At 38.8% G+C, this 72,089-nt stretch overlaps 1 pseudogene; it reads right to left on the bottom strand.

Annotated features, from left to right (window-relative positions):
* Positions 1-30,038: 30,038 nt before the first annotated feature.
* Positions 30,039-57,609, bottom strand: LOC110721149 (annotated as a pseudogene).
* Positions 57,610-72,089: the final 14,480 nt, after the last annotated feature.

The raw sequence follows: 72,089 nt of genomic DNA, 5'->3' as shown, positions 1-72,089 counted from the left end.
CAAATTAATGATGTCAGTCTAAGTCTTAAGACTTGGGGCTAAACTTGCTCTTAAGACAATCATCAATAATCTAATATATATAAATAAAGTACGCATTTTTGTAGAGCATTCGGCGCGCCAAATAAGCAAATGTATTGTTTCGACCAATTATATGATTTATCTAAGAAAATTATCTTTTCTTAGAGATTTAGGTATAAAAAAAACTATGTATCGCACGGGCTTATATCTAGTATCTAGTATATAAAAATAAAGTAATCACCAGAATTATCCTAGAAGTACACGTGTCGCGTCCACATTAAAAAAATTTCTGCCAAAACCTTTTTTACCTTAAAAAAATAATATGATAATTGATAAAAAAAAAATTATATAGATTGAATAATAGAACATAAAAACTTTAAATAAATAAAATATTACATATATACAAAATCTATAAACAAATACAAACTTACAGTAATATGTAAATATAAATTTTTTTTTCTGTAAATATCCAAGCATTGCTTGGGCAAAGAATTAGTACAATACCAAAGTAATCCCCAAGAAAAATCATAGATTACACCACCACATAAAAAATTTTCCCGCCCAAAAGTTTTTTTTTTTTTTTTGTTTGTCATTTTTTTCATTAAAAAAAATAATAATTTCAAGTTAATTTTAAAGTTTGAAATTTAAAAGTAAGGGTTCGTTTGGCATTGTTGTGGTTTTCTTTTTTTGGTTTTTTGTTGTATAAAAGTATATGATATATGTCACATAATGAATCAAAAATTATTTAAACTTATTAAAATCATAATAATTTTGAAAACTGACAACAAAAAAGTGGAAACACCTTTTTCTTGTTTACTGTTTTTGGTTTTTATTTTTCAAAAAACCAAGAAACTAAAAACCAAAAATGATGCCAAACAAGCCCTAAATAACTAAAAGTTAATTTTATCAGGGTAAAAGTTGATAATTTCAATTATTGATGGACTAAGTAATAAATCAACATACAAAATTTATTTCTCTATTATGCAAAAACATAATTCAACTATGTATTAATTAAACAACCCAAGCATAGCTCGGGCATTAACTAGTATTACATTATTATTCATCATTGGAAATTTGGTTGTATAAAAAAGGTTGTGTGAGAATATACAAGATTATCGATCACTATCAAATGATAAAACTATAAATAAATCAACAATTTTTTTTTTAAATAGTACTGTAATTCATAGTATTTGATATAATTACGAAAATGTCATGTAGATCGGGATATTTTTGTTGATTTATTTATAGTTTTTCCACCTATAAACGAATATCAACATGATAAATTGAGACTCCCTCAGTTTATGTGGTGTATAAAAGTAAGTGTTATGAGATTATATATATATATATATATATATATATATATATATATATATATATATATATATATATATATATATATATATATATATATATATATATAAAGTCAGATCCCTCACCCAGGCCACGAGACAACGATACCTAACATTCTAATTTTGCATAAAGTGTCGCACCACGTATGCAACAAATATGGATTATTGTGACACATATGATGCTAAATAAGCAAATTTTAGATAGATTTTGTTAGATAAAAATATTTTTACTAGATTTTTATTATCTATAAACTTATAATATTTCACGTATAGAAAATTAATCATAACTTTCAATAAATATCATATAACTAGATTTTATTTCCATAATAAAATTCGTTTAATATAGTTTTTTAAAAGAATATTCATTTACAATATATTTAATTTATTTTTAAAAATAAATAATAATCAATAAAAATAAGTTTTAATAAGTAAAACTAATTTTTGTTTGATAAAAATAATTTAAGTTCAATAAAAATAATTTAAATTCAACAAAATTAATTTCAAGTCAATAATGACAGAGATATCTACTAGATAAAAGCCCGTGCAATGCACGAATTTTTTATAAACTACTATGTTTATTTCTTAATTAAACTCTAAGATTTTTTTGTAATTATTTGATTCATTTTACTATCTAACAGTTTTAGAGAAAAAATATTAGTTAAATTGCTATTTCATATTCTAAAAATCTAAGTTTTATTGTAATTTATTATGCGATCTTATTCCTTAGGGTTAGTTACGTGTTAACTTTTATTAAAAATAATTATTTTTAAATATGCTATGTCGTTCATAGGATTATTTTATATCCGGAAATATGTATTTTTTTTTAAAAAAAATTTAATCCTAAATCATTATTTGTCGTTTTTTACATTTAAAATTTAATCCTTAATCTCATTCGTTAATTTCTCTAACGTGGTGATTGTATTTTTTTTAATTTTAAAACAAAATACAAATCACTTTTCTCATTACTTAAAATAAGCTTTTACTTGTATGTTAAGTTTTAATAAATGACTCCCTCCGTTTTTTTATTTGCATCACTTGGGATTGCACGGAGTTTTAGAGAGTAATATAATATTCTGAGTGGGAGAATAAATAATTATAGTAAAAGTAAGATGGAGACCATGAAAGAGAAAGTATGTGAGATAAGATAGATATTTTTATAATTTAAGTGGGGACCATAGAAGAGAAAGAAATGATAAAATAATTTGTGTGTGGTTTAAAGTAAGAGAGAGTAATGATAAAATATAGTATAAAGTTACTAAATATAGAAGTGATGCATTTAAAAAAAACACCCATAAAAGGGATGTGATGCAAATAAAAAAAACGGAGGGAGTAATAATGATATCAATTACTAACGATAAAGATTAGTTTTGTAAATACGATTTTTTAGGATTAATTTTATTCAAGTTAATTTTTAAAGGAAAAATTGCTCCCATTAATCTGAACTTTGCCTCGTCCGCCCAAATTAATCCCAACTTTTATTTATTATCTATCACTCCCAACTTTAAGCGGTATTAATTTCTATTGCACCCAACAGGTAATCTAACCTGATATTGCAGGTTACCTAGACATGTGTCCACACGTGATAGGTCCAAACAAAATTTAAAAAAAAAAATTACAAAAAAAAAACTAAAACCAAAATACCAGCTGATTAGGGGATTTTTATCCACCAATCACCGTTTGACAAGTGGACCAACCAGGTTCCGCCACGTGTCCTTCACGTAGGCCAATAGGAGCCTGCCACGTGTCAATCACAGATACGTCCTCTACGGACCAATTGAGACACGCCACGTGTCCACCCATGCCAAATGGGAAAACCGGCCAACAAGGCCCAATTCTGTCTAGAGGCCCGGTCAGCCCTAGGTTTACCCTAAACCTAGAGAGTGGCACGCTTCTCAAGACTATAAATACTTAATTAATCCTCATTAAAGGGGATCAAGCAATTAATCTCACCTGAAGAACGGAACAGAACATAAACGTTACGGAAGACACTAATAACCGGCTAATCTCGCTAACAAAGCAGATTACCAACATTAACACTCTCACCTAGAGAGACCTTATTACTTTATTTTCCGCACTTATTACTCCTTAATCAGGTACTAACTTGAACGTTGGAGGCGGAGCTCTCAGGAGTCTCCGTTATTTTGCAGGTACAGGCGTCCGGTTCCAGTCTCGGAATTGTAACTCTCCCGCAGGACATCAGAAAACCCCGAAACATTTGGCGCCGTCTGTGGGGAGAGTACTTCAGAGATGGCATCCAAGTCTATACCGACTCCTGAAGAGAGGCGTCCCCTAAACGACCCTCAAGTTCAGTCGGACCATGACACCGAAAGTGAATTTGAAGTTGAAACTCATACAGCTCCAGACGGGACCCTAAGGGCCCGACGTACCCGTCATACCGAAAGGAGGGAACGGGAGCATCTTCAAACAGGAAGCGAGCCAGCAGGCGCACCGCCTGCTTGGCAACAGCCGACTGATGGGTCTGCTCCCATCACAAGGAACGAACTCATGACCTTCATGAGGGACTTCAAGGGAGAGATTCAAGAGTTGATCAACAAGAAGCCGCCTGCTTCAGTCAAGGAGCAGTCGGCCAAGAAACCTTCCACTTCACTGAAGAGGAAGCCAGTTCAAGGGCGAGAGGCGACTCCTCATCCTAAATCTAGGAAGCGGGAGCCACCTGCCCTTGATTTCACAAAATTCCGTTATCCTACAGGAAATAGGAAACCGGTTCGTCATATTCAGGCGGACGGGTCAAAGCAAACGTTCACAGATGCTCGGCTACTGCTAGAGCAGAAGAAGAGTGACCGATTGTCAGAGTCGGCTTCTACTTCAGACTTTCAAGACAGTTTGCGAAATGCCTCGATGAGGCATACTCAGTCGTACCATGAGAGTCAGTCAGGCGGCACCTCCCGTCAGTCCGGCTTTCATAGTGCCCAGGCGGTACCAAACTTACCATTTGTGCCGCAACAACAGTATTTTATGCAGCCACCTCCATTTGGTGGACCTGCAGCAAAAAACGTCCAACCTATGGACTGGCAGCTACGGTTGCTTAGACTTGGTGAACAGCCGTCGGCCTTCTCCAAGGAAATTACTGAAGCCGCTCAGCCGGCCAAAGTAAAAAATGTACTAGTAGGCGCCTATGACGGCACTACTAACCCAGAAGACCATCTGATGGCATTCACCAACCTGATGTACCTTCAAGGGTTGGATGATCCCACTTGGTGCAAGTGTTTCCCAGCGACTCTCAAAGGAATCGCACAGCAATGGTTCGGCAACCTGCCGACTGGTTGTGTAAATAGCTTCAGGACGCTTGCTTACTTATTTGCCTCCAACTTCGCCATGAACATCCCTGCGAAGAAAACGACCCTTGATTTGGGAACAATTCAGCAGGGCGAGAAGGAGGGGCTTCGCTCTTACATCAGGCGGTTCAACCTGATGAGAATACAGATTCAAGGGTTACCGGATGAGGTAGCTTATACCGACTTTTTTAGAGGTCTCAAAGACGGGTCTACCTTCAAATTTGATTTAGTTCGAAAAAGGGTGGCGACTCTTCAAGAGGCCTTGATTGAAGCAGAAGCCTATATACAGGCGACTGATCTGTGTACGATAAAACAGTCGGACGGGAAAAGGTTCGACAAAAGAGAAGGACGACAGAAACAGTCGTCTAACAAAGATGAGAAAAGAAAAGAGGTCTGGGCGGCTGATTCCTCTAAACAGCCGGCCCAGAAGAAGAAAAAAGAATTCAAACCATACTCCCCAAAGTAAGCGTTTAACAAGGATAACCAGTTTATCCTAAAAGAAATAAAGGGACGGATCTCAATTGAGAAGCCGGTTCCCATGAAAGGTTCTGCAAACAACCGGAACCAAGATAAAATCTGTGCTTATCATGATGACGTTGGTCATCACACCAATGATTGCATCAGTCTCATGCGGTACCTAGACCGCCTGGCTGAGCAAGGTGATCTTGACACTTATGTCAAGAAATCTACGGGGAACACTTCCTCAAAAAAGCAGTCGGCCAAAAAGAATCAACAGGCCGACAGCTCCGATACAGATGATGCAGTCGTCTACACCATTGCTGGCGGCTTCTCAGGAGGCGGCCCCACTATTAGGGGCAACAAAGATAATATAAGGCGGTTAGATGTAAATTCCGTTCACCAAGAACGGCCGTCCAAACATACATTTCCTGAGATTGTCATCACAGAAGAGGATCTAGGAGGGGTAAGGGGGCCGCATGACGACCCTCTCGTTATTGAATGTAAAGTGGCCAACCAGAGAGTTGGCCGAATCCTCATAGATACCGGGAGCTCCTCAGATCTCATCAGCAGCAAATGTCTGTCGAAACTGAAATATCAGACTGACTGCATACATCCGGCCTCCCACCCTTTAATAGGGTTTGGAGGAGGAGTCGTCCACCCACTGGGACGAGTAGATTTACCCATTCGCCTGGGCGAAAAAGGGGAAGGACGACACATGGTAGTCCGATTCCTAGTAGTAGAGGAACTCTCGGCCTACAACATGATTCTGGGTCGACCAACCCTGAATAATTCCAAGGCTGTTATAATCCCGTCTCTTATGTTGCTCAAGTTTGAGAGGGATAATGGAACAGTCGGCTCCCTAAGGGGAGATCAGAGGATGGCCCGAGAGTGCTATCTCTCGGATGTCAAGCCCACTGTTATGGCCACTGGGTCAAGTGGAGAAAAAACAGACCTTGACAATGTCAAGGAGAGTGCGCCTGTTCAAGAAGCAGGCGGCAAAAAGAGAAAGGCGTCCCAGACAGAGTCCGCAAGAAAAGCGAGAAAATAGCAATCATTAGCAGAGGAGCGGCCGGATGAGTTCCGCCCTCAGCCGACTGGTGAGCATGCGGACCTGATTTTAGACGACTCACGTCCTGACCGAACAGTCAAAGTTGGGACGATTGCTCTGAGAAACCTTGGTGACGACTTTCACAACCTATTGAAAGAATACAAGGACATCTTTGCATTTGAAGTCCATGAAATGCCAGGCATTAGTCCTGATCTGGCGGTACATAAACTCGCTGTGGATCCGAAAAAGAAGCCGGTACGGCAAAAGAAGCGGAACCATGGCGAAGAAAGAAATCAGACGGCAGCCGCCGAAGTTAAAAAATTACTTGATGCAGGGTTCATTCGGCAATGTTACTTCCCAGACTGGGTTGCAAATGTGGTGCTTGTTAAAAAGCCGAATGGCACCTGGCGAATGTGTGTAGACTACACAGACTTAAACAAGGCGTGCCCCAAAGACAGTTACCCTCTGCCTAAAATTGATAACCTGGTCGACTCAACAGCCGGCCATGCCTTGATGAGCTTCATGGACGCCTATTCTGGTTTCCATCAAATTCCCTTATGGAAGAAAGATCAGGAAAAGACGGCTTTCGTCACTGATCAGGGGTTATACTGTTACACGGTCATGCCGTTTGGTCTTAAGAATGCCCCGGCTACCTTCCAACGAATGATAAACACAGTGTTCTTTGATCAGATTGGGAGAAACGTCGAGGCATATATTGATGATATGATTGTCAAGACTAAACTTCAGAAAGATCATCTGACGGACCTCCGAGAAACTTTCGCCACACTCAGGCGGCACCATGTCATGCTCAATCCCAAGAAATGTGTATTTGGAGTTGAGTCTGGGAAATTTCTCGGATTCCTTATCAATCAGAGAGGAATAGAAGCGAACCCTGAGAAGGTGCAGGCGGTCATTGACATGCAATCGCCTCGTACCATCCGAGAGGTTCAGAAGTTAACAGGTTGCCTGGCGGCCTTGGGAAGATTTCTAAGCCGATCAGGCGACAAATGCCTATACTTTTTCCAGGAAATTAAGAAAAAGGCAAGGTTTGAATGGGGGCCGGATGCTGAGGCCGCCTTCCAGAAATTAAAAGTTCACTTGCATTCCTTGCCGAGGCTGGTCAGCCCTTTGCCCAAAGAGGATCTCTACATGTACCTGGCCGTCTCTGATCATGCGTTAAGCGCTGTTCTCCTTGCTGAAAGGGACGGCTGTCAGCTCCCGGTCTACTTTGTCAGTCACGTACTGAAAAATGCCGAGTTGAGGTATCCCCTAGTGGAGAAATTTGGTCTTGCACTCTTCATGGCTGTTAAAAAATTGAAGCCCTACTTTTTGGCACATACAGTCGTCGTGTATACAGACCAACCTATCAAGCGGCCGCTGACCATCATGGAGTCGTCAGGCCGAATGATCAAATGGGCCATAGAAATACAGAGCCTCGAAGTTACTTTCGAGCCTAGAAAAGCAGTGAAGGGGCAAGCCTTTGCTGACTTTATTGTAGAGATGACTCGTCCTCCTGACTCTCAAGTTCCAGACCAAGTTTGGAAGGTATATGTGGACGGAAGCTCTACTTCAAATGGTTGTGGAGCAGGCGTCATATGTCAGTCGCCAGAGGGCGACAGGTTCGAGTATGCTCTACGCTTCAGTTTTCAGGCTTCAAACAATGAGGCAGAATATGAAGCTTTACTAGCCGGGATCCGCATGTCCAAGGCGGCAGGGGCAAGAAAAATAGACGCCTGTTCCGATTCACAATTGATAGTGAGTCAGTACAATGGCGAATACGAAGCAACCCATCCGACCATGATCAAGTATTTACAGGCGGTCCGACAAGCAGTCGGCTCCCTTGAGGATTTCCATCTGATCCAAGTGCCGAGATTAGAAAACAACCAGGCGGATGCACTGTCAAAATTAGCATCATCCGCCTCCTTCGATACTCCTCGAACTGTTTTTTGGGAAGTAATGGAGAAGAGAAGCATCGAGGAAGACCCTATTGGAATCCTAGACAGAAGCTCAACCTGGATGGATTCAATAAGGGCATATCTGACAAACGGTACACTGCCGGATGATCCTCAACAGGCGGCAGCACTGAAAAAATGAGCCACTTGTTTTGAAATGATTAAGGGAGAACTTCACAAGAGGGGGTACCTTCAACCTTTCTTAAAGTGTGTTACTCCAGAAAAGGGACGAGAGATACTAGATGATCTTCACTCTGGTTACTGTGCTTCTCATATAGGTGGTAGGATGCTTGCTCAAAGGGCAAGGCGGCAGGGCTACTTTTGGCCTACTTTGGAAGCAGATGCAATGGAGATGGTGAAAAAATGTGACAAGTGCCAAAGGTTTGGCAAACTAATTCACCGTCCGGCTACTGACCTCACTACCATTCACAGCCCACTACCGTTTGCTAAGTGGGGCATGGACATTCTGGGTCCATATACGCCTGCTACAGGCGGCAGAAGGTACATACTTGTTGCCGTTGACTACTTCACTAAATGGGTAGAGGCGGAGGCTGTAAAGGGAATCAAGACGAAAGATGTAATTTCATTCATTTGGAAAAATGTCATCACTCGGTTCGGGGTTCCCATGTCTATGGTTTTTGATAATGGTCCCCAATTTGAGACGCCTGTTCTCAAAAGCTGGTTGGGAGACCAAGGAATTGCACACTACTTTGCATCTGTCGGCCGTCCACAAGCAAACGGTCAGGTAGAAGCCTTTAATAAAATCATCTCAGACGGTCTCAAGAAAAAGATTGAACGTGCAGGCGGCCTATGGGCGGATGAATTACCACATGTTCTCTGGGCCATTAGGACGACTGAAAAAGGGGCGACTGGAGAAACTCCATTCCTCCTAACTTACGGTGCGGAAGCTGTTCTTCCAATAGAACACTACGAGCCGACTCTTCGAGTAATGCTATATGACGAAGAGGCAAACTGGGAAGCCATGCGCCTGGCATTAGACTCACTTCCTGAAAAGAGGGGCAATGTTGTCTTGCGCCATGAGATCTATCGCCTGAGAATGACTAGATCATACAACAAGAAAGTACACAGGCGTCCACTCAAAGTAGGGGACTTTGTACTTAGAAAAATGGAAGCAGTTGGTAGGGCTAATGAGTCTGGCAAACTAACTCCCAACTAGGAAGGACCCTACCGAATCTATGAGGAAGTCAGGGACGGTACCTACCGTCTGGAAACACCAGATGGACAACCGTTGCCTCGAACTTGGAATGTAGATAATCTTAAAAAATATTTCTTCTGAATGATGTAAAGTAAAGAGCTACTTAATAAAAGTTTGCACTTACTATTCAATTTTGTATTACGAGGGGCATGCCGTCTGTACCTTTATAGTCGGCTACTCTCCATTGAGTGTTTCACTCTATCTTCAGAGGGGCATGCCGTCTGTACCTTTACAGTCGGCTACTCTCCATTGAGTATTTTACTCACAATACTTAGCTAAAAAGATTAGGGCCTGGCCGACCCTGTGCCTAACAGGCGGCTACCCTTCTTTTACTTAGCACCTACGTTCACCAAGAACTTACCAAGGCCACCGGCCGAATGATCAGACCAGGCGCCAAGCCAACTGATCAAATCTACAAAACTAATACGACCTGTCCCAACATCATAGCAGGCGTCCGACGGCATCCCTTCGGATGAAATTCTTCGCAGAGAGCAGCTCCCTTTTGGGTGGAACATTGTTCTATAAACTAATTACACGGCACCTATACGACTGTCCCCAGGGGCAACCACGTAGCCGTTTTTGAGACAAGGATAACTCTATCACTAACCAAACCAGTGGTAGCAGTTGACATCTGAGTCAGATGACCGCCTGTATTACTTGGGATAAATGCAGGGGGTACCTATTGAGTTAATAGCCAACAAACATTGGCGAATCAAGGGGTCTAGCCGGCCTACGCCGCCTGGTACCTCTACTTCTCAAACAAAAGTGACGGCGACTGAGTAACTCCAACGTTAACTCATAGTCACTCCCTCAAATTTGGTATGGAACCTAAAAGGTTTGAGTCGTCCGCCTGTTTTTAACAAACAAGGGCACTCAAACCCCTATTCCTACTAGGTAACCTATTGAGTTAATAGCCAACAAACATTGGCAAATCAAGAGGATCAGCCGGCCTCCGCCGCCTGGTACCTCTACTACTCAATCTAGAGTGTGACAAAGACTAAGTAACTCCTATGTTAACTTAATAGTCACTCAAACTTAGTATGGATCCTAAAAGGTATGAGTCGTCCGCCTGTTTTTAACAAACAGGGGCTCTCAACCACTACTCTTGCTAGGTTAACAAATTATGAGTTAAAAGCCAACAACATTGGCAATATAGGGAAACAACCGGTACCCACCGCTTGTTATCTCTACCACTCAATTCCTTGGCGACTAGGTAATATTCTATTTACTTGGTCAAACCACTTTCCTACTTGGTTAAAATTACAAAAAGACAGGCACGCCTGCCTAAAAAGGATCCAGACAAAATAGTTCGAATACCGATTGAATAAATGGCCGACTGATCGTCTATCCTGGAAACAGACAACCAGTCGTCCAGGGGCATAGGCGGCGTACTAACTATCCGTACCTGTCTGCAACGTTCGGCCATGTACAACAGTCGGTCTAGTAAACAATGGGATATTAGATATGGAATACTTGGACAAATTTGAAGCAAAACAAAAATTCATTAAAAATAAGCCGGTCATTAAAGACCAGCAAAATATTCAAAGCCCCGGCCCGGTAAATACAAAGCAAACGGCACACAGGCCGTGGAAAAAATACATTAAGCTTAAGAAGGGGGAAGTTCAGTATTAGCAGCTGCCGCCTGGTCAGCACTCTTCTTGCTGGACTCGGCTTCAGCTGCATCCTCTTTTGATGCCTTACCCCCAAGTGGCACAAGCGCCACAACCGGCTCTTCCTCCTCCTCCAACGCATCTCCCAACGCCTCTTCTTCAGCAGGCGCCATGATCTCTTGATTATATGTTTCCGAACACTGGCGGTACGTTCTTTCCCAAGAGGCAAAGTCGGCATTGGGGAACAGGCGGCCCCAGGTCATGCGCTGGATTTGAGCGGAGTCTTCCATCATCTCCCGGACGAGCTCTTTCTTCTCTTGCTCGGCCTTTTCCGAGAGCTCTTGGGTAAGACTCTTCTCTTGGCTCACCAGGCGTTCTTTTACGTTGGCCAAGGATTTCTCAATGGCTTCGTAAGAGTACATTTTTTGGCGAAGAGGTTTCAGCTCGGCCTTAAGATTTGTGATGGTCGCCTCCAGCTCGTCATTCTTCTTCTGGGCCGCCTCTAACTGAGCCCGAACAGCGGCGGTAGCCTGCGCCTGATAATAAAGAATATCAATGGTCAGTACTTCATTTTGGGCAATTTGAAACATTGCCTTATCACAGTTAGAGGCGGCCATAGCTTTTGCAGCCTTTACCTCTTTGTTTTTTCGATCAAGCGGCTTGCGAAGGCTGTTAACTCGGAGCAGGGCATAAGTACAAAAAAAACAGGCGTCAGTTTCCAAACAAAAAAGATAACAGGCGTCCTGGAATTCAAATACTCAAAAAGTATACCTCGGCAAGGACCCCTGCAATCCCATCAAGGTCAAGGGTGCCGGCACCCCTGACCGCCTCCCTTTCAGATGGAGGAACTACCTTGATCATGGACTTGGCTACCTCAACCAAGTCAAGCCCCTGAGGGCCGACTGCATCAAGCGTAAAAAAGCAAGTTAGACCTAGTCAAGAAGGAAGCAAGTGTAAAAGTTTTTACAAGTAATTGTCCATACTTCTAGGCGGCCCCGCCGGGGTTTTAGAAGAAGTGGCCGGCTGCTTCTCAGCCGCCACTGTTTTCCTGGAAGACCCAGGAGAGCTTGCAACAGTCGTCCTCCGGGCCTTGGGGTCCGGCTGTTGCGAGGAAGAAGCTCTTGGAGTGCCCGACTGAAAATAAAAAGAGTTAGTATATGCATAAGACAACTCCTAAAAGAGGAAGAGTTTCGAAGCCTACCAAGGGTGCCCCCTTGTTGGGGGAGTCGGTACAAGACTGTTGCATGAGAGAGGCCCGCAACATGGCCGCCGCAGTCTTGGATGCTGTTATTTTACTCATGGCGTCAGCTGCAAAAAAAAAAAATAAACAACAAAGTTAGTAAAGATCCCAAGTAAACAAGGCGTGAAAAAAACAGAGTATTTGTCAGGCCGGCTACCTCTAGAGCACCGACTGCTGAGGCCACAGGCGGCCAAAAAGTACTCGTCATAGAGCCACTTGAAGCTCGGGACGCAGTTTAGGGGTACTTGCTCTCGTACCCCTGAAGTAGAGTTCACCCTAGTCTCTACTTTGAAGAGTCCTTTGTCTAGGATCTCTTTTTTAGCCTTTGGGGGAACAGGCGGCATGCTGCGGCCGCCTGCGAGAAGAGGCGGATCCCTATTCCACTTGTTAAAGCGTTTGTTCAGCTCCGTGTCTGAACCCTCAATGATAAGGAAGGTGTTCCGCCAATCCTTCCATTTGTTCGCCTTACCTCTCGTCATGAGGTAGCCCCTATGGCTTGTTAATTGATACCAGCCGGTACCTCCCGACTTAGGGGTCCGGCTGAGATAGTTCATGTGGGCGAAAGCCTCAAAGCTTGGCTCCACCCCGTACATTTCGCACCCGGCCACATAGCCGAGTACGTTTACCCAAGAGTTGGGGGCTAACTGCCATAACCCCAAATCATACCCATCTAAAATCCGCTGAACAGCCGGATGTAATGGGAAGCGCAGTCCAGCTTTGATGGCCGCCACATAGCAGCCAAAGCAACCGTCATCATAGCTGGTACCAGCCGGCCAAACGACAGTGTCTTCTGGATCTGGCACGAACAGTAAAAATTCGGGGCCCATTCTGTGGTTAGCTATAAAGCTCTCCACTTTGTCTTGCATGGTTGCGATCCGGCCCCGGGGTACCGTGCAGTAGTAAGGGGTGTTTTCCTCTCTGTAAGAGGCGGACGGCTCCGCCCAATTATCCCCCTTCTCAACTGCATGAGAAAGCCTCGCCTCTTGTAGGCGGCTGTTTCTTTCTTCTGAGCCTGGAGAAGCGTGGCCAGAAGAGCTGGACTCGGACTCGTCCTCTGACGAGTCCGAAGAGGACGACTCCTCCCCTCTCCCAGAGGGGCCCGCCTCCTCTCCCTTAGAAGGAGCAGGAGGAAAATTAGACATATCAACGGTAAAATGGGAAGGGACCACCTTGACCCCTCTCTCAGAACTGTCGGCTTGGCAGCCGCCTCGTTTCACTTCTACATCTGGCGCCTGGTCAGATGTTTCACTAATGAGCACCCTTTGGGAGGAGCCGTCCGAGTTTGAGATCATAGCAGTCTTTTTTGTTCTGGCCATCACGTTCTGCATAGACACAGATACAGTCGGACTTTGTATAAAGGGCAAAGATGGGTCCAGAAAAGGGCAGGCGACACTCCTAGTCCTAGATTCAGCCGTCCCCGGTGACCGGCTGATCACTAACTTAGGTCGTGTCGTGTGCTTCCGTGGTGCCATTTCAAAAAATAAAAAGAAAATTAAGAGTAAGAGAACTGAGTTACCTGAACGAGTGACGGTTGATGAAGTTCTGGAAATCCGGTGCAGTCGGCTTGTCAGAACAGGCGGTAGGCAGAAAAGGTCCGAAATGTCAGAGCAAGTTCAGGGGTCCGAATGTTCTCGCAAAGTTCTCAAATGTGAAAATGACCGAAGTCAGCACTTCCTTATATAGGCAAAGTGAGAAGGCGAAGGGTCGCTTCCAAATTCAAAATTTGGGCGGGAAAATCTCTCGGCTATTTGCAAGGTGACACCTGTAGCAGGCCGTCGCCTGTCACCGTGCGACACCTGTCACAGGCGACACGTGACCAGTCACGTGCCACCTGTGAGGGGCAAATGATTAGGGGATTTTTATCCACCAATCACCGTTTGACAAGTGGACCAACCAGGTTCCGCCACGTGTCCTTCACGTAGGCCAATAGGAGCCTGCCACGTGTCAATCACAGATACGTCCTCTACGGACCAATTGAGACATGCCACGTTTCCACCCATGCCAAATGGGAAAACCGGCCAACAAGGCCCAATCCTGTCTAGAGGCCCGGTCAGCCCTAGGTTTACCCTAAACCTAGAGAGTGGCACGCTTCTCAAGACTATAAATACTTAATTAATCCTCATTAAAGGGGATCAAGCAATTAATCTCACCTGAAGAACGGAACAGAACAGAAACGTTACGGAAGACACTAATAACCGGCTAATCTCGCTAACAAAGCAGATTACCAACATTAACACTCTCACCTAGAGAGACCTTATTACTTTATTTTCCGCACTTATTACTCCTTAATCAGGTACTAACTTGACCGTTGGAGGCGGAGCTCTCAGGAGTCTCCGTTATTTTGCAGGTACAGGCGTCCGGTTCCAGTCTCGGAATTGTAACTCTCCCGCAGGACATCAGAAAACCCCGAAACACCAGCCAACCTATCCCCACCCCCTAACCCACCAAAACCCTAACCCCAGCCTCCAAACTCGCCGAAAACGGCCCACCAACCCCCCTAAACCACCAAAAACAGCCGGCCGTTTTCGCCCCCTTTAGCCCCGCAGCACCACGACAACCACAACGCACCACCCACGCACCACCACACAACCGCAGCACCACGACCACGCATTTCACTTCCCTAGTTCCCCCGCCGTTTTCACCCTCTTTACCACCGTTTTCTCCCCTTCCCTGCTAGATTCCGCCTACCCATCCCTTTCCCCGTCGAATTCCACCCGTTTACTCGTCGAATTTCGCCCCCTTTTCGTTCCCCGATTTCTTTTCCCCGGTTTTGGTGCGCGAGAAGAGAAACATGGGGCTGTGGTTGTGGTCGTGGAGAGTGAAGGAGAATAGGAGGGTGGGTGGTGGCCGTGGCACCGACACCAGGGCAGGATAGCGGGTCTGGGTGGTGGTCGGTGCTCCAGGGGAAGGTGTTTGTGGCCGTGGGCGAGTGGGGCAGGCTGTTACTGTTGTGGGGAAGGTTTTGGTTTTTTTTTTAATCTTAATTTTTTTTATTTTAACCAATCATTATGTGACACGTATGCAACTAATCACAAGTCAGCAAAATTTACCTCTTCAACCGGTTTCAAGTCATTTGGTGCAATAGAAATTAATACCCCCTAAAGTTGGGAGTGATAGATAATAAACGAAAATTGGAATTAATTTGGGCGGACGAGGCAAAGTTCAGATTAATGGGAGCAATTTTTCCTTTTTAAGAAATCATAATCCTACGTGTCACTTTTAAAAAAAAAAAAAAATCATAATCTTACATGGCGGTCTAATTTTATTTTTTTTTATCAAAAGCCTATGTGGCGCTCTAAAATCTTGGGAAAAAAAAACCCCTTTATATTTGTATATATGTGTGGGGAGGGGGGGGGGGACTAGGATATAACAGATAGTGTGTCACCAACATTCATCGACCACATATCAATCAATAGTGAAGGCATGGATAAAATATATAAATTGAGACTTATAGTCATAACTAACATCCAAATTAATACTCCCTATCTAAAAAAAATTTGAAATGTCCCACATATATTTGCTTTATCGTGAATTTTAAGTCTTAATGTGAATTAGAAAAAGCAATGTAATTTTGTCCAACTATAAAAACTTGACTCATTCAATAAATTATATAAAATTAATAACTCCTAATATATATACTAAATTACTAATTCCTACTTAAAAAATTTGTTGTTAATATAAATCAACAATTAATTTAAATGCCAACCACCTCCCTGACCGGCGCCTCGGCCTCCCCAGCCCGTCGCGCCTATCCCCTGTCCCTGAACCCACCTCCCTTCCCCAAAACCCACCTCCCTTTTCCCCAAAACCCCTAGAAACCACCCTCAAAATCCCCTATCCGGCTAATACCCCACCATCAAAAATGATAATCGGGATTTTCCTACCTTCGAAACCGATTGGTTTCAAAAACCATGGCCTTCGTTTCGAAGCAGCGTCGCTGAATTTCGCCGCAAAAACCGATGATTTTGTCTGATTTTCGCCGCTAATTTTCGATGATGGTTTGGGTCGTGGGTTTGGGTCCGATCTGGCGGAGGAGAGGGAATTTGGAAATCGGGGAAGGGGAGTCCGACAGGACAGGGGTTACAGGCGTGGTTGCGGATTTCAGAGGTGAGGAATGAGAGGCTGGTGGTTTTTGAGGGTGGAGGGTGAGCGGCTAGTGGTTTTCGGGGGTGAGGGGATGAGCGGCTGGCGGTTTTCAGAGGTGAAGGATGGTCGCCGACGTTAAGGGGTTTGGGTGCCGGCAATGGTGGGTGGGGTCGGCAATGAAGTACGGTGGCGCTGGCGGAGGGGAGGGGGCTGGGGTTGGCTGGGGCACCGGTGGGTGGGGTTGGGTTTTTTTTTTTTAAATAAAAATAATTTAATTATTTAAAAAAATATAAAAACTAACTATGGTTAATGAGTTTAAATTAAAATAAGTATTATCTTTGATAATCAAAACTTAGGTTTACCAAAGATAATAAAAATATTTGTAATTCACCACTGAGAAAAGTAAAACGTATGGTGTTACCAAAGAGAATTTCCCAAAAAACAAAGGAGAATATATGAATAAATAGTACTTTTTAAAATCCAGGTGGATATGTGGCAGTTGCAGCGGTGGTGCTGTGAACGAGGGGATGGGGGTCGTGGTGGTGCATATTGAGAGAAGAGGCTAAGAGGGGTATTCCTTCTTTCTTTTCCATTCAAATTAAATAGTCAATCTAATTGCTTATTGTTGCTGAATTATTATTTGTTGTTTGCTTTGCTTTAATTTTCATCAAGAGAATTTAAGGTGTTGTTTTGGGTTGATAATATGAGTTGATGATTTTATTAATTACAAATTTCTCAATTATTAATTTAAAATTGAACGAAAAAATCGATTGGCATGGGTTGGGGCATAAGGTGGGTTGCCGGCGCCGGCGTGGTGAATGTTGTTCGGGGAAGGGGATGGGGTTTTTTATTTTTTTAATTTTAAAAATTTAAGTTAATTATTAAAAAAAAACAATAAAACTAACCGTGGTTAATGATTTTAACTAAAAAGATGTTAACCATGGTTTAATATTAACTAAATTGTTTCATTAAGTTCACCATTGAAAATTATAATAAATTAAAGTTTACCAAGGATAATAAGAACTTTTGCAATTTACTACTGAGAAAATTAAAAAGTTTAGTGTTACCATTGAGAATTTCCCTTGTTTTTTTCCCTTTTAGATTTTTCAATTTTTCAAAGGAAAATTTGTCAGGAACTATCCCAAAGATTGACAATTTTGTGAACAACTACCCGAATTTTTTTTAATTTGTGAACAACTACCCGCAAGATGCCTAAAATTTGTCTAGCACTACCCACTAACGAATTTTGTCAAATTGAGTCGTTTGTAAGGCTCACTCTTACATTTTTTCCACCCAATTATTAAAAGTTTTACTGTTGTCCCCCCCCCCCCCAAATTGTACTCATCCAACATTTAAATTTGAGCAATTGAACCCAATTTCTCACCAAATCAGGTAATGTTTTAAGCTATTGTTGTAATCATGGCTTATTTCATTGGGTTAATAGTTCTACTTAACTTCAATTATCATAATTAAGGATTCAATTTAGGGTTTATGGCTTCAATTTAGTTTGAGAATATTAATTTATTTTTTAGGACTAGTTTTGTGCCCTGTGCGATGCCCGGGTTTTTATTTATTGAATTTAAGGTAAATTTTTAATCTATATATCAATTTTTAAAATATATCATTGATACAAAATTAGTTGGGAATTGATGTGTTTTTGTGATGATTTGCTATCTAGTAGGCATGTAGTAATGACTAAGAATAATGTTGGTGACAATGTTCGATTTAATATATTAACAAATAAAAAAAAAGAAAAAAATAAACCAAATAAAATAAATGTTCAAAGCGCGTTGGATTGACCTGATCCCAAAACTTTGGGCATGGGCTGAACATTTCTTGACTCGTTACCTGAAGTGACCTAATCCGAGATGTTTCATGAACCAACCCCAATTGACAGGTATCTGTTCTATTAGATTGTGAAGTATATTATTTTACGATTAGTGTATATATTATAAATGAATGTTTTGCGCTTTTGAGAATTATAATCTAATAATTTTTTTTTTAATAAAATTATAATCATTTGTACATCTGAAGTATTGGTATTTTATCGATAATAAAACTCTAAGGGTTCGTTTGGCATCGCTGTGGTTTTCTGTTTTTGGGTTTTTAAAAGTATATTATATATGTCACGTAATGAATAAAAAATCATTTAAACTTATTAAAATGTTGATAATTTTGAAAACTGACAACAAAAAAGTGGAAACACCTTTTTCTTGTTTTCTGTTTTTGGTTTTTAAATTAGTTTTCAAAAAAATAGAAAACTAAAAACCAAAAATGATGCCAAACAAGCCCTAAGCTAACAATTTTATCCTAAAATTTTATCCAAATAGAATTCTAAATTAATATTTTTTATCTTATGAAGCCTGTCTAAAACTATCCAACGTGGCGCGACACTTGGCGAAAAGTTGGAATGCCAAGTGTTGCAACATCGTGACCTGGCTAAAAGTTTAGCTTTATATATTAGTTATATGATTAGGGGTTTAAATAAATTAGGGTTTTGCCTTTTAGGGGTTTTTAAGAGTTTAAATTTAATTGTATTTTAATTAATAAGTAGGAAAAGAAAGACAACGCATAGGAGGTAAAAAATAGATTTTTGCTGAAAAAGGAAAGAATTTCTTTCTCTAAGATTCACTTAGGTCAAATAAACATGGTGAAAGATACCCTTGAAGTGAGCTTCACCCTCACAAAACGGGCTCTTACTTGAAAGCCTTGAGCACCGCAAATGCCGTGCCTCCAACGATATCCACCCACAAAGGACGAACACGACTTTTTAGGCCCGCTACCTTGGAGTTAGCAAGGTCCGACCAAAACCCAAGTGTTAATGGAGTTTAAGAGTTTTTCCAAAATATGGAATGCTCTTTCTAACTCCCACTCAAGCACTTTACTCCAAATCCCAAGGTTGGTATTTATAGAGGAAAGTATGAGTGGGAATTTCTATCCCATCAATGTGGGATCATGAAATTCCACAAATTAATTTAAAGCTAAATTAAATTAAAATTGCAAACTAATAATAAATCTACAAGTGGCATTACCATGTGAAATGGGTTGGTGAGGACCACATGGAGAGTAGGGGACCATACTTGCTCCCCACTCAATACTCTCCTTGTGCTACATGTCCTTACCCACTTGCTCCCATATTGCTCAAGCTTTCCCATAGTGACCGGCCCTATGGCCCAGCCACGAGCCCAGCCCGAGCCCAGCCCCGCACCAAGATGCGGGCTGCTGCTGTGCGCGCAAGCCACACACTTGGTGCGGGCTTGCTGTTGAGCGTGGCTGCTAGTGCGTGCGCTGCTAGCACGCCTAGCTTGCGGCAGCTAGCTGCTGCACGCACCACGTGCACGCGGCTGCGGATGCTCGGGGCATTCCCATGCTAGGGGTATTTTGGGAATATGGTCGATTTATTATTATTTTGCGCGTCTCGTCTTTTTATTATTTTTGACTCGACTTCCGACGATCGGTTTCGACGCTCCAAGCTCGAATTACCGACGTCTAAATATTTAACACTCGGGCGACGAATTAATTTCTTCCGAATTAATTCGTCAAGTCGGTTCATATATTTTGCTTGGGTGTGACCCGAAGGATTCAGTCAAGATTAAGCTGTAATATTAATTATATTAATATTACTGATCAGATGCGGCCTCCACCTAGGCATTCCGATCACTTGACCTTACTGAATATATTAGCTTTCTAATAATTCTGAACCCACTATCAGAATAATACACTTGTTCGAAGGACACAATTCCTTTCAAATTGTTCATAAGTTTTTTTAAAAAAGGGTAGTTGTTCACAAATTGCCCATCTTTAGAGTCTTTCTTAACAAAATATCATTTTTCAAATGAATTTTTAGCTTATATGAAATAAGAATTGGTGGATTTATTTATTTCATTGTAAATTATTAAGAATGGTTTTATTGACTTGGTGAATTGGCTTGGTGAAAGGAGGGAAAATGCAAAAGAGGGGTATTGATTAAAGGCAGACAGAGAGTGTGTTTGGGAAATTGAAAATGTTTTTGGCATTTTGCGAGTGCGGTGGGTACCGAGACAGAAAGATGAAATAATAGAGCGTTTGGCAAATGGGAATGAGAATTTGGGAAATGCAAGGTATGAGTGGGAATGGAAATTGATAGGTGGAATTCATGAAATAATCTCAATTCCTTGTTTGTCATATTTTGGATATAAGATTGAGAAATTTTAAATCCTATATATTTGGTTTGTGAGAATAATAGAGGGATTAAATGCAAAATTTACAAGATATCCCTTTTATTATTGCATATTAAAAAAGTATAACTACTTGTGAATTTTTGCACTTGCGACACTTATTTATAATTTGTTCCTTTGTTTATTACATTTGACTTGGAGTAGATGACTAGTATACTACAGATTATGCACTTGTATTTCACTTCCTATATATACAACATTTTCCATCCTTCTGTTTTCCAATTATTCAAGCAAACAAAGATGATAAAAGTAATCTATTTAACTTTATCATGTATGAGAAGCACAAGTAGAGGACCTCCATTTACATATCAGATTAAGGAAAATGATAACGATGATCAACCTTATACAATCTGCAAAATAAAGTTTCATACCCTAAAACATATTCTACTTGTCAACCAATTAGCCAGAGCAAAAGAAAATACTTGTGCACGATGTACATTTACATTCAAAATATAAACTTCATTTACCACCGTACTAAATAAAGTTCTATATCTAAGAAACATATTCTAGTTATGTTCAAAATGTTGCACACTTAACCTTATACCACCTGTAAAATAAATATTTATCTCCAGAAAAGCATATTTTACATAGTAACATGTTGTAATAACAACGCAAAAGCAAGAGTGGTACTTATATGCATACTTCACATTTATACCAAACAAAAGGTTATACTTCATGTAGCATCATCAATCTCTTGTCGAGCAAAGATTACTTGAAATACGTCAGGCATATTGAAAAACAACTCCATCTTGACCAATGAGACGTGTAGCTTTCACCACTTGCACAGGGTTAAGACCAGGTGTGCACAAAGGACTTGAAATAATTGCTTTCTTTTGTCGCTAGTTTGCTCATGAATATCAACTTCATGTACAAAAGCTTTTTTAATTTCACTCATAGCTAATGCACTCTCTTTCTCCATTTCTAATAAGCTTGTAATAGATTTTTAAATATGAACACATTGCTCTTTAAGTGGATCAATTTCACATGAATTTCGTTTCATTGATTTCCAAAAGAGTTGGGGATATCATTTTTAGTACCTTGGACTTGAGAAGTAGAATCATCAGCAACTTGTATCTCATGTTGAACTTTGCTCTTATTGCACTGATCTTCATCTGTGTCAGATTGGTCTCCTGGACCCTTAACCATACTTCCCTTTGCCAAATCATTAGCATATATTTTGACTAGCTTATCATAGTGTATCATGGGTTTTCTGTACAAAGGAGCAGCTCCATCTCGATGTTGCTAATATAAAATAAAAATTCAGTTACTAAATAAGTAAGATACTTACAGATAATATGATAATCACAATGCAACAATCACATATCCAGATAGATTATATAACCATATACCATGCATATTAAAACAGTGTCCTTACCTTTGCCCATTCCATATATATATCTTTGTCTCCGGTGACCATTTTAAGCTCATTGTCCCAACCAAAACCACTCCCATTTTGTTGGATATCATGACATATATAAGTGACGCAGGTTCAGACTAGGTCGTTGAAACTAATCCTCCCACGGTCAAAACTAAATTTGTAAACACTTAACAAACCTATATACTAGTATAGAGGCAAGTCAATGGTCGAACCCAAAGGAATGGGGGAAAGTTAACTATTGCCAAAGTTAAGCTATCTCGAAACGTAAAAGGAAATATAGGTAGTCTAAGTTCAACTAAACAAACAACACAAACACAAAGTAAATCAATATATCAAACACTAGGGATTTAAGATCCACATATTATTGCAATGGACACACACTAATCGGGTTTGAGATTGATCAATTTGAGTATTGCGAGGGAAGATAGATAATGCAATCAAAAGAGCTCAACAAGCTATCTCCTAGGGGTCTAACTAGCACCAACTACGAAAGACTCTACTAGGAATGTCACAAACCAAGCTTAATCGATAAATGTGAGCTACAAATCAATGGTCGGTATCAATGTAGGCACACAATGCAATCTAGCATGACAATTAAAGTTAGCTATTCTTTAACTAATCACACACATGCACAAAATTAATCAACAAATTTAATCACAATGCTAAATCAATTAAAAACTCCCAATTATCTATGGCCCATCACTCAAACATGCTTCACCATATCCCTAGCAAGTAAACTACTCACTATCCATGGAAGAAATTAAAATCAAACTAAGCTAATAACAATTTCATCATCATCATTTCAATCAAACCAAATTACAATTTCATCATCATCATTTCAATCAAACCAAATTCAATCAACTAATCAACAAATCTGAACAACTAACAAACAATTGAAATAAAAAACTAAAGATTGCATTAAAGTAAAATAAATCCTTACAAACTTTGGTAAAATCAAAGGAAATTGTGCTTAGAATCATCAATCATCAATTTCTCTCTCTAAAAATCTAAAGAACAAGTGTTTCTCTATCTAAAACTCTAATTCTAATTCTCTAATTGAATTCTCTAATTACCTTTTCTCTCTAAAAATAGAAGAAAAGTCTATATAGAGTAAAACTAACAAAGAGAAGTTAGTTAGATCGTCCAAAATAAACTCGTACAGGCGCAACCTTCTTCAAGAAGATGCGCGGCCGCGCAAAAATGGGTACGGAACAAAGGGAGCAAGATGCGCGGCCAGGCCTGGGCCACATGCGCCCGCGCCACCAGGCCACCTGGACGCATCTTAGTCGCGCGTGTTCACGCTTGGGAACAGGGCAACCTTCTTCCCTCTTATTTTGATGCTCCTCGTGCGCTCCACTTGTTGTGCTTGATGAACACGGAGCATGGCAGACCCAAAATCACCTTGACGGTGGGTTCAACACGAGAATTCGTGCCCCCACGGCTTACGGCCTAAGGTCAATTGGAATTTGCAGATCTCCAAACTTGAGCTTCAAATGGAGAACACTAGGCATCCTAATCAATTCAAAACTCGGGAAGAAACCTCAGGAATCCTTGGACAATGATCTTAACCTGAAAAATGAATGAAAACAAACAAATAAAAAGATAAAAGACAAGAAAACCCAAGAAATGCATGAAAATGGAAATTCAATTGAGTAAAGTGCAAACTAAAGAAATAAAGAATAAAACTAAGGCAAAAGGAAAGAAAAGAGCTATAAAATCAATCTAAAATCACCCTAAAAGAGAACAAATGAGTGCCATAAATGACACTCATCAGTAAGTTGCTTCTTTAAGTTCTTAATTTTTTATTTGATATGCGTATTAGGTTTAATGTCACAGTTTGGCAGCTTTATTCCCATCTTCTTCTCAATATAGGTAAGGTGGCCGAACTTGTGACCAGTATCGACTTTCTAACCAGATTCATTCATCTCGTACAATATATCAACAAATATTTTCTCTTCCTTAGCAGACCAAACTCTTCTTTCTCTTCTACTTGCTGACAGAGTATTGCTCCTTTGTCTCTTTAACTTCTTCAAACATATCATAGGCAAAAAATTTTCTAAGTAAAGGGATTAATAGAAAAATATAATTGTTGGAATATGACTCAAGAATCAATCGAGGCTTGGCAGCGCAAATAAGCTAGGGGGATGAATTACTTGTGTTAAGCAAGGAAGCATTGGATAGGTCAACTTCAATTGGGCATATCTCTTAAACTACTTTGAGTTTTGAGATGATTCAAGTTAGAGGTGAAATCTTGTTTCAAGAGCCTTCCATTGATAGGTCATAAGCTTAATTTTAAACGAGGAAGTTATAGCGGTTTTACTACAAGCTATCTATGCTAACCCAAACAGGGGATTCACGTCCGTGCTGCTGCAGTTCCAGACAAGCAGCAACTACTGGAATGATTTATCTAGGCTAATATGTCCATGCCTACTTGATACTTTGTCCAAATCCATCAAGGGTATAAATACCCATTGAGGGTTATTTTGTTTATTATCCCCAAATTGAGTGAAACACAATTAGAGATAGGGTTCTTGTTCTTGAAACCCTTATGCTTTAGAGTGGAAATTAGTGAGATATTACTCTTGTAAACACTAATTAAAATCAATACAAACATTCTCCTTGTTCTTAGGTGCGTTTTATAGTCTTCAAGTAATTGCTTGAAGGATTTTCCCACCTTCCAATTTCTTATCTCTTTTATTATCAAATTTCTTAATTGTTCTTGCTAATTACTTTAATCATCAACCATATTCTCTAACAAATTGGTATCAAAGCCAAGGTTAGATATTTGGGTACAATTAGGGCTTGTTCTTGGTTATTGAAATTTGAAGGTATATTTTCCATGGTAGGTTCAAAATTTGAAATTGAGAAATTCAATAGGTCAATCAACTTTGGGTTATGAAAGTTGAAGACGAATTCCATTTTGGTTCAAAATGTCTTAGATTAGGTAATTCTTGGGATTAAGAAGAAGCCTTCGGTTATGTCGAAGGAGGAGTTCAACAAGTTGGATAAGAAAGCTCTCTCCTTGATTCAATTGAGCATTTCTAATGAGGTGGTGTAAGGAATATTTCAAGCATCACCCCAAACTTGAACCCCACTGTGATCATTGGGCCGTAGGTAAAAACCGGTTTGGGCCCAGTTTAGTATTTTGGTCATAACTTCCTCGTTATTCATCGGAATTGAGATTATAATATATCATTGGAAAGGTTTTTTCAAGCCCCATCCAACTACACTATTATTGGACCCATATCATGGACCAAACTAAAATGGAATTCACGTTTTTCATAAATAGGGTAAGAAAAGAAATATTTTCAAAAACAGAAAGAAGAGATACTATCGAAGTAAGTGCTTTAATTGGTTTATTGATAACTGCCTATAACGATAACTGACTGCTACGCCTGTAACTGCCTCCAGTTTCCGCTGTGATAGTCTTCTGCAAGCCAGAGAATACTATCGAAGATTGCTCCGCCTGAAGCCATTCTCAGTTGTTGCGATACTTTGGGTGATTACAATCCTCTTTTCTTTGGGAATAGTTGCCAACACAACTCTTGTATGATGATCCGATTTAGGGAAATTTGTCAATGCCACATAATAATCCATCCTTGGAAATGTTGCTACGATGAAGCGACAATCCGTATCTCGAAAAATTTTCCAAAATCCAATTTTGGGAAAAGTTTCCAATGCTTCGTAACAATCTGTCATAAGAACTTTGCTACGATCGACAATCCACATCTTGGAATATAAATCTTGAAAGCAATCCACCTTGAAAATTTGCCAATGCTATGCGACAATCCTTGTAGGAAAATATTGCCACTATTGACAATCCGCATCTTGGAACATTTGCAAAAAAAGAGTCGATCGACAATCCATTTCGGGAAAATTTGCCACTTACTGAAATGAATGACAATCCACGTTGAGGAACTTTTGCCGAATTTTATGATGAATAGAGACCTGCGAAAATCCTTTGGGAAATTTTTCCACGAGGAACTATGTGTATGTCAATCCAATCTCGGAAAACTTGCCAGCGATGACAATCCAAACTTGGAAAAAATTATCTAACGGAGCAGGAGCACGACAATCCACGCTTGGAAACTTTGCCAGAGATGACAATCCAATCTTGGAAAAATTATCGTATAAGAAGAATGCGTGACAATCCATATTTGGAAATATTGTCGGTTGGGGATGACAATCCAATCTTGGAAAAATTGTCGTATAAGTGCTTGCTTTTGAACCGATGCCTTGGTGCTTGTAATGAGACAATGCTTAGGCGCTTAAGCTAAGTGCAACGATCGTCTTCAGGTCAATCACTTTCTGCAATTGTAATCAAGCCGACTACAAATCATGTCAATTTGCTTATAGAGGCTAACTGGCGTACCAAGGAACCCGAAATTGCCGTATGAGGTACGCATAATCCAATATGGGACCACGCATCTCGTCGCTGCACCGGCGCTCGCTAGAACATATTGTCACCGCGTTCTCGCTCTGTCGTCAGGTTTTCATTCGCAGTTTTTCGAAAAAATTCGGGAATGTTCTTGCTCGCTGGAATGTACCTGTATTTATATTTTGGACTATATGACTTTGCTTATATTTCTTTAGGGTTAACCTAAGGCTAGTGTTGCTTGACTCATTGACTTGGCATGACTCGAAGTGTTTTGACTCACTGTGATTGACTGACTCGAGGCTGACTCGACTCGATGTGACTCGTGTGTGCGTAGTTTTGACTCATGAAAATCGATATTCATATGACTCGAAATGCAGAAAAACAAAAATTTCTGTCATTTTTGTGGAGGGTATCGACTTTCTCCCGAAAAAGAAAGACGCGAAAAAAGAAAGAAGCAAAGTTTTTGAAGGTGCATGTTGAATGAGCTTAGTTAAATGTTGTGCAAGGATTAATTCATCCTAGGCTATCTCAATTGTTGACTCCATGATGAAAGTATTTGGGTAACTTAGGCACGGAGGTTAAGCACTTCATACTTTGTATTACAATGATGATTGATGATGATATGACAAGGCATGCTTCAACGTCGTGTTAAGATTTCATGACATAGGGTTCCTAAGGGAAGTTTATTTGGTCATGTATTTGTGATGTGTGTGATAGTGACACTAAAGTTAGGCCGCAAGGGCTAAGTGTGTGGAAAAATATATTGAAAAGAATCAAATCGTGGTGACTCTTAAGCTAGGTAGGCTAATAATGTAAGGATCAAGCCCCCAAGTCTAGCTCTAAGTAGATAAGGATGAGCATAGGAGATCCCTTGATATGATCATGATGTGTGAATGTGAATGTGAATGCATTTTATTACGGCCGCACCTCGATGTGAAGTTGCCTACGTATCCGTTAGGAATCAGGCTGAACGTAGCTCTAGCCGAACCTCGCACAAGTGTGTGTATACCTCAAAAAGGTCTTTTGAAGGGTTGTAACGTAGTTAGGCTAAAGGTTTGAAGAAGTAGGGGATAAAGGCTCAGCCTAGATAAGTCCCCAAGGTTTGCAACCTTGCTTCTGAATCTTTATATTTTTATGCTTGAGGGTTTAACTCTTTTTTAGCTCTCTTTTCCTTTTTTGCTTTTGCATTTTTTTTTTATTTTGAATCTTTTTTATAATTGTGGGCAATCCTGAGCATGCGGTCTATCACTCACTTGGCATTCATGTTTCTCAGGCACGGTACCGAGCACTCGATAAGAGACGCAATCTGAGACGTGTTCATATCAAAGACATGTTCATGTCAAAGACATTGGAACACTTGCCCTTTTGTACACTTTTATTTATTTTTTTGCTTATTTTTTTCTATTTTAATCTTTTGAAGTCACTCAAGCTTTTTATAAAATTGAAAATTGCATAAGTTGCACACCATCCCATCCCAAGGTTGGGTAGATGTGAATTAAAGAAAGAAAGGTCAATCGTTAGATGAGGCTCAAAGTGGTTTATCAATAAAAGATTGCATATTTGAAGGGTAAAAGATGATATGATATGGCTACAAGAGGTGCCTCAAATCATTGATATACCTTGTGCTCAGCTCGACATGGATTTTTTTTATTTTTTATTATTTATTTTTGCAATGCAATGATCATATGTAAAGAAATAAAAACTCATTTTATTTAAAAAGTGATGGGTAAAAGTCAAACTCTAAGAAATAAATTCAAGGAGGATGAAGGGTGCCTATGCTAGACTTATTGGGGAAAGGGTTTGAAAAAAAGTAGAAGAAAACATGAAATCTTGGTGAGAAGCTTGCCTTGTGCATTTGTTTCATCATTACCCTCATTTTTTTTGTTTGTCAATCACATGACTCAAACTCGATTCAACATGCATGGATGGAAGAAGGTATGAAGAATGAAGGTTATGATATAGAGAAAGCATGTAGAGAATGGAAAGATGATACTTGTTCTATTTTTAAAATGAGGAAAACTAATGTAAATATTATTAGAATGTATGAAAAATGCTAAAGTCTACCTTGACTTGCAACCACATTGAAGAACCATGTTTAGAAAAAACTTTAGACCAATCTCCTGCATCCATTAAAGCTGTTTTTCTAACAAAATATCCACAAAAGTTAACCAGTGAGCAGGCATTTTCTCCTACAGCTTGCAGAACATAATGGGGTATTTCTATATCCAACTTAAATTGACTGCCCTTGGTTTTCTTTTCAAGAGCTAAACTTCTGTACTTGCCTCTCTTTTTAATAACACTTGTAGCAGAGACTACAATAATGCCACCGAACAATAAAATACAGTAAGCTACAAAGTTGCATAAACAAGCAATTTAGAAAAATCATAGTATCATTGTTACCTTGGCTGCTATTAGGATCATTATGTTGGGCTTCATCCAACACTTGTCTTTCATGCATGTACTTAGTTCTCAACTTTTTAGGTTGATTTTCAGCTACACCATTATCTTCATGAGGAGTAGGATCCGCTGCCTGGTTAGTAGTTAACACAACATCAAGTCTCCTCATAAAATTGCTAGCAAATACACGCTTAGGTCCCCTAATAAATTAAATTTCATGAGATAAATTCATTAGATGGATAAACTTGTTGTGAATTTCAAAAAATTGAAAGTAGTTTGTATTTCATAATTACCTATGTTTGAAAAAAAAAAAAACTAGTTTCATAAATTAGCTTTTGAAAATAACAGTTCAAGTTAGATATGAAAGTTGATTTATGATTAATTTTGCAACCTAACATAGGAAACTAAATAACTATCTAAGAAAACTGAGGTGACATAAAGATAGATGTTTGAACTTCAACATCATCATCTACAATAAAACAATCCATATCATTATTTTTCTTCTTTTTTTTGTTTGTTTCCCATGCTTTTGTTGCTTAATCCTCTCCATTTCTGTGGTTACCCATTTTACGACTCGAGGATCACTTTCCACCGTAAAATTTTTCGTAGCCAAATACTGATTCTCTGCATTTCCATATGAAGTTTGGACATTTGAAGTCCTAATCTCCACTTGCTGCACAACTTCTTCATCAATAACTTGAGTAAGTGCAGCTTCATCGGTCTCCATTTCAGGAAAATTGTATAAATCTCGAGGCTTTGTCTTTATAGCAGCTAGCCACTTATTTTTCCTAGGTTCTGGAACATAAAACACGTGTTCCACTTGTGATTCTAATACAAAGGGTTCTTGAGTTGATAAAGATAAGTCACTTCAGACACTGGTTATATCAAATTCATCCACTTTATACCCTCTACCCTTATGTTGAACATCATACCAATCACACTTAAAAACGAACACATGATTTCCACCGGGATATTCACAACTACAAAAAGTGTGTTTTTTGGACGCTTTTTAGACCTTTTTTCGACGCTAAAAAGTGTCGCAAAAATAATTCTCGACGCTGCTTAAAAGCGTCGAGAATACGTGAGTCGAAAATTTTGAGGGACACAAAAAAGCGTCGAGAATATCTAAAAATGCGTCCTAACTTATATACGAAGTGTCGTCAAATACTTATTTCGCGCATTATCCCAACTTTGTGTAGTTTTTAGCGACGCTTTTACATATCCACATACTAAGATTTAGTAACGTTTTTTGTTGTCTTGCGTTTATGCGTGTCAGCAAAAAGCGTCTAGAATTTTTTTAAAAGTTTTTTTTTCCTTTTTTTCCTTTTATTAAATTATTACCATCATACATACATTATATTTATTTAAATTTATCATAAATTAAATTAATAACATTAAAATTAAAATAAACAAATATTCTATATAACTAGATTAAAAAAAAAACAATAATCAACAACAATAAGAGTACGTTGTTAATTACCAAATTTATAAAAGAAAACATCAAAACAATTAATAAAAATAAAAATAAAACGTCGCATATTTTTTTAGGGCAAAGCAGCGGGAAAAATATATTAAAGAAGATTAATTTCCTCCAAAGTCAATAAACTTTGAGGAAAAGGACCCAAAGATACAAATTCGTCATAACCTCTAGTCTCCCATCTAGCGACATTATGAGCTAGAGTATTACTCGACCGCTTTACATGAGAAATTAAAAACGAACTAAAACTAGAAGAAAGCCTACAAATTATCATATAGAAGAAACACAAGGGAAAATCCTTTGGCCTTGTTTCGGAAAGCATTCACCACATTCAAAGCATCACTTTCAAGCTGAACATCAGAGTTTCCCAACCTCTTCTCCACAAGCAGACCCTATTGACAGGCAGCAGCTTCCGCACACCTTACATCCCACCAGCACCCTCCTGCCTCACTGTAGCAGCAACAACAGTCCCTTGATCATTTCTGATCACAGCCCCCAACCCGATTTTAACACCCAAATGGGCATCACAATTCACCTTGACCCTTCCCCGACTTGGGCAGCTCCACAAACTAACTGATGGGCAGATTTTACTGGTTCTGGTAGCAACCCTTCCAATATACTCATTACTTTCACGCACCATATTCACGAACCCCCTGGCAACCTCAACGTCATCATTAACTGAATTCTGCTCAAAGGTGGACATATTCTTGTAGTGCTACCTCATTAATAATGGGCGAGAAAATAAAAGTGGTGCTCAAAGGTGGACAGAGCAAAAGTGAAATGAAAGTGTACTTGAAAAAACACGACCTTAGCAATGAATCTTAGTATACTTAAAACACCTAAATCTTGGACATCTCATATTAATTTAAGAACTTGCTAATATCAACTGATGCATTATACGCTTGCTTTATGAGTCCATAATTTACAACATCTGCTTCTGCCAGCTCCTTTATAAGTTTTGCATCTTCAATCTGAATACATAAGACAAATCAAGTAGATGAGTGAAGCATAGTGGTCAAGTCAATCCAGCAAATATACATGAATAGGAAATCACGAGATCATGTTCCAGGTATAAAATTATAACTGAGATGGGAACAACAAGATAGAATCATACTACCTCAAAATATCAATCAGTCAGCTTACTAAAGTAGGTAAATCTGCCATCATTTTCACAAAGATACTATTTCACGTTCTTTCACCACTTGGTTCAGTACAGACAATTCAGAGAGAGAACCAAAGTCATTATGCTGGTGATTGCAACTGAAATCACAGTATGACATTAAACTTAACCATTTTAGTAACTGCATAACTTTATAGTTATGCAAATATGCCAACAAGCAGCGCCATACCAGTAAACTATTTTCTGCAATTCTTAACCAGTCCAACATAATATATTTGCTCAAATCATAGCAATACACATGTATACATGTTTAAGCTATATCATGAAGAACTCTTTTACACAACTCGGAAATGCATGAGGAAAACAATTCAATCACAAAATTGATGCAGAAGAAAAGTGGCCAAGCTCCAGATAAGAACCTCCAGTAAACAAAAACACAGATCATTCTCTTATCAAATAGGAAGAAAGTACAAATTGAGCATCACCTTATATGCAAGGTCTTTGAGAGTATTAACAACTTTAGCACGATCAACTAATTTGGCAAGCATTTCATTAGATTTTACATGATCATCCCAGTAGTTGTAATCATGCATTTTCTCATCTCTCCAGACAAACATCTCTTCTTCAAGCTGAAGCACTGTTGGTGCCAGCATCTCACCACAAAGAACAGTGGCCTTATTGGCCTACCAAAATTCATCAAGTGACAAGTCTTTCTTCCTCTCCTTTGCTAATTATGAACTCAATAACTCATTTGTGGATTTCATTGACACTGACCGCCTCCCCGCACCCCCCACCATCAACACAATTATCAATTGGTTTTATAAGTAAATACAAAGGAGGATAAGAATAGGCAATGCATGATAATGGCATCCAATTAAACATTCTTACAGACTTAAGATGTGAGCATTTCATACAATAAACAATTTTATTTGCTCCCAATACCAAATTGATACCATTTAAGTTTTACACAGCCCATGTAATTTCTGAACTTCAGAGGATAAAAACACTACTTTGCCTCATTCTCACTAGCAATCTCAATGATTATCTGAATATTAAACTGGGACCAACAACATTGTTGTACCAGCATTGTAGTCAAGTAATCTTGCCAAAGGGGATAAAGAACTTATTCAATAAGTCAATCAATTAAAAAATATAGAAAAATTGTACAGAGTTTTTAGTATGGATATATATAATGCTAAGAGGCGTGTGAGCTGTCAAGAGCATAACCAGATAAATCAATCAAATTTCTACAGAGAAATTCCTTCAGAGGAACTGCAATAATGTCAACAACATAACCTGATAAATCAATCATCACATAGAGCATTCAAATGCCCCAGAAACAGAATATGGTACTAAAGGGTATAGGAATGATAAAAAATCAAATTACACCATAGTATAATTAATAGTTCAGAGCGTCAAATGACTCATTTTATAGTAGTGTTTGTTTCAGTTTCATTTGATGGAAAGTTAGACATTAATAATACATTACCTTGTCAACTAAGTATGCATCTCCTTGTTCTAAGTTGAATTCTACAACTTTGTGTCCGCTAATAATATGCAATAGCAGTATCCCATAACTATATATGTCTGACTTCCTCGTCAAGTGACCAGAAACTGCATATTCTGGAGCAAGATATCCCCTTTCAAATTTTGACATAGCAAGAAAGATAATCAATATAAACAACAAGCAGACACAAAATGGAAGAAATAAATTGTTCAGGATTTCACTTACAATGTGCTTACCAAGCGAGTGCTCACATGAGATGTATTTTCCATAAATAGCTTTGCCAAACCGAAATCTGCAATCTTTGGCATGAAATTCTTATCCAAAAGTATGTTGGCAGATTTAATGCAACGGTGTATGTAGGGAATAATTTCAAGCCTGTAAAAATCCCACTAGCTTGAACCCCACTGTGATCATACACTAAAGTACGGTGGCGTCCAAAGGGGAATAAGATAGAGCAAAAGAGTCGCCAACAAGTTTTTAAGGAACTTATAAACCGTTCATAGGATGAAGGTTACACCCCTTAACGATCTAAGAGATCGTCAACTCCATAAGGTCATGAATCAAATAAAGGTTCGGGGATGATGGTACAAATCCAACCTAAAAGAGATTGAACTTGCCCTAATAATAGGCCTCTACTTTATTCTGCTCGTATTCATGTGCGCTTTCTGAATAACATACAATCAATAGGATTAACCCTAAACATGTTTAATCTATGTTGGTTGAATTTAATGCACAAATAAATCTATTATTGACGATCACTTGAATTATAATCAAAGTTAACCTAACAAGATTATTAATCATCTTATTAAGCGTGATTGCAAATACCAATTCCCCTTAAACATGCAATAAAGGTGATCAATCAATAACAAATATAAAATATCAAGCAACATAATAAATAATAATAATCATAATAATCATAAATATTAGGGAGAATATAGGAAGCATCATACTTTTAATCATACTTAATATTAAAGATACCCTAGACATGATATTAGGAATCAAAATAACAATCTAAGCATGATATCTACATCATAAATCAATTAAACCATTAAAGTACTTACTTGGATGCCTCGTACCTCTTTCTAATAACAAAATACACACGTTAGTAACTTTAAGAAAAATAATAAATCAAAACAATCAAATTAAATAATTGAAAGAAAGACTTGGGACCAAACCCTCAGAAATTAAACCTTTCACGCCTAGGGCGAAGGCAACTTCGAATATGGCTAGGCGTTTCTAGATCTTGTGAATGCGGAATTTTGTATGAAAGAGCAAGAAACAAAGAATGCTAAAGAATTAATGTTATTGAAAATTGATGAATAAATGATGTAGATGATGAATGAAGAGAATTAATGAATGGTAATTGATGAATAATTTTGTGAATGAAGGGAGTTGATTATTGGTAATTGATGATGGTGAAAACTTAAGAATAAAGAGAATTGGTGGATGGTAGATGTAGATGATCAATGAAAACGGAGTTTTTGATACGATATTTATAGAGAAAATCATCCAAAAAAGATAATTTATCAAAACAGAGTCTGAAGACCACAAAAACACATTGGCGTCAGCCCTGGCTCATTGGCGCCAATGGCTGGCGTCTGGCGCCAAGGCCTGGGGTTGGACGCCAAATTGGATTTCAACGCGTTTTCGAAAATCTGATAAATTCTCGTACTGGAAGATAAAATAATATAATTTCAGTCGAAATGATATTTGATCTAAATTAAACTCTGAAGAATCCTAATTGAATTAAGAATGATAAAACCTTATAGAATGTTCTAGAAGACCAAAACCATTCCTAATTACATTAGGAATGATAAATCATATTAGGCCCTCCCCTAGATCATTGGGCCGTACTTAAAGCTCAAACCGGGCCCAGTTTAGTAAATTGGACATAAATTCCTCAATATTCATCGGAATTGGGCTTATAATATATCGCTGGAAAGGTCTTTGCAAGCCCCATTTAACTACACCACTATTGGACCCATATCATGGACCAACCAAACTGGATTGGTTGTTTTCTTAAAATAAAGTTTTCAAAAACAGAGAGAAGAGAAGAGAAAAGAAATAAAAACTTCCCGCAACACTAGACCTTTCCACACTTTCGTTTCATTCGATTATGATTCGACGTGAAAGGCACTCATCACTGGGTTTGGTTTTGGGGAGACACAAATGGGTGTCTACAGAAGCTCCCACTTTGACTGAGTTTGGAGAAACGCAAGTTTTGAAAACGAAAGTCAAAGTATCGATAGGGACGGAGAATGATTCAGAACGTTCTGCGATCCTAAATCAATCTTATAACGCCGATACCTGCAAACTAGCGTTAGTTAAACAGATAAAAGAGTTAAGAAACGCGTATCTTGCACCGTCGAGCACACGTCTCTGAAAGTAACCGATTGTTGTTGTTGCTGTTTTGACAACCTCCTACAAGCTAGAGAATGTCATCCTGCTTGAAAACTGCTACGCCTTGTAACTGCTTCCAATTAGAAGATTGCTTCGCCCGAAACTATCCTCTCCGCTGTGATAATATTCCACGTCCAAGGGAATATCATCGAAGATTATTTCTCTTGAAACAATCCTCATCCACATTGATAATATTCCACGTCCAAGGGAATACTATCGAAGATTGCTTCTCTTGAAACAATCCTCATTTGTTTGTGAAAACCCTCCACAATCTTAGCGAATGCTGTCGAAGACCGCCCATCTCGTGCTATCTTCTCAAATCTTTGGTGACAACCTCCACAATCTTAGCGAATGTCGTCGAAGACCGCCCATCTCGTGCTATCTTCTCAAATCTTTGGTGACAACTTCCACAATCTTAGCGAACGCTGTCGAAAATAACTTTACTTGAAGTCATTCTCATTCGATGCGATAATTTTCCCAAAGGAAAAATACCGAAGACCCACGCCTGTCGATCTTTAAAAGTTCGCCTGAACTTTGCTTTTGCTATTCCTGTACGTCGGCGCTTTCGTTGCTTTGAACCTATACGTCGGTGCCTTTTCTGCTTTTGAGCCAATTCCTAGGCGCTTTAAGCTAAGTGAGACGATCTTTCATCTGGTCGATCACTTATTTACTTTTGGAGAGGCTTCGAACTCCGACGCTGCTGAAATATCTCTGGCGCCAAGAATTGACTCTGTCGCCGAACGCTGTGATATGGTCTTCCCTGTTCTGTTGCACCTGTATTTATTTTGACTATAGAACTTTGCCAATCTCTTTAATCATCTTAGGGTTGACCTAAGGCTTAGCATTGCTTGACTCATTGACTTGACACGACTCAAGGTATAAGCTTGACTCGATGTGATTGACCGACTCGAGGTTGACTCGACTCAAAGTGAAATGACACGTGTGACTCAAATCAAAGTGATATGGCACGACATGACTCAATGTGTACATGACTCGTGTGTGCATTGTAATGTGATCGTGCGACTCGAAAATGCAAAAAGCAAAAATTTTCCGTCATTTTTTGTGGAGGGTACCGACTTTCTCCCGAAAAGGAAAGACGCGAAAAAGAATCAAAAGTTTGAAGATGCATGTTGAATGAGCTTAGTCAAATGTCATTCGATACTATCTCTCAAGGTGCAAGGATTAATCCATCCTAGGCTATCTCAATGGTTGACTCCATGATGAAAGTATTTGGGTAACGTAGGCACGGAGGCTAAGTACTTCATGCTTCGTGATGCAATGACAATTATGAGTGATGAGTGATGCGACAAGGCATGCTTCAACGTTAATATTTCATGACAAAGGGTTCCTAAGGGAAATATATTTGGTCATGTATGTGTGATGTGTGTGATAGTGACACTAAAGTTAGGACGCAAGAGCTAAGTGTGTGAAAAAACATATTGTTAGAAGAGCCAAATAATGGTGACTCTTAGGCTAGGTAAGCTAATGTTGTAAGGACTAAGCCCCCAAGTCTAGCTCTAAGTGAATAGGGATGAGCATAGGATATCCCTTGATATGATCATGGTGTAAGTGTATGAATGTGAATATGAATGCATGTTTATTACGGCTGCACCTCGATGTGAGGTTGCCTACGTATCCGTTAGGAATCAGGCCGAACGTAGCTCTAGCCAAACCTCGCACAAGTGTGTGTATACCTCAAACAGGTCTTTTAAGGGTTGTAACGTGGTTAGGCTAAAGGCTGAAGAAGAAGGGGATAAAGGCTCAAGACCCTAGATAAGCCCCCAAGGTGTGCAACCTCGCTTTTGAATCTTTGTATTTTCATGCTTGAATTTCTATTCTTTTGTAGCTCTTTTTTGCTTTAGCATTTATTTTATTTTTATAAGTGTGGGCAATCCCGATCATGCGGTCTATCACTCACTTAGCATTCATGTTTCTCAGGCACGGTACCGAGCACTCGATAAGAGACGCAATCTGAGACATGTTCTTATCGAAGATACTTTCATATCAAAGACATTGGAACACTTGCCCTTTTGTACACTTGTTTTCGTTTTTTATTATTGCTTATTTTTTGTTATTGCTTTCTTTTGAATTTGCTCAAGCTTTCTTTAGAATTGCACAAGTTTCACACCATCCCATCCCAAGGTAAATGTAGGTTAAAAAAAGAAAATTATATCGTTAGACGAGGCTCAAAGTGGTTTATGAAGAAAGGATTTGTAAATTAGAAAGGCGAAAGGAGATATGATGTGGCTACAAGGGGTGCCTCAAATCATTGGTATACAAGGGGTGCTTAATTCGAAATGATTTTTTTTTTTTTTTTTTTTTTTTTTTTTTTTTTTTTGCAATGTAATGAAATGATCATATACAAGGAATTAAATGCTCATTTTTATTAAAAGGAAAAAAGGAAAAATCTACAAAATTAATCTAAAGGAAAAGAAAAGGTGCCTATGCTAGACTTATTGGGGAAAGAAAAGATGAAAAAGAAATAGAAAAAGAGGCCATGAAATCTTGTCGTAGCAGCTCGCCTCTTGTCTTGTGTTGTTTCCTTTATCATTACTCGCTCTTCTTGTTAACTGGAGGCATGGGAAGCTTGTTATTATCAATTAGATGTTGGATAGCCTCCTTTAGCTTCCAACAGCTCTCATTAGTATAACCCCTACCTTGATGGTACTTGCAGTGTTCGTCTAGATTCCAACTAGGCAATCTCTTTTCAGGTGCGGGATCTTGAATAGGTCTAATGGGAGTAATGAGTCCTTTGGGGCATGGAGTCGATCGAAGGACGTATCGTAACTCATCCCAATGGGGTGAAGTCTTTCCTTAGTTTCTTCTTAGATCCTTGGTTATCTATGGCTAAAACTTCACTGAGATCAAAGGTACTAACATTGTTACTAGAGTGGGCGTTTTCGGAAGAAGAAGGATTGTCGTTCTTCTTTCCTTTCCAGCCACCGTGGTTACTATTGTTAGTAGCTTTTTTCTTTGCAAGGTCATCTTCGATTTCAATTCCGATGTCATAAACGGCCTTGAAAGTATTCAAATTGTGTTGATATTTTAGGTGCTTCGAATACTTTTCTTGGAGATTCTTGATAAACATCCTCACAGATTCCTTTTCGGTGGGGACTTCAATCATCTTAGCGGAAGTTTCCCTCCACTTATTAAAGAAAGAAGTAAAGCCTTCAGTTTCTTTTTGTCTTATTATCTCAAGTTGTCTATGATCGGTTTCAACTTGGATATTGCACTTGTACCTATCAACGAAAGCGTTTGCTATTGATTCCCAGGTAGAGGTTTTCTCCTTGTCAAGGGAGAAGAACCATTGTTGACAAACGGTTTCAAGAGATAGTGGGAACAGAGAGGGGAAAACCTTCATATATATACCTGATGACTGACATTTATGTCACTCTTAGGGGTAGTATTTAGGTCTTTTTCCTCTTAATTTTCTTAGGTTTTTCCACCTCATTATCCTCTTATAGCTTCTTTTTGTGTTGATGAAAAGTAATGCTTATTTGCGCTTATTTTGATAATCTTTATGCATTATTTTATCATCCCCATGCTCTCGTGAACTTTGGTACCTTCTGCAGGTTCCATGACGGTCCTATGCACGGTGGGCGGCCCCTTGGCCAAGTATGGAAGCCATGGACAAAGGCAAGAGGAGCAAAAGGGAAGGAGATGAAGCAAGAAAAGGAAGTGCAAGAGGAGGTGTGGCCGAACCTCTAAAAGGTCCGGTCGAACCTTGGTGTGGTCAAACTTTTGAAAAGTTTGACCGAACCTCCAGGGTGTAGTGAAGGCAGTGTCAAACCAGTTTTCAGCAATTTTGCAGGAGAGGTCGAACCTCAAAAGTTCGACCAAACAAGGATAAGGGAGGTTCGACCGAACCTACACAGGGTTCGACCGAACCTACCCTGAGTCCGACCGAACCTACCCAGAGTTCGGTCGGACCTTTTCCCGATCTCAGCCAATTTTGTACGGACTATTTAAAGTCCTTTCGAGATCGTTTTTGAAAAAAAAGAAGAAGGACAGTAGCCTAGTTTTCAGAAACCTCTCTTAGTTTGAAACATTCCTTAGGATTAATTTAGCTTAGTTTTCATCAAATCAAATCATTGTATTAGTGAAATTCAAGAATTATTCTCAAAGTTTGGCAATTTGTATTCAACATTTGAAGCTTCAATTAGTAATTTCTCCAACCTTTTTCCTTTTAATTTCAGATTTTATTTGGTATTTGCATGTTATTTAAATCTTCTTAGTTCTTGGTAATTTGTTATTGGATGATAGTTATTTCAATTGTTAACCACTTTTCCCCAATTATTGAAGTATTTAGAACCCTAATTCTTGATTGCATGTTGATAAACATGAGTTGTGAGTAGTCTTCTTGCTAGGGGTTGGGTGAAGCTCGACCTTTTGGGTTAACTATGCAAATGTGGGAGAAGCATTGATGTTTGTATTGAAATTAAATTGATTATATGAGATTGCTTGTTAGTTCCTCATGATAGGTTTAGCTACCCTTGACTAAGGAGCTTGATAGTATGATATGCCTAATTTGCCATGGAAGTGTAAATTGAGTACGTCATTAGTTATTGTAATTTGATTATGTATCATCTATTGCTAAACTAATGAGGAATATAAGTTTAGTAGTGTGAGTTGTTTTCTAATTGCATGAGGTTGATTTTACATATAGTCCTTGCTATATCTTGTCTATTTTACTCCCCGTTTGCCTATTTGCCTTGGTTGAGTGGATCTCATTCCCTAGTATCTTTAATTCATTGATTTAGAACCATAGTTTGTTTGTCTTCTTGACGAACCCCAATTCACCAATTGACTTCGAGTTAGCTTAAGTGTAAAGATCTTTGGCAATCATATCCCGTTCCTTGTGGACCGAACTCTTACTTGTCATTATGCTTGGTTTGTAAGGTGTTTGTTAATAAATGTGTTTGTGAGTGTGGAATGTACGACCGTTCTAACGCCCATCAAAATGGCGCCGTTGCCGGGGAGCGGTGTTGTTGATAGCTAATTGATTACTTGAGTCTAGTTCACCATAAAAAAATTTCAAAAAGATTGTTTCTTTTTGGCTACACTTGTAGCCCTGGTACTAATTGCGTTTGTTGAGAGTCTATGCGCAGAACTCATAACAGGATCTTGGTACCTTACGATCCCGAGATTGAGCAAACTTATAGAAGGAGAAAAAGAGTCGGTTCTAGGCCGTTTACTACTCCCCCAGCTAGAGAGACCAATTTCGAGGAGGATCGAGATCAAATGGGTGACGCGGAACCACCACCTCAAAGACCTTTAAAGGAGTTGGGAACTCCGGGAGCTTATAGAGCTTCAAGCGGTATTGCTCCACTCGTTACTCAAGCCAATGACTTCGAGATTCGGCCCGCAATGATTAATTTGATTGAAAGGAGGCAATATAGTGGAGCAAAACATGAGAGCCCTCTTGCACACTTGAACGAGTTCGAAAAATATTGTCACACGATCAAGGTAAATGGGGTAACTCAAGAGTTTGTGAGACTAAAGTTGTTTCCTTTTTCTTTGATAGGAAGAGCTCTTGAATGGCTTGAGAAGGAGGTGAGGCCTAACTCCTTGAGAACTTGGGACGAGGTCACCACGGCTTTCTTAGGAAGATTCTATTCCCAAAAGAAGACGGCCGAGGCAAGAGCTTTGATCCAAGGTTTCCGTCAAAAGGCTAGTGAAACCATTTATGAAGCATGGGAACGATACAAGGAATATCAAAGGGAGTGCCCTCATCATGGCATTCCGTCATATCAAGTGCTTCAAATTTTCTATGGGGGCTTGAGCCCACAAGGAAAGACTAGCTTGGATGCAGGAGCGGGTGGCCCGATTATGAACAAGACGGAGGAGCAAGTCATAGAGATAATTGAGGATGTGGTGAGGCACCACATGGATTGGCAAGAAGGAGAGAGAGATTCTCTAAACAAGGGAGGAAATGCGGTTTACTCCGTTGATCACCTTAATGCCATCAACAATTTGACCTCCCAAATCGCCAACCTTGGAAAGGAGATGACATCCATTAAGGCAAAACTAGAGACCTCTAGTTCAACACAAGAGCATCCCTCCCAATCTAAGGGGAGAGGTATGAATTCTAACTCTTCTCCCTCTACTTCTAATAACATGCCTCATGGATGTTTGTTTTGTGAAAATTGTGGGTCTTATGACCATGATACCTCTTCTTGTAATTATGATTTCCAACCCCAACCCCAATACGAAGATGGTAATGAAAATGAAAATGAACAAGTCAATGCCTTGTCTTATGATAATAGACATAGGAATGACAATCAAAGATACTTACCACCAAATAGAAGAGAACAAGGGGGAATTCCTATAACCAAAGAGGAAATGATTACGATTACCATAATCAAAATCAATGGGGAAGTAGGAACCAAAGGGACCAAAATCCCCAAGGTAACTACAACCAACAAGGTGGTTATGGTAACCATAATCATAATAATCAAGGAAACTATGGGAATCAAGGGCAATTTCACCAAGGGGGAAACTCTAATAATCGGAACAATTGGAACAACAATAATAATAGAGGTTCTTCTAATAAAAATACGTCCAATTCGAATGTTAGAGGTAATAGGGCTTCCCAAGACAACCACTATGCACAAGCACCACATAGTAGGTCTAGCTTGGAGGAAATGATGGAAAATCAAACTAAAATGTTCAATTCTTTCATGGCCTCAAGTGAAAAGAAATTTAGTGAAGTAATGACCCATAACAAAATGCTTGAAACACAAATTTCTCAATTGGCCAATGCTTTAAAAGAGGGAGCTAGCACTTCTAAACTTCCACCCCAAGGACTTGACCCCAAGAAACCGGTGAATGCTATATCAACTAGGAGTGGGAAAGTGTTGGAAGAGAGTGTCCCTAAGGAAAACAATGAGAAAGTGAACATGAGTGAGCCTCCCTTTAAAAGTGATTTTGAACAAGAGAGAGAGCAAAACCATGAGAATGAAAAGGATAAAGAATGTGAGAAAGAAAAAGAATTTGAGAAAGAGAAAGATTTTGAAAAAGAGAGTGAAGAGAGAAGAGAAAAAGAGAGTGAAAAAGAAACCAAACAATTGCAAAGACTTCCATATCCCCATAAATTTGTGAGACACAAATTAGATGTGCAATTCGGAAAATTCCTTGAAACACTGAAGCAAATTCACCTTTCAATCCCTTTTACCGATGCTATCAAGCAAATGCCTAACTATGCTAGGTTTTTAAAAGATATTTTGAGTGGAAGGAGAAAGTGTGATGTGGTGGAAACGGTGAATCTCACCGAGAATTGTAGTGCTATTATCATGAATAAGATGCCACCAAAGTTAAAAGATCTCGGTAACTTTTCTATCCCATGTGCAATATACAAGATGCAAATTGATAATGCTTTGTGTGACCTAGGGGCTAGTGTTAGCCTAATGCCATACTCGGTATACCAAAGACTTGGGATAGGGGAACTTCTACCCACCAACATCACCCTACAATTGGCCGATCGCTCTATTAAATTCCCAAAGGGTAAGGTAGAGGATGTTCCTCTAAGGGTGGGGAAGTTTGTAATCCCGGTGGATTTTGTTGTGTTAGAGATGGATGAAGATGTTAACATTCCAATAATTCTAGGAAGACCTTTTCTTGCTACTTCGGGTGCTTTAATAGATGTTCAAAGTGCTAAAATTTCACTAAAAGTAGGAGATGAGGTGATAGAATTTGATTTGAATGAGAGCATGAAATATCCAAGCTCTAGTCTTGATAATTGCATGATGATTGATACTATTGATTCTATTGTAACTTCTATGCATGAGCACTTGCTCACTACTAACGATGCCCTTGAGAATGTCCTTTTGAACAAGGAAAAGATAGGTGACCAAAGCAAAGAGATGGCATTGTATGAAGAGATGCTTGAAGGAAGTACGGAATCAAGCAATGAGCAAGTGTGCATGGGAATCACAACACATGATGCATTAGAAGTAGCTACCTCAAGAGAAGGTAAGGGTGTTCCAATGGTAGAGTTGAAACCTATACCATCACACCTAAGGTATGAGTTTTTGGGCCCCAATTCAACTTTTCCGGTTATTGTGAATTCTTCTTTGAACGAGTGCCAAACTCAAATGTTATGTGGTGTTTTGAGAGATCACCAAGGTGCTTTAGGCTATACCATAGATAACCTCAAAGGTATTAGCCCCGCTTTATGTATTCACCACATGGGGGAGGTGGTGAAGAAAGAAATCACCAAACTCCTTGATGACGGCATCATCTTCCCCATTTCGAGTTCTAGATGGGTTTCCCCTGTTCATGTGGTCCCTAAAAAGGGAGGAATGACCGTAGTTGAAAATGAGAATGGTAATCTCATTTCAACTTGAACGGTGACTGGTTGGAGGATGTGCATAGACTATAGACATCTAAATGCATCCACCAACAAGGATCATTTTCCTCTCCCTTTTATCGACCAAATGCTTGAAAGACTAACCAAGCACAAGTATTATTGCTTTCTTGATGGTTATTCGGGTTTCTTTCAAATCCCTATAAACCCGGATGACCAAGAGAAAACAACTTTTACTTGTCCCTATGGAACTTTTGCATATAGGAGGATGCCCTTCGGGCTTTGCAACGCACTGGAAACCTTCCAAAGATGCATGATGAGTATTTTTGGGGACATGCTTGAAGCCGAAATGGAAGTTTTCATGGATGATTTCTCGGTAGGGGGCCTTTCGTTCGAGGATTGTTTGTCCAACTTGGGCAAGTGCTTGACAAGATGTGAGAAGGTCAATTTGGTTTTGAATTGGGAGAAATGCCACTTTATGGTGGAAGAGGGAATTGTCCTTGGTCACAAGATTTCAAACAAAGGGATTGAGGTTGACAAGGCCAAAGTTGAAGTGATAGAAAAGCTTCCGCCACCAATCAATGTGAGAGGAGTAAGGTCATTTTTGGGGCATGCCGGGTTCTATAGGAGATTCATCAAGGATTTCTCACAAATTGCTAGACCCCTAAATGCTCTTCTTCTAAAAGATGCCATCTTTATTTTTGACGAAGAGTGTCTCCAAGCTTTCAACAAATTAAAGGAGACATTAATCTCAACTCCAATTGTGCAAGGGCCAAGATGGGATTTGCCATTTGAACTTATGTGCGATGCAAGTGATGTTGCGATTGGAGGAGTATTGGGGCAAAGGGTAGAGAAGAGGCTTCACGTGATTTACTACATGTCTAAGACCTTGAATGAAGCTCAACGGAACTACACCACAACGGAGAAAGAGTTTCTTGCCGTGGTTCATGCTTTTGAGAAGTTTTGGAACTACCTCATTGGTTCCAAAACTATTGTCTACACTGATCATGCGGCTATTAGGTACCTTGTGGCAAAGAAAGAGTCCAAGCCTCGTCTTCTTCGTTGGGTGCTATCACTTCAACAATTCGATGTAGAGATTCGGGACAAAAAGGGGGCCGAAAATGTGGTTGCGCATCATCTATCCCGGTTAGAGAACGTGCAAGATATTGACGATGGGCTCCCAATTTGTGATGAGTTAAAAGATGATGTGCTTTACTTGTTGGCCGAGAAAGATCTTCCTTTGTTTGCGGATTTGGTGAACTATTTGGCTTGTGGGGAATTTCCTCCAAATGCTTCAAGGAACCAGAAGAAGAAGTTGAAAAGGGAAGCAAGGCATTACATATGGGATGATCCGATCCTTTTCAAAAGAGGAGTAGATGGTTTACTCCGTAGATGTGTGCCAAATGATGAAGTGAAGAGTGTTTTGAAGATGTGCCACTCCGATCCTTGTGGAGGGCACATGGGTGCCAACAAAACAGCCTTGAAAGTACTACAAAGCGGGTTATGGTGGCCTCATATCTTCAAAGATTCATGGGGTTTTGTGAAAACATGTGACTCTTGCCAAAGAACCGGTAATGTTTCGAAGAGAAATGAAATGCCTCAACAACCGATTCTTGAACTTGAGGTGTTTAATGTGTGGGGCATTGATTTCATGGGACCTTTTCCCTCATCTAATGGAAATCAATACATCCTTGTGGCGGGGTATTATGTTTCTAAATGGTTTGAAGCCATTGCCTCCCCAACTAATGACCACAAGGTACTGATGAAGATGTTCAAAAAGGTGATATTTCCAAGATTTGGGATCCCTAGAGCAGTGGTTAGCGATAATGGTTCTCATTTTATTCATAATGTGTTTCAAAAGATGCTGAGAAAGAATGGGGTCCATCAACGCTTTGGCACGACTTATCACCCACAAACAAGTGGGCAAGCGGAGGTTTCCAATCGCCAAATCAAGGTAATTCTTGAGAAAACAGTGGCTAGGAATAGGAAAGATTGGTCGGACAAGCTAGATGATGCCCTTTGGGCCTATAGAACCGCTTTCAAAACCCCCATCGGCACTACCCCCTACCGGCTTGTATATGGTAAGTCTTGTCACCTTCCGGTTGAACTTGAACACCGTGCTCAATGGGCTATCAAAAAGATGAACTTTGATTTGGCGAGTGCGGGTGAACAAAGGTGGCTAGACTTGCATGAGTTAGAGGAACTACGAATGGGTGCTTATGATTGTGCAAGCTTGTACAAAACCCGGTCAAAGGAGTGACATGACCGGCAAATTGAAAAGAAGACCTTCAATGTTGGAGATAAGGTGTTGCTTTACAATTCAAGGATGAAACTATTTCCCGGAAAACTCATGTCAAGGTGGAGTGGTCCATTCACCGTTAAGGAGGTGTTCCCCCATGGAGTCGTTGAGCTAGATGATTTGGATGGATCGAGGTCATTCAAGGTCAATGGGCATCGCCTCAAGCTTTTTTATGAGGATGCTCATGTTGGTTTGATTGAGTCAATGCAATGCAATCTCATCTTTTGAGTGTGTGAAGTACGTCAAGCTAGTGACGTTAAAGAAGCGCTTCCGGGAGGCAACCCGAGTTTCTAACCCTCCTCTATTCTATTTGCTTGATGTTTTCTTTTCTTCTTTCACAAATTTAGATTGATGGTTTTGCGGGTATTTGGTTTGTGTTGATATTCTTGTTTGTCTTGCCTTAAAAAGGAATGCATTTTCCATATACCTTAGGCATGATTGTGTTGTATTTTAGTGTGTCTTGAGGGGAAGTTTTGTGCAAATTTTCAGATAGAGGGATTTAGGGGTGTTCGACCAAACTGCAACAAGGTTCGGCCGAACTTTGCAAAAGTTTGACCGAACCACCCAAGAGTTCGGCCGCTCCTCCCCTAGAACTCAAAATGGGCTAAAAACTGTCGGATTCTGGAAAATCAAAAATTTCGACCGAACTTTTCAAAAGTTTGGTCGAACCTATGCTGGTCCGACCGAACCCCTAGAAAGTTCGGCCGCTCCTGTTCTGGAAATCAAATTAGGCTGAATTCTGGCAGTTTCTGGAAAATCCAAAAGTTCGACCGAACTTTTAAAAAGTTTGGTCGAACTTATTATGGTCCGACCGAACCTCATAAGGTCCGACCGAACCTTTTTCGAGCTTGCCCAGAATTAATAGGCTTGAGCCGCTGCTTTCTCGCTCTTACTTCATACATTCGGCTCTCTCTCTCTCCCTTCTCTTCTCCTTCTCACCCTAATACTCCACTGTCACCCCTCCTTCAACCTCAAATCTCCATAAAAATCACTCCTATCTTTTTCCCTCCTCACTTCATTAACATCCACTACTCAATTCCTACAATCTCCTTAAATTTTCCCCAATTTCTAGGGTTTGAGTGACTTGAAACTTCTTGATTTCTACTTACTTCCAATCAATTGTGGTATGGTTATTCTAGCTTTTGCAAGCTCATTTCTTCAATTTCTCTTTGTTTTACCATGTTTTACATGTTCAAGTATGATATGTGGTATAATTGATATTGTTAGTCATGGCTTGTTTGATTTAAGTGGTTATTGGGATTTCCTTGTTGTAATTGGTTAGTTGTTGTTAGTAGAAATTGTTTCATGATGAATATGCATGTATGACTTGGGTTTTCATGATTTCAATTTGTTTGCTTGAATGTGTTAATCTTTCACTAGGTTGTTCATGCTACATTTTGATTGAGAAATTCTTGAGTTGGATGGAATTTTGTGACTGTTACTCATTGTTCTCGGTTTGATTTCGATGAGTTTTGAGTGGATTTCATGAATTTTAGGGGACATCATGCCCAATTTCGCCTAGGTTTTCTTAGGATTTGCATTCGATTGCCATAGGATTTTTAGCTCATGCCTTGGTTTATAAGTGTCCATTAATGCCTTGAATTGTATTGTTGCTACCGTCTACATCTATTTCACAACTCATGGCTTTTACTCTCATTGCACACACTTTTAATCTCGACGAGCTTCTTGTGCCCCCTTTTGGCTTGAATCTTCCTAATGTTAATTCTTGGCGATTTTTGTAGATTCACAATGCATCTTTTTGGCAAAAGCAAGTCCAAGAGGAAGAGGACGGGTGAATCTTCATCGTCAAAGTTTCCTCCTCCACCCGGCATCTATGATCATGGCATCATCGCTCCAAACAAACACTTTTGGGATGTCTATAAAACCCTCATAGACCGTCCCATACGATCTACAAGGTTCTTCTGCGGGAACACCTTAAGAAAGCTTGACATCATGGATGAAGTAGTCCGGCTCGCACAAAACTTTGGTTGGGGCGAGTTCATTGACCTCCACGCTCACACCTATGAGCGCGTCACATTGGAGTTCCTTGCTTCCCTCCGCTAGGAAGTCATTGAAGAAGATGATGAAGGGAATGAATCTCAAATTATTCTTCACTTTCGTATGTTCAACGAAAACCATTCCCTAACCGAGAGTGAGCTCAATGAGATCTTCCATTGGCAAGCAACCGGGATGCATCGACCTTCCGATATGACCTCAATGTGTCGCATTCCCTATAATGAACAAGAATGGTGGCCGAGCATCTCCACCAAGCCCATCTTTCGCACTAACACCGCAAAGGTCAACAACATCATCCATATTGCTTTGAGATACTTTGCCCGGCTCCTTCAGTATGCCGTATTCTTCAAGGCAAACCTCGGCTCTATGGTGAAAGATGAGGTAGCTTGCCTTTACTTGGCCGATAATCCTCAGCGTTTAAAGCTCAAATGCTCCACCACTTTTATCTCGAGATTGTTGGACACTCGAGATGGGCGGCTTGGTGATGAGATACACATGGGGGGCATGATCACCCTCATTGCCCTTTCTTTGAATGGTGGAGCTTACAAGGACCAAATTGATTTTCTCCCCCATGTGCTCCAAAACAAAGAAGAAGAGGCCGTCGGCTACCCTCCTTATGCTCTTTCTATTTTTGCTCTCCGCAACCAACGCTTCATCAACTACTCCACCCAGAATCGCAAATTTATCCTCTTGGTAGATAATGGAGAAGAATGGTGTGTCCTCCCGGATCCTCCTCACACTTCGGTAGACCCTTCCAACCCGCTAAGGTGGAAGATTGCGCGAAAATTCATCCTCGATGAATTAAGGAAAAAACAAGTCCGCGGTGCAATCCCTCACCCTCAACCGGTCTACCAAGTGGAGCATCCCTTTCCCCCCCCCTAGTGGGGGAGGTGAGACATCTTCTTCTTCTTCCTCTTCTCCTTTTGATATGAGTGCCCTGCGTAGTACCCTCGATGGTATTCGTTTTGATAATCAGGCTTCTATTGAACAATGGGGGTACTACGCAAGGATGAACTATGATAGTCTTGTGCAAGCGGGCGTTCAAACGCCCTATGTTAACTATCCCTACCACCCGCCTCAAGAGGGTCCAGTTCCACATTGGGACCCCTATGACCCTAACAACCCCTCCCCCAACACCTATGCTTATTGGGAAGGTCCTATCGACCCATCCCAACGTGTTGGTACCCCACCATACAACCCTTATCGGCCGGGTGGGTGTGACTACGCCTATGATCCGGCAAGTCCATCAACCCCGAATCCTTTTGATGGTGGTTGGGGTACACAAGGGTGGCACTATGAGCACTTTAACCAACCTTTCCATCCATTCATGGATCGCCCGGGGTTCGATTTCATGAACCCTCCTAAGGAACGGGAGGATAGAAACCCCCAATGAGGGTTCTCTCCTTCCCTTTCCCCCCCCGGACTTTCATGCCTATTCCTTTTGCTCGAGACGTGCAAAAGACTAGCGTGGGGGAGGATGTTCCTTTTGGTTGAAGTGTACATAGGAGGGTAGTGTGGTAGGATGGTAGCTTGTGCATATGGAGAACCATCAGGGATAATGAATTTATTGTAGTTAGAGATGATTTTTGGTTTGTAATATTCTTATGATGATGATGTTATGACTCTTCCTTTCAAAAAAAAAAAAAAAAATAAAAAATAAAAAAATAAAAAAATTTGAAGTTGTTTTTCCCTCTTCTCTCTTGATCCCATAATCCAAATCCCAAAATCCAAATCCCAAAATCCAAATCCCTTAATCCAAATTTTGTAGATAGCTTTTTGTCAATCATTTTCTTTTGTTTATAATTCTAGTCTTTTCCTTTTGTTCACTAACTTTTCTTTGTATAGTTGTAGTGTTTCTTTTCTTTTGACTCACTTTCCTTGTAGCTTGAAAACGGAAGCACAAAATGATGGAATAAGGAGCAACTCAAGCTCCGGAAACCTTGGTGAGATCGCGATTTTGCCTTGTGTTCTATTTCAAGCAGCATTTGGTGAGATCTTTCCCTACTTTCCTTTATTTTTCTTTGTGTGCATAGTTAGTTTAGACTAGAATGGAGTTGATTGTTCGAGGTTGTTTGCATTTGATTCCACGGAATCTGGTGATCGTTGGTATTGATGCCGAACGATCTTTGTTTGTCGATTGAGAATTATATGTTTACTAGCCTCTTATCTCTCTTGTACTCCTTGCATTAAAAAAAAATAAAATAAAAAATTCGAAAAATGTGAAAAAATGAAAAAAAAATTCCTTTTTATTCATGGAAAACCACGAAAAGCTTAGTTGTTTCATTTTCATTTCGAGCATAATAATGTTGACTCGTGTGTTTGAATGCTTTGCTTCTTGAGTGTTATAAGTTTGCATGCTTCAGGATTGCCATTGGTTGACTCTGGGACATGTTCATGCTAAGGTAGTTGTTCTAGAACTCGTTAGGCCCATCGAACCCAAATTCACTTGTTTGTGGTAAGAAGGTGTTGCTCTCATTAGGGGATTTGAAGCCCTAGAGATGGTTTTTGTAACCCGATGTGAGCTTTATTGTTCAAGCCTCCAACATTACTTGTATGAGCGGCGTAGGATCCTCACCAAGGCATGCTTAGATCTAGAACTTGGCGTCTGGCTCCCGAGATCGAGACCGAACTAACCTACGAATGACAAAGGCATTCTTCATTCGGTGACTATTTTTGTTTTCTAGTATTAGTTTTTTTTTCTTTTGTATTTTTGGGTTGCATTTGCCCTTACCATGTTGAATCTTCCCCTCCTTGATTATAGCACATTGCAAGCCCATGGCCCTTTTGTTTTACTTTCACCCTTAGAATCGTGAAACTCAAGCCATGAGGGCTTATTGTAGTTTTGATTTGAAATTTGGAAGGGAATGGCTCTACTTGGAAAGTGAAGCAGTGTTTTTGTGAATATATGTTCAAGAAAAGCAAATGTAAATCCTAGAAAAAGCCTTTGAAGCTAAAAAAAAAAAAAAAAAAACAGAGAGAATGTGACAAACGAAGAGTTGATGAATGAAGATGTAAGAGGAAAGCGAAAGCTCAAAAGTGTTTGGCATTATAGTTCAAGATTGTGGCAACGTAGTTTGAAAATTGGTTGATGATTGATTTTGAAAAAGAGGCTTGATCACCCTTTGCTTCACGGTTAGGCTAAGCACCAATTTCCAAATTCCTCCACACCCTTACCCCCTAGCCAACGTTACAACCCTTTCAATGCCCTGTTGACCTAGGTTGGTTGAGTCACTAGTCGGTGGAGGGAGCTGGAACTCAAGAATATGGAGAAGGCATGACTTGGTGAGATGTCGGGTTCCCGTATTTTGCAGTGTTTTATCTTTGTTCCGGCTCCTTCGAGGAGTCACTTGATGCTATCTCCAAGGGCGGATTTGAATCTAGATGAGGGAACGCGGTAAGATTGTATGGAATGCGGGGGGAGTGGTGCATGTTTGAGTTCTCTATGCTTAGCATGACTTATCCTTCATTCAACTTTCGGCATCCCCTTGCATGCTCACTTCTACTACTCAGAAAGTTTGACACTCATTCATGTTTTTTATCTCCAAAAGCTCGATTTGGCTATGATTTGTGTTGGATTTTTTGTTTCTCTTTCCCTTGTTTTTGGTTTGTCTTGAACGTAATTTTGTAAGAGTTGTGGGGTATGCTCTCTGGAAACCCTCACGAGATCACAACTCGTCCTCATCGGCGACCTTGGGGTTTAAATGGCTTGTTGCTTTTGCTAAAAGCAATTTCGGTTTTTCTTTTGTTCCTTGCATGTTTGAATAACTAATTCTTTCTCCCTTGTTCTTTTTCCTTTGCTTTGCTCGAGGGCGAGCAAAGGCTTAGCGTGGGGGAGTTTGATGAGTGACATTTATGTCACTCTTAGGGGTAGTATTTAGGTCTTTTTCCTCTTATTTTTCTTAGGTTTTTCCACCTCATTATCCTCTTATGGCTTCTTTTTGTGTTGATGAAAAGTAATGCTTATTTGCGCTTATTTTGATAATCTTTATGCATTATTTTATCATCCCCATGCTCTCGTGAACTTTGGTATCTTCTGCAGGTTCCATGACGGTCCTATGCACGGTGGGAGGCCCCTTGGCCAAGTATGGAAGCCATGGACAAAGGCAAGAGGAGCAAAAGGGAAGGAGAGGAAGCAAGAAAAGGAAGTGCAAGAGGAGGTGTGGCCGAACCTCTGAAAGGTCCGGTCGAACCTTGGTGTGGTCAAACTTTTGAAAAGTTTGACCGAACCTCCAGGGTGCAGTGAAGGCAGTGTCAAACCAGTTTTCAGCAATTTTGCAGGAGAGGTCGAACCTCAAAAGTTCGACCAAACAAGGATCAGGGAGGTTCGACCGAACCTACACAGGGTTCGATCGAACCTGCACAGGGTTCGACCGAACCTACCCTGAGTTCGACCGAACCTACCTAGAGTTCGGTCGGACCTTTTCCCGATCTCAGCAATTTTGTACGGACTATTTAAAGTCCTTTCGAGATCGTTTTTGAAAAAAAAAGAAGAAGGACAGTAGCCTAGTTTTCAGAAACCTCTCTTAGTTTGAAACATTCCTTAGGATTAATTTAGCTTAGTTTTCATCAAATCAAATCATTGTATTAGTGAAATTCAAGAATTATTCTCAAAGTTTGGCAATTTGTATTCAACATTTGAAGCTTCAATTAGTAATTTCTCCAACCTTTTTCCTTTTAATTTCAGATTTTATTTGGTATTTGCATGTTATTTAAATCTTCTTAGTTTTTGGTAATTTGTTATTGGATGATAGTTATTTCAATTGTTAACCACTTTTCCCCAATTGTTGAAGTATTTAGAACCCTAATTCTTGATTGCATGTTGATAAACATGAGTTGTGAGTAGTCTTCTTGCTAGAGGTTGGGTGAAGCTCGACCTTTTGGGTTAACTATGCAAATGTGGGAGAAGCATTGATGTTTGTATTGAAATTAAATTGATTATATGAGATTGCTTGTTAGTTCCTCATGATAGGTTTAGCTACCCTTGACTAAGGAGCTTGATAGTATGATATGCCTAATTTGCCATGGAAGTGTAAATTGAGTACGTCATTAGTTATTGTAATTTGATTATGTATCATCTATTGCTAAACTAATGAGGAATCTAAGTTTAGTAGTGTGAGTTGTTTTCTAATTGCATGAGGTTGATTTTACATATAGTCCTTGCTATATCTTGTCTATTTTACTCCCCGTTTGCCTATTTGCCTTGGTTGAGTGGATCTCATTCCCTAGTATCTTTAATTCATTGATTTAGAACCATAGTTTGTTTGTCTTCTTGACGAACCCCAATTCACCAATTGACTTCGAGTTAGCTTAAGTGTAAAGATCTTTGGCAATCATATCCCGTTCCTTGTGGACCGAACTCTTACTTGTCATTATGCTTGGTTTGTAAGGTGTTTGTTAATAAATGTGTTTGATTGAGTGTGGAATGTACGACCGTTCTAACGCCCATCAATACCCTTAATGGTCATTATAGTTTCAAAAGCTCTTAGATGGAAGTAAGGGTTATTTGTTGCCTTGAATTTAGGGATGTCAGTGGAGTTGAACTTATGCGGAAAAAGTTCCTTATCCAGCGAGACCCCTTGCGAACTCATGCCTTGAAATCTATAGTCACTAGATAGCTTGCTTAGACTCTCTTGCATGAGATCCATCCGTTGTTGCTTCACGGGATCATCGACCTTAAGTGTGAGGAGCTTAAGTGTTTCAGTCATGGTAACCAATTGGTTCCTATGCTCATTGACTTCTTCTTGAGTTGCCATTATCTTTTTAGCCTTCCTCTTTTGAAGAATCGGTTTATCAAAAAGCGAGACTTGAATAAAGCGGTTGTCCTTGATTAATCGTCCTTCTCTCCTCGACCAAGTACTGTGAAAAAGGAATTTGGGGATACTTATTGTTAATTATTTGACTCAAACTTTATTCAACATGCAATGGATGGAGGAAGTGAAGAAAAATTGGAATAGAATGTGAAGAGGATTTAGATGGAGGGATATGAAGGATTAGGAGTAGAATGTACCCCAACTCAAATGACGGAAAAGACCGACTCATGCATGAACCTAAGACATGGCCATGGTGAAGTGTACTCAAAGTGTGTGCTAAGACTAGTGAGTGTAGGTGACATGTTAAGACTCGTGTCATGACCATGTGGCTAGACTATGTGACCAAGACTCGATTAATGACTTGACAAGGTGTTATTGACAGCGGAAATTAACCGAATTAATTAGCGAACTGCTTAATTAGACCCTAGGTGATGACTCGACAAATAATCCGAACTGTCGGCCAAGCGACAGGACTGGCATCACAATATGGTGATTGGCGCCAGACTTTTTAGTAAATGTCTGGCGCTACACACCATACAGTGGCGCTACAGCCCAGATTTTGGCACCAATATTGGAGCCTCGTTCTGGGACTGTTTTCGATATTATTAGTCAACTGGGGTATGCCTAAAGTCGTACTAGGTCAATTCCGATTAAAAGAAGAAAAACTTTATTAACTCGAATTAATTAATTAATTAATTAGGCAAAGTTCTTTAAGTGATTAATTTTAATCTCAACACAAATCAACAAACGGTTAAGAGAACATAGAATATATATGCACAACAAATAATGCACAAATTAGTCAATTAGGCACAATATGATGCAATGAGTTCGCAACCTAACCATGGCTCTATTTCTCTAAAGTTCGGGATATGGTTTAGTCAAATAGGTTCCATGGTTAATTGTCCAGATGCACCGCGTAGAAGCCTAACCGTGAAGGGTTAACGCGTGTGGACAGAACACCGCGAGTTTTTAGAAAAAACTCACTTCCATGGTTTGGTGAATTCAACCTCTCAGATGTACCCTTTGTTGCCAGGAGCGTTCAATCGGTAGATAGAGCATGAATTCCCAGAGGGTTATGTCCATATGTAGAACACATATGGGTTTCAGAAAAGTGAGAAAAAATTCAATCAGGATGTAGGATCGAGCAAACAATACGAAAAACTGGTCGAAATTAGAACGCATATTTCTGGCTCGGTATTGGGGGAAATTGGCGCCAGCAAACAGAGACTGGCGCCAACTTTTAACTGTAGCGCCTGGCGCCAATACTGGCGTCTAGCGCTACGGCTAAAAGTTTAGCGCCAAGCTCTGGCCCCTGACGCTACTTCCCACATGCCTTAGCAGCATTCTATGCTCAATAAAATCATCCCGTTTCACGCGGTGTTATTTCAGTCCTAGTTGTGAAAGACATTTCTCAAATTTCCTACGTGTAAAATCCTATGTTTTTGACTCATTACGGATGGTCTTTCCAATGAGAACCTTTTTATGCATATGACAATAATGTTAATCAAAATTACGCACATGAAATACTTAGAACTTTTTGAGTCTCATCCACTCATTCTAAATCATTGCCGAAACAAGTTCAGGAATTAAAATAGAAATCCTCCCCAGTGGAGTCGCCAAAAACTGTAGGGAATAATTTCAAGCCTTTAAAAATCCCACTAGCTTGAACCCCACTGTGATCATACACTAAAGTACGGTGGCGTCCAAAAGGGAAGAAGATAGAGAAAAAGAGTCGCCAACAAGTTTTTAAGGAACTTGTAAACCGTTCATAGGATGAAGGTTACACCCCTTAACGATCCAAGAGATCGTCAACTCCATAAGGTCATGAACCAAATAAGGGTTCGGGGATGATGGTACAAATCCAACCTAAAAGAGATTGAACCTGCCTTAATAATAGGCCTCTACTTTATTCTGCTCGTATTCATGTGCGCTTTCTAATTAACATACAATCAATAGGATTAACCCTAAACCTGTTTAATCTATGTTGGTTGAATTTAATGCACAAATAAATCTATTATTGGCGATCACTTGAATTATAATCAAAGTTAACCTAACAAGATTATTAATCATCTTATTAAGCGTGATTGCAAATACCAAATCCCTTTAAACATGCAATAAAGGTGATCAATCAATAACAAATATAAAATATCAAGCAACATAATAAATAATAATAATCATAAATATTAGGGAGAATATAGGAAGCATCATACTTTTAATCATACTTAGTATTAAAGATACCCTAGACATGATACTAGGAATCAAAATAACAATCTAAGCATGATATCTACATCATAAATCAATTAAACCATTAAAGTACTTACTTGGATGCCTCGTACCTCTTTCTAATAACAAAATACACACGTTAGTAACTTCAAGAAAAATAATAAATCAAAACAATCAAATTAAATAATTGAAAGAAAGACTTGGGACCAAACCCTCATAAATTAAACCTTTCACGCCTAGGGCGAAGGCAACTTCGAATATGGCTAGGCGTTTCTAGATCTTGTGAATGCGGAATTTTGTATGAAAGAGTAAGAAAGAAAGAATGCTAAAGAATTAATGTTATTGAAAATTGATGAATGAATGATGTAGATGATGAATGAATAGAATTAATAAATGGTAATTGATGAATAATTTTGTGAATGAAGAGAGTTGATTATTGGTAATTGATGATGGTGAAAACTTAAGAATAAAGAGAATTGGTGGATGGTATATGTAGATGATCAATGAAAACGGAGTTTTTGATACGATATTTATAGAGAAATTCATCCAAAAAAGATATTTTATTAAAACAGAGTCTGAAGACCACAAAAACACATTGGCGTCAGCCCTGGCTCATTGGCGCCAGGACCAGTGGCTAGCGCCAGGCGCCAATGGCTGGCGTCTGGCGCCAATTCTGATTCCAGGCGCCAAGGCCTGGGGTTGGACGCCAAATTGGATTTCAACGCGTTTTCGAAAATCTGATAAATTCCCGTACTGGAAGATAAAATAATATAATTTCAGTCGAAAATGCTATTTGATCTAAATTAAACTCTGAAGAATCCTAATTGAATTAAGAATGATAAAACCTTATATAATGTTCTAGAAGACCAAAACCATTCCTAATTACATTAGGAATGATAAATCATATTAGGCCCTCCCCTAGATCATTGGGTCGTACTTAAAGCTCAAATCGGGCCCAGTTTAGTAAATTGGCCATATATTCCTCAATATTCATCGGAATTGGGCTTATAATGTATCGCTGGAAAGGTCTTTGCAAGCCCCATCCAACTACACCACTATTGGACCCATATCATGGACCAATCAAACTGGATTGGCTGTTTTTTTAAAATAAAGTTTTCAAAAACAGAGAGAAGAGAAAACAAAAGAAATAAAAACTTCCCGCACTACTAGACCTTTCCACACTTTCGTTTCATTCGATTATGATTCGACGTGAAAGGCATTCATCACTGGGTTTGGTTTTGGGGAGACACAAATGGGTGTCTACAGTGTACAATGTGAGGCTCAATTACCTCGTGGAGAAAGGCAAGGCCTCGTGCTATTCCTAACGAAATGTCCCTCCTCATTTTCCAACTAAAATTTCTTCTGCTTTCTTATCCTCCTGTATTTTCAATGATCACGAATTAGAAAAAAATGGTTATCAAATTTAGAGAACAAGCGGACTCTTTTATTACCTAGAAGGCCAGTGCCATGCTATTCTTATCCGTGAAGTCATAGATCAAAAATCTGTTGGCAACAGATCTGCAACATCCAATAAGAGTGATAAGATTTTCACGTTTGATGTTAGATAATGCAATGATTTCAGTGATAAATTCTTGTTCTCCTTGCAGTGACTCGAGTTCAACTGAAAGTACTTTGACTGCCACGATTGATTCATCTTTGAGGTATGCCTTAAAATATCCAATAGAAACTGCCTGAAGCTAATCAACAAAAAGAGTATGCAAAGAGATGTACCCATTGACCAAGCAAGTGGACTTTGACAACACCGCTAAGGGCTCTAACATTACATCAACTATATCAAATCTTGGCATCACTTTTACGAAATCCAATGCAAACTCCCAGAGTCACAAATTACATGAGAAATAAGTACCAAAGTGTATGTAGTAGTAAATTGCCATGTAATCAGTAGTATAATTCATTATTGCACCCCATAGAAACTTCATACACTAAAATGGATGTTTAGCACTCATAATTTTTAACAACAAGTTGATTTGTTTTTAAAATTTGTAAGAGGTTCTGATTTCCATCACAAAATCAACTTATTAGTACATAATAAAAAAAGCACAATTATACCTGATTATACAATTTAGTATTACTAATTTCATGTTGAATCAAAATTCTAAAAAAAATGTCAGGGAAAAGAAACCCCTCAATTATGTACGTGAAGAACAAAAAATTAAAAATTGAGAAAAGAATGGACGAAAGCAAACCAAAAGAATTATAACACTATATTTATTGATGCATAGATATAGAGGACGAATCAATAATTCAATTGAAAAATCATATCAGATATGACAAAATTAAAAGTAACATTTGCTTTTCAACAACCAAAGATGAATTGAATTTGAATAAAACTAACCAAAAAATAAACAAAAGTTAATCAAACACCATTAAATACAGTTAAAAGAAACAAGAAGCTTTCATTCCGGTTTCTTTTTGCTTAATTTAATACTGCTTCTTAAAATCTCAAGTTCTCATTAGAAATTTACTTATAAATTTCCAATTCAATCGATTATAAACTTATTTTAAATTCGCACATGAAATCTGACTATACTATTTCTTATAATCGAATATTTACTCAGATCAAAAGTATTGCAAAATGAAGCATAACTATATACTCCCTCCGTTTCATATTACTCGCAACAAACAGAGGAAGTGCGGACTCCTAGGCAAAAGATTGGAGGAGGATTAATTAAAGGAAGGGGTTTCTAATTAAAGAGAGAAAAAGTGGAGGGAAAGTTAGTGGTCCCAATTAAAGTAGTGGGACCATGTGATTATTTTTGTAGTGGGTCTTCTTTTCCCTCCCTTTTTTTTTGGTGGCTGATTCAATTTAGGAGGCAAACTTAAGGGTGTAAAAATTTTCCCTTCAAACTTTTCATGAAAATTTTCAACCTCCTTTCAAATTTCACAATATTTGAAACTTGCCAAATTTTCAACCAAAAGCCTCTTATAAAAGGTACATTTCTGATTCATTCACCCCTATTCATTCATAGCAAATGTTTGGAAATTAAGGGGGTATATGAAATCCAGAATTAATAACATAAATCCAACACAAATTGTTTCCAAAAGTACAAAAACCATCATCAACCTTAATTAATCCTAATTCCTAAATGCTGAGTTAGTTGCAGCAGCTGCTCTTTGTACAGAATTAGGCTCCACTAAAAGCTTCTAAAAAAAATCAAGACACCTCCACTTCATCACCTACCACCAGATCTGAAAAAAAAGGGGACTCATGGAAGAAATCTTTGATGATTTTTTTGATATCAACCAACTGTTGATGGAGCAAGACATAGATATGGCATCACAAAACATCAGCACAATATCAGGGTCAGATTCAAACAACTCTAATCAGCAACAGCACATTGAAGGCAATGATGTTGGGGAATCACAGTCAAAATCAAAAGAAGAACAGGAGAATGCATTGAATGGCAGGCAGAGCAGAGAACTCAACATTGAAGAAAAAAGGCAGATAGTAGATGACATATTGCTCAATATGGAAGGAGACTCACTTCCAAGAGGCATGCTAACATCATTAGCAATCAAGCACCAAGTACACAGATCAACCACAAGTAGGTGGTTCAAAGAAATAAAAAAAACAGATTCAGTTAGGCAATTTAGTCGATGTAAGGAGCAAGAATTTAGGGAAGACAGGACCCAAGCCTAAACAATACTTAGATGTGTGGCTGATGTATGTCCCAATGTATAAGAGAACCACAAATAGGAGTTATGTTGCAGCATTGAAGGTTCCACATGTTGTAATACATAGGTTAAAAAATAGGAAGACTCGGGGTAGTGACAGCAACAAATCACCTTGCACTAAGTGATAACCACAAAGTGGCAAGGCTGAAATGGGTCCTTAATCATGTGAACCCCCTGCCTAGTGAGGGTGACCCTAGTTTTAGGGATTTGCAGCATTACATCCACATTGATGAGAAGTGGTTTTATATGAATCCAGAGACTAGGACATTCTACCTAACACCAAATGAAGAAACACCATATAGAGCACAACAGTCAAAGAGGTTCAAGATAAAGGCCATGTTTATGGGAATGATTGGTAAGCCACTTTATGATGAGAATGGTACACTCATTCACTCAGGGAATTATGGTTTGTTCCCATTTGTTAAGTATGAGATGGCTAAGAAGAAAAGCAAAAACAGAGATGCAAGAACAATGGAAACAAAAGCAATTCAAAGTGTCAACAGACAAGCTATAAGGGACATGATATTGCAGCACATCATTCCAACAATACATGCATAATGGCCAGCACAATTATCTAAGAACATAATCATATAATGAGATAATGCTAGGCCTCATCAGATTCCCAAGGATGAGGAATTTTTAGCTGCAACACAAGCAAATGGATTTAATATCCAATTTGTGTTTCAACCTGCCCAATCCCCTGACCTAACTGTGCTAGATCTTGGTCTTTTCAGGGTAATACAGTCAATACAGTATCAATCATTCCCAAAGAATTTGGATGAACTTTTGCAAAAGGTTGCAGAGGCATTTGATGTGTTTGATCCAACACTCAACAAGTACCCATAGATCACTCTTCAGTCATGCATGATAAAGATATTAGAAAAGGGGGGGGGGGCAATAATTTCAACCCCCCACATATGAAAAAACAAAGACAAGGCAGAGAATGGACTCTCCATGAAACACTACAAGTAGACAGGGACCTCATCACACAAACTGTGAACTACCGCAACCCTCTTTTCAATCCTACAACATTAATTGAGGAACAAACAATTGAGATGGAAGTGGATGCAGATTAATATTCCAAGTATGATGTGCACAACATTTTGAAGTTCAAGATGAAGATGAAGATGCAATTATTTTATTAAGTAGTGAAGCAGAACATATAATTTTGGTTTTAAAGATGCAACAAGTACCACCTACACAACTCCATTGACTGCTACACATAACAAGTAACACTTCAACTTATTTTTTTTCCTTGTTTTTGTATTGGTTATGTGTCTTTTGGTAAATAGGATAGGAAAATTACTAAGGAAGTCATTGTAGTGTAGAGTATATGACATAGGACTGATGTAAATTGTCCATATTTTGAATATAAAACAACCCTATTAACACATATGCTTGTATCTGTCTTAACACAACCCTATTAACACAACCTTATTAACACAAAAACATGTACCAATAACAAACTAAGTAGGGAGGCATGTCCATCAGATAGGAGTGTTTTAAACATGGAAACCTCCCTACCAAGGGTACCTCAACAACAACCTTTAAACTAAGGAGTTGGAGCCATCCCTTGATAGGAAGTGCTATCAGATGAGTCCCTTCATCATTTGGACAGAACAATATTGTTATGATCCATGTTTTAGGAGGGACTCATTGCACCAAGAATAGGCAACCAAAACACAAGGGCTGAGGTACTCAATAATCCATGACAGGCCAACCAACATGTATCCACTACGTATTCATTGACATAACTGGAAAACCCAACTTAAATTCAACATGATACTATACCATCACAACACCAAAACGAGTCATTCAGAGCAGACAACACCAACAACAGCAACTAAAAGAATATCAAAGTCACTACCAACACTGAGGACAACAACAACAGCAGGACAATTAATATACAAGCACCAACAACAACATCAAAGGCAGCAAATTAAACCAGCATAAAGCATAACACAAGCAATAGTAACCCAAAATACAGCCAAATACAACATACTCATAGATTCAACAAGATTTTTCAACATATCTATCAAACCAAAACCATTTTCAGAGAAACATAGGTTAATTAGTTAAAAATAAAGAATATTTAGATAGGAGTCGTTACGCTGCAAGGTAAGTTGCTGGGAGGGAAGTCATGAGGGTACTTCTCCCTCAAATAAGCCATATACTCAGGGTCCCAGTCGCTGCAGTCCTTCGTGAACACAGATCGAACCCTTTTCTTGCCTCTAAAAGACCTAGAAGCAGCGGTAGCCTTCAAGGAGTTCGTAAAAACAACGTCTACGGGGTCAGGGGACTCAAGGACCTTAGCGACATCAACAATAGGGTCACCCCTAGCCTCCACCACCAGATCTGGGTCCTCAGTTGCCTCTTCTGTCAAAGCTAAAGGACCAGAAGCCCTTACAACTGGAGCAGGTTCAGCCTCAACAACCTTTGGTTTTGGTAGATCTACCTGCACAACATCATCTTCGTCCTCACTTCCAGTATTGGGGCCAATTTTAGCCCCAATAATTTTCCCTCGAAGATACCTGGTGAACACCAGAGAGCAGCGTCGAACTGGTTTCATGAATCCAGTTCCTCGACGCGCTGCGTACAGTGAGAAGGGAGGGTCAGTATCCTCCTTCTTCTAGGCAAGAGAATCGTTCTCGTTTGGAGGGGAACTCATTTGGGAAAATTTTAGGGTTTTAGAGAGAGAATCAGGGAGAGACGAAAGAGTGTAGAGGAGAGAGAAGATGAACTATAAAGGTAGATCTAGGGTTTATAAAGGAATTCTGGAGAATTCCTCACAAATTGTTCAAACTGGCAGCATAATCAAGACGAATTGAATGAGAAGCAATGAATGAGTTAGTTGGGGAGATGAATGATCTCTGATGAAATAAGTAGCAGGGGGATTCTTTTGGTGGGAATGGTTAGAGTTAATTTATTAGATTTAGGTTTAAGTAAATTTGTTTAATTTATGTTAAAACAAATTAATCAAAATAATTAAGGGCAATATAGACAATTCACCCTTAAAAACTTCCTAAAAAAGGAAAAAAATAACTTGTTGCGAGTAATGTGAAACACCTATATTTAGTAATTGTTGCAAGTAATATGAAATGGAGGGAGTATATAAATATAATAAAACCCTATACTTTTTGTTATTAAAAAATCAAACAATACCAGATCATAATTTTGTGATAATGCTAAAAAAAATTGCTGAAAAGAATTAAATAGACTTCAAATCAAAAGCAAAATTCGAATTCTAAAATGAAATATGTACCTTAGAAATAACAACGGCATAGAGAATGACAAAATTGAGTACAGTTCAAACTGAATAGAGATATTTTACTAAGCAATAATTTGGGGAATTGCAGAGAAAGAATTAAGATCTTGATTTACAATCCATGAATCTCACGAAGGAGAGATGAAAATTTAGGGTTGAGAACTTGAGTAGTTAGATTTTTTTTACTTGTTGGTTTAATTTCTTTTCCCTAAAATTGAAAATGTGGGCTGAGTCACGAGGCACTCATTACAATCACGTACATGTGCTTGTATTCTCGACGCCTTATAGAGACGAAAATTGCTTTCGTCACCTAAAAGCATCGTAAACACATGGGATGATAAATTTACCTGTTGACGCCCCTTACTTAGTGTCAAGGCAACAGTGTTGAAAAAACACTCCTTTTGTAAATTGAAGCTCGTAAATGTCTCTTAGAACACCATAATACTCCTAATCCATGAAATCATCTCCGCGAACCATAACCCCACTATTTTGGGTTTTTCTATTTTATTGGCGATCAAGAGTGTGGAGCCTAAACCCGTTCACAATGTAGCCACTATAACGCCTTACAGTGCGTAAAGGACCACAAACTAAGTAATATAATTCTTCATCAACCAATCCTTCCTTATACATATGCTCCACCTATTAACAAAATGAAATCATTATACCATTATTGATAAACCATAATATTGCTAATGAAATCATAATATTGCTAATATGCTCCACCTATTATGTCTTTTCTCTGTACTTCTAGGAGTTAAATTTTCAGCAGCAAGTAACTCTCTATGCTACCTGAAGTTAGGGGGGGAAAAAAACCAACCCTTAAAATATCTAGATGAAAAATGTTAAATTTCTTACAAAAACTATTTTATTGTTTACTTACTTAACAAGTTCCATGACTTCATCACAATTATTAAGGGTATAAAAGTGGTGTTATTCAAACTCCACTACAATAAGATGATGAAGCGTTCGTTGGCTTTCCTAAAGGAAGACCACGTGGGATAAATAATTCCAGATCCCTTCTACTAGTCTCCTGACTATCGCCATCCTTATATTCATTTCGAGACTAGCGATTAAATTTTGTGGTTATGTCATCCATGTATCTAGAGCAAAATGTTAAACATTCATCATCCAAGTAACTTGACCTCTTGTAATCGAACCTTCTGGTTGTGCTTTACTGCGAACATAATATTTTAATGTACGCAGGTACCTGATATATGAAAATAAAATATGGAACAGGAAAATAAAATATATTATTATGAAAAAAAATCAAAATTGCCTTATACACATACCTCTTTATTGGATACATCCACCGGTATCTCACTGGACCACCAATCTTAGCTTCTGCCACCAGATGAACAACTAAGTGTAGCATGACAGAAAAGAAAGAAGGTGGGAAAATCATTTCTAATTTTCACATGGTGTAGGGAATTTTGTTTTCAAGCTTATCAAGTTCTTTCATTGTCAAATTTTTTGAGCACTAGTTCTTAAATAACAAGCTTAGTTTAATTAATGGCTCACAAATGTGTTTTAGAAGGAGTCCACGAACAGCTATTGGAAGTAATTGCTCCAAAAAAACATGATGATCGTGACTTTTCATGCATGAAACTTTATTTCCATTGTCTTTCACACACCGAGAGATATTTGAACAATATCCATCGGGAGTCCTCAAGTTTTGAAACATCTCACAAAATGCAGATTTTTCATGAGCTCTCAGTGTATAATATGCCACAGGTATGCGCACTTTATCTTCATCAACAATGGAATGAAGTTCTTGCCTTATACCAATTTTAACCAAATCCAATCTAGACTTTATATTGTCTTTAGTCTTCTCCTTTATATATATTCAACAGTGTTTCAATGATGTTTTCAGAAACATTCTTTTCAATATGCATAACGTCCAAGTTATGACGTAATTTCAATTTGCTCTAATATGGCAGTTGAAAAAATATGCTCTTTTTTCTCCATCCATACAAGCTATTTGTCTCATCCCATTTCCTTTTTGAACCGACCTTGCCAAATGGAACTTGAGAAAATTGGTTGCATTGCCTTACTACATCATCGCTAGATAGTGGGAGGGGGGCTGTTTCTTTTTCAACTGTTTCATAAAAGGCATTTCACAATTTTCTCCATTTATGATTCAATGGCAGCAAACGTCTATTTCACACATAAGCAGTCCTGCTTTGTATAGAACATGATGAGGGTTTGTTATGATAAGAAGGACAAGCAAAGAAACCTTTTGTACACCACCCACACAAGTCTCCATATGCTGGGAAATCACTGATTGTCCACAATAGACTTACATGCATCACAAAATTTTGTTTAGAATATGCATTGTAAGTTTCAGCCCTAACCTCCCATAACTCTTTCAACTCTTCAATCAAAGGTTGAAGGTAGACATCCATATCAATTCCTGGAGAATGAGGGCCATCAATAAGTAACGATAACGTCATATACAGAGGCTTCATGCACATCCACGGAGGCAAATTATAAGGAACCAGAACAACTAGCCAAATACTATGAGAGGTTCCTCCAAAATTGTTGAAAGGTTGGAAACCATCAGCAGCTAAACCAAGCCTAACACTTCTAGGGTCAACTGCAAATGACTTATATTCCTCATCAAATGACTTCCATGTTGGAGAATCAGCTGGATGTCTCATACTATCATCATTAGTTCTTTCCTCTTTGTACCAACGCATTTCTTTTGCAGTCTTTGATGACATAAATAACCTTTGCAATCCAAGTTTAACCGGAAAATAACATAACACCTTATTTGGTACATTTTTCCCCTTCGTCTTCCACCTAGAAGTTTTACATTTTGGACACTCTTGAGCCTCACTATTTTCACGCCAATATATTATGCAATTATTTGGACATGCATCAATTTTGACATAATCTAGGCCTAGTTCACTAATAATTTTGCGACATGCATCATATGAATTAGGCAAGTCAAAACCTAATGTTTCATTTTGAAATTTCAGTAATTGAGTAAAAGATGTATCTACCCAATGGTTCAAGCACGTAGGATGTAACAATTTCATTATGTAAACTAACTTTGACACTTTTTTCCCGTCTATAACCAAAGGCTCTTTATAGTCCTCTAATAAGCGATAGAATTTAGCTACTTCTTTAGAGGGTTCTTGAGCTTCGTCAATATTACTATCCTCAAGCAATCCCATTCCAACCACCCCACATCCTACTTGTAACATGTCGAGCATATCATCATCATCATCAAAAGTATTCTCACTTTCAAAAGTTATGTCACCATGTCTTTCACCATGTTTATCCCATACAGTGTAGCATGGAAAAAAGCCATTTTTTAGCAAATCAACTCGAACTTCAGTTCTAATTTTGAAATGCACGTTAGCGCATCTACAACATGGACATTTAATTGCACTGCCGTTTCTGCAACGCTCATTAGCATTAGTATTAGTAAATGCAAAGTCTATAAAGCCATCTATTCCTTTTAGATATCCTGTTGAACCACGGTCAGTTAGTTTCATCCATTCTTTATCTAGTGTCATCTCCTAATTTCAATTTACCACCTATCAGATGTTGGTTAAACCATGTAAAAAATTACTAACTTTTATACACTCCAAATAAAAAAAAAGTAATACTGACCTAAAAAAAGGGCATTTGAATATTGTTTTTAGTATGCAAAGAACAATACATGAATATTCTAAGTATCAACAAGTAGTTTTATTTTATTTTTTCTAAACATTAGATTTTTTATGTTCTCACTTAATTGATCTTTAAAAGAGAAAATTGTGAAAAAGGACCTTTTAAATGGTTGACTTTTTGAAAAAGGACCTTTAAAGTGAAAACTTGGGAAAAAGGACCTTTTAAGTTGTGTTTTTTTTGTATGGATACTTGGGTGAACTTGCGAGGTGGTCAACGTCGAAGCTCCGTTTGTAGACTATCACATGTTAGTCACGTGACTTTTTTTTTTTTTAAAATAATCCCCAAATTTTTCCCATTTCCCGACCTCCGTGAGAATACTATATGAAAGGGTTAGGTCGAGAAATGAGGGAAATTTAGGGAAATTTTTTATTTATGTGACCTATACGTGATAGTCAACCCCGAAGCTCTGACCGCCATGTAAGCTCACCTAAGTACCCCATACAACCAAAATACAATTTAAAAGGTAATTTTTCACAAGTTTTCACTTAAAAGGTCCTTTTTGAAAAAGTCGACCACTTAAAAGTCCTTTTTTCACAATTTTTTTTTAAAAATCAATTTATATGTCATATTCATAGGAGCCCCTCCCAACCCCTACCCCTCTCACTATACTCAATTTAGTATGTTTCTTACTAGCGGGTTATCTTGTGATTATAGGCTAGGAGCTAACACACGCTCCCTTTATCCCTTAAAATGTGCCCCATTTTCTTTTAAAAGTCATTCTTAATATATAGTGTATTATTCTGTGAAATGGTACATTATATCTGTATGTATAAACTAGTATAAATTAAACATCATTTAAGCATAACTTGATGACCAAATTTAGAAAAGAAGCCAAAGAACCATACATACATACTTAATTAATCAAGAAGACAAAAGAAATAAGAAACATTTAGATGTAAACAACAAAAGATAGAAGAAATTTTAAGGTGTAGACAACAAAAGGCAGAATAAAAACAATGATAATCAAGGAAATGCACTTGCAGGTTACAATTCTTGTAGTTTTAGCATATATCCTTATGAATTAATCCATCAAAAAGCAATACTTTTTTTAAAGGAAGAGGAGATATATTAATTAATAAATAAACAATCCGAATACATGGCTAAGAAGCCCAAAACTCACATCTAAATTTGGAGAAATAATTAACCAGAAAGAAAGAAAGTTGCTGCTAAAATTAACAAAAAAGTGAAAATTCTCCTCTCCAAATCCTATCAAAGGAAAGACATCCATAATGCAGGGGAGATTAGAAATTTCTGTCGAAAAGATCTTCCTCACAGGTACCTCTTGCGCAGAGAGGGATGCTGTTATGAATTACTTCCTGCCCCTCTATATCAGTTGCAATCTTGGCTAAGTAGTGAGCTACGAAGTTAGCTTCCCTTGGAATGAAGCTGAACTCAACCTCGCAATCCATCTTGATCATCTCCTCGATGTCCTTAAGAATGACTGCCATTTCATTTGTTCTATACTTCTCAACATCTTCAATTATTTCCTTAAGAGCAACAACATCAGTTTCAACGATTATTTTCTTGAATTGATCTCCAATAGCTGCAGCAAGACCATTACGAACTGGAATTAGTTCAGCCTCACTGGCATTTCTGGCCTTAATCTTCCATGATCTCCCAAAGATCCATCTGCCATTATCACCTCTACCAACACATCCCACCCCGTTGATATTAGTTGTTTTCCAAGCTTCATCTGTGTTGACTTTGATATAACCCTCCCTTAGTTTACTCCATTTCAGAGCGCTAATAGCAGTAGCAGGTTCCTTACCTTTACCCTGAAACACATTAACATTGGCCACCAAGTCACACATGAACCTGTTAAACATAGAAATAGGATGCAACATAGCAAGCTGGAAAACCGAATTGTTTCTAGCTCTCCACAAGTGCCACATAGCAATACTGAAAATAATTTTCTAGTTTTCACATCTTCCCAGGTTGTAATTGATCCACTCATCCCAATTCAAACTAAAAAAGGTGAAAATACAGAAGTCATCTTCCAGCCTATTACCTCCAAAAATTCTATCCCAAAACACTCTAGAGTTTATGCAATATCTAAAGAGATGAAGGTGGTTCTCCAAGTCCAACTCACATCTAGTACAAATGGGATCAAAGTTGTCAATTTTGGTGGCTAAAGAGGTGGCAACAGGAAGAATAGCATGGGATGCATTCCAAAAGAGCATTTTGTATTTGTAGGGGATTTTTATGAGCCAAAGTTTTTTCCATTTGATACGAAGGAAAGAGGGATGAGAAGTAAAATTTGCTGCTAGAGAGTAAGCACTGGCAATGGTGAATTGGCCTTTATACGTAGGGTACCAGCAGATTGTATCTTTCACCGAGGCAATAGTGGGAAGGGGAATGTTTTCAATTAAAGAACATAAATGTCTAACTCTTTGCAAATCCCACTTGTCGTTTCTAATCACATTACTAACTCTCTAATGAGCACAATAATTGGGAACATCTCCATCAATGGCCAAGTAAAGGGGGGCATCTCCCACCCAATGGTGAAACCACAAACAAATGTCTTCTCCATCCCCTACTCTATAGGAAATGCCTTTCATAAGCAAGTCCTTCCCTTTTGGATATCTTTCCATAAAGGGGAAGCACTAGGAAGGGCATAACTATTAAGAAAAGAGGAGCATTTAAAGTATTTAGCTTCAAGAATTTTTACCCACAACTTTTCCGGTTCATGAAGAATCTTCCACCCCAACTTAGCCATAAAAGCCAAATTCCAATTTTTTAGATTGCAGATGCCAAGACCACCCAAACCCGAAGGAAGACAAATTTTCTCCCAACTAGTTCTAGTTAATTAATGTGATCTATCCACCTTGTTCCACAAGAACTTTCTACAACTTTTTTCAAGCTCCCCAAGAATAGAGCAAGGAAGGAGGAAAGTTTGCATGACATAAAGAGGGTAGGATTTAAGGACTGCTTTGATAAGGGTACACCTTCCGGCCATATTCAAGAGCTTGGATTGCCACCCTGTTATTCTATTTTTGGTTTTTACAAGGAGGTCATTATAATCCGCTTTTTTTTAATCTATTAGAGATAATGGTAACCCCTAAATATTTACCAAAAGAAGGAGCCCCCATAATGTTTGATGCATTAAGAATGCACATTTTGAGTGAAAGACACATTTTAGGAGGAAAAATGATTTTAGACTTGGAGGGGCTAATGAACAAACCCGAGAGAGTACCAAAATCAGCAAGAGTGTCCTTAAAGACTTCCATATTATCAAGGGAAGCATTAGCATAGACAAAAAACATCATCGGCGTAAAAAAGATGAGATATATGAATATCATGATCAATTTTAATAGGACACCAATCCCCCTTACTCACTTTTTCCTCAATAATCAAAGAAATCCTTTCTAAACAAAGCACAAACATATAAGAAGATAAAGGGTCTCCTTGTCTTATGCCTCTAGAAGGGGTGAAGCTCTCCGTCTTCTCTCCATTCCATAAAATGGAAATGGAAGGAGTGGTAATACAACTCAAAATGAGTTTAATCAAATTTTCCGGAAAATTAAAACCCATAAGAGTTTCCCTAATGAAACCCCACTCAAGACTATCATAAGCTTTCGTTAAATCAATTTCAAAAGCCATGATTTTCTTTTTTCTTTTCCTCTTAAACAAGTGAGCTACCTCTTTAATGACAAGAACATTCTCCTCTATCGACCTACCTTGAATGAAACTCGATTAAACCGGGTTGATGAGGTTATTAAGAAGAGGTTTAATTCTAATAGCAATGACCTTTGTAATTAATTTGTAGATCGAATTACAAAGACCAATGGGTCTAAAATCACTTATTGAGGAGGGCTTATCAACATTTGGGATAAGGTCAATGAAGGATTCATTAATTTCAGGGTGAATGACTCCTTTATTAAAGCTATCCAAGACAATGGAAAAAAAGGCACTTCCTACAACCACCTAATGTTTTTGGATGAAAATAGGTTAAATACCGTCCGGCCCCGGGCTTTTCATAGGCATCATGGACTTTAAGGCATATTTTATTTCCAAAAGGGTAACGGGAGAAGAGATATGTTCATGATTACATTAGTCTATTACAGCTTTAGGAATGAAATTAATGTTTTTAGGTTGGGATGACTAAGTAGAGGTGAAGATGTTTCAAAAATACGAGATGCAAAAATTTTTCAGGCGCTCTTGATCACTCTCCTAATTACCCTGCTCATCTTTAAAAGAAATTTTTTTTCCCCTACTATATTTAATTATAGCAAGAATATGGAAGTATTTACTATTCCAATCTCCAAAATTTCTCCAATCTATACCCGCTTTTAGTGCCCATTTTATTCTTTCCAATTTAAGGGAATTATCCAGCTGTCTAAGAAGACCTTTTTCCAAGTTAATAAGTGTAGACACCCATTTGTGTCTCCCCAAAACCAAACCTAGTGATGAGTACCTTTCACGTCGAATCATAATCGAATGAAGTGAAAGTGTGGAAAGTTTAGTGTTGCGGATAGTTTTAATTTCTTTTCTCTACTCTCTATTTTTGAAAACTTATTTTAAGAAAACAGCCAATCCAGTTTGGTTGGTCCATGATATGGGTCCAATAGTAGTGTAGTTGGGTGGGGCTTGACAAGATCTTTCCAACGATATATTATAAGTCTAATTCCGATGAATATTGAGGAAGTTATGATCAATTTACCAAACTAAGCCCGATTTGAGCTTTATATGCGGCCCAATGATCTAGAGGAGGGCCTAATATGATTTATCATTCCTAATGCAATTAGGAATGGTTTTAGTCTTCTAGATTCTTCTAGAAGGTTCTTTTCTTTCCTAATTCAATTAGCATTGATAAATTGACTTTTGTTGACTTTTCAGAATCAAAGGGCATTTTTGAGAAAGATACGATTTTATCCTCCTGTACGGAAAAATTTATCTAATTTTAGAAAACGCGTCAAAAACAGGATTAGCGCCTAATGCCAGGCATTGGCGCCTGGCGCTAGCATTGGCGCCTGGCGCTAGCATTGGCGCCTAGCGCTAATGTTGGCGCCTGGCGCCAATAAGCTGGCGTTGGCGCCAGCTCTGTTTCACGTGCGCCAATGCTCTGTTTTGTTAATTTTATCTTTTTGGCTGATTTTCTCAATAAATAACGTATTAAAAACTCCGTTTTCATTCATCAACAATCAGTTTTCAATTATATTCACCTACAACCAGTTTTCATTCATCAATTCTCTCTCATTCTCTTTAATCATTCACCATCTTTCTCTCTCTCTCTTTTTTCTAAACTTACTTTTACATACAAAATTCCGCATTCATTAGATCTAGAAACACCTAGCCATATTCGAAGTTGTCTTCGCCCTAGACGTGAAAGGTTTAATTTCTGAGGGTTTGGTCCCAAATCTCTTTTAATTATTTAATTTAATTGTTTGTTTATTATTTTTCTTGAAGTTACTAACGTGTGTATTTTGTTATTAGAAAGTGGTACGAGGCATCCAAGTATGTGTTTTAATGGTTTTTATTGATGTTATGATATAGAGTTCATGGTTAGATTGTTATTTTGATTCCTAGTATCATGTCTAGGATAATTTTAATATCAATTATGATTTCTATGATGCCTTTTATGTTCTTCCTAATATTTATGATCGTTATTATCATGTTAGGGTTAAAGATTTGATTTTTATTGCTTAGTGA

The sequence above is a fragment of the Chenopodium quinoa genome, unplaced genomic scaffold (genome assembly GCF_001683475.1).
Source record: "Chenopodium quinoa cultivar QQ74 unplaced genomic scaffold, ASM168347v1, whole genome shotgun sequence".
Taxonomy (NCBI): Eukaryota; Viridiplantae; Streptophyta; class Magnoliopsida; order Caryophyllales; family Amaranthaceae; genus Chenopodium; species Chenopodium quinoa.
Note: the sequence above shows the minus strand (reverse complement) of the source record. Positions and strands in the feature narration are given on the sequence as shown.